This window comes from Pyrgilauda ruficollis, unplaced genomic scaffold (assembly GCF_017590135.1).
Source record: "Pyrgilauda ruficollis isolate IOZ18807 unplaced genomic scaffold, ASM1759013v1 scaffold5, whole genome shotgun sequence".
NCBI classification, from domain to species: Eukaryota; Metazoa; Chordata; class Aves; order Passeriformes; family Passeridae; genus Pyrgilauda; species Pyrgilauda ruficollis.
Window position 1 is genome coordinate 11,760,165 of NW_024526599.1, and position 72,089 is coordinate 11,832,253.

General features: G+C 36.3%; 1 protein-coding gene across 2 annotated transcripts; it reads right to left on the minus strand.

Moving 5' to 3' along the window:
* Positions 1-22,339: 22,339 nt before the first annotated feature.
* Positions 22,340-48,702, minus strand: HPGD (15-hydroxyprostaglandin dehydrogenase). 2 transcript variants are annotated; one of them, XM_041480167.1, is made up of 7 exons: positions 48,212-48,702; positions 47,919-48,042; positions 43,764-43,870; positions 32,628-32,724; positions 26,525-26,601; positions 24,363-24,526; positions 22,340-23,298 (listed from the first exon to the last, which is right to left on the minus strand). In XM_041480167.1, the coding sequence occupies exons 1-7, from the start codon at positions 48,302-48,304 to the stop codon at positions 23,160-23,162; spliced, it is 801 nt and encodes a 266-aa protein (XP_041336101.1). In that variant the 5' UTR covers positions 48,305-48,702; the 3' UTR covers positions 22,340-23,159. The 2 variants fall into 2 exon arrangements, with proteins under 2 accessions (XP_041336101.1, XP_041336102.1); XM_041480168.1 differs by lacking the exons at positions 43,764-43,870; positions 47,919-48,042; positions 48,212-48,702 and adding an exon at positions 43,649-43,712.
* Between the last annotated feature and the right edge of the window lie 23,387 nt (positions 48,703-72,089).

Here is a 72,089-nt window from a genome sequence, read left to right on the forward strand (position 1 = left end):
CCCAAGAACCTCTGCAGGAGTGGGATGTTAGTTTAGAGCAGAGGCAGTAGACTGTGTAATCATTAGAGCTGGGTAGGAGCTGTGGCTGTGTTATCTGTGCCATGGATATTTTGTACCTGTTGAGAGTGCTGCACTTTGATGGGAGTCACAGCAGGAAATTTGTAACCTGAAGCTAAATAGTCCATTAAGAGATCATGCTACTGCATTTTTTGCTTCTGTGGTTCCTGAAATCCTAAGCAAAGGGGTGTTTAACTAACAGGCCTAAGGAATAGCACCTTTTATTTGATTATTTTATTTTAAATATTTTAAATATTTATTATATTTATTTTATTACCTTTCTAGTAAGGTAGTTCTGGTGTTGTAAAGACTCCTGTGGAGCCCTGACAATCCTGACTGGCTCTGGATCTTATTATAAGTGCCTCTCAAAAATGGTAGGGTAGGCTCACAGCATCATTCTTCATTACCAGGCATGCACACAGTTACAGTATGTCCTTCTAAATTCTGGAGAAAACAGAATGACGAAAATGATCTCTAAAGGTCACAGTGCATTTCCCCTTGTTTGTCTTAAAGAAAGAGAACAAATGAGGAATCTCCTGGCTGATGATGTCCTGCTTGCAAGTGAATGATTTCCTTCTCTGTTTCCTTAGAACTTTGTAGGGCTCTTATTTTCTAATTCAATCTCAATCACTCAACAGCAATATATTGTTGAGAGTTATCAAGTGTCTTGTCTGGCTGTTAATCCTTTAACAAATATATTTCATATTTCAGATTTTTCTTTTCCATTTTCCTGTACATCCTGGCATTATACTGTGTTCACTAGCAATATGTCCTTTAGGATGAATCACACATGTTATGGCACTCGTAATACGGACTGGAGTATCTCACTGGACTCCCCACAATAATATTAACAATAATAATAATAATAATAATAATAATAATAATAATAATAATAGTAATGAGTATGAGTCAGTGCAGGAGTGGCTAAGATTAACTCAGAGTTTCAGGGAGCCAAGAGATGATTCATCCTTTGAAATAAAGAGAAGCTGCTAATAAACATTAATAGACATTTTCAGTTTTGTTTGCAGCATACCAGTACTCGCTGTAGATTCTGAAGAAGCAACATGACGAACTGAGAATGTCATACTAGCAGCAGTTTTACAATCAATGACTTATGCATGTTGATTTGTCACTGCTGTAGATATTGGCACTGTCTACTGTCAAGATACAGCAAAAAACCTCACTGATTTTGCTACTGTGGCAGATTTTTTTCTCAGTCCTCAGTGCTGACCTTTTGCACTTGAGATTTGCCAGGTATTTCCTCAAATTTCTGAATGCTAAGTGCATATCAACAACAGCTACACTAATTTATAGTATTTAAAGTGGCAAATGACTCAGATGACATGAAAGTCACTCTGATGTAGATTCACTGGACAGTAGAATGAATTTGTTCTCCAGAGAATGGATGTGCTTGTTCTTGCATCTCTGCCAAATCATTTTAATTGGGACTTCATTCTACTCTGCCTTCTGCAACAGTCACTACTTCCTTGTTGTGACAGTCACTCTTGAACTCCCTACTTCCCTGAAGCCATCCTCACAATAAAATGCTGAACTGTACCCAACTATTGACCATGTGCTCCCAGCTCACGGAGAGCTGGCTTGCTTCAGGTGGAAAACAGTGTGATGCTTACTTACACAGCTGTCAGGCAATGTCTCTGACTTCCTGGCTGGTGTGGCCACATCTAAGACAGCATTTATGTTTTCTAGTCACTGCCTGTGTTTGGACTGGTTTTGTCTGGTCAAAGGAAAGACACAGGTGGGAGTCAGACTCAAGAGTATCACTCCAGAGTGATAACCTCCCACTGGTATCCAGTGTCATAGAGATCTTTCTGCCCTCGGGAATTCCCTTCCTCCCAACACATTGCTCAGAGTGTGAGCCAGTCTGATGTGTCACAAACTGTCATCTTTTCCTGTTATATTTAATGAACCTACAACTGCTGCTTTTCTTGCCTGTGCAGTGCCTCAGACCATGGTGGCCACTAATAACTTTATTTTAGAAACATAAACAGGAGAGAAAACACAGATGATACTTTTACTGGCCATGCTTGTTCATGTCCTTGATTTTTTGAAAATTATTTATTAATTTTTTTTTAGTATCAGGCATTTTTAGTATTAGGACCATAAGTTGGCCCACACCTAATGCACAAAAAAAGATATTACAGGCACTATCCTTAACAAAAATACACTCCTGTTATCTGGGTGTCTGTAAAATCAATCTTTAATACATGCTCTTAAGCTATGGTTTTGGTGTTTTTTAATCAAGAGGAAAAAAACCCTATAATTTTCATTCCAATTCCTCTTCTGCATTATTGGTTTCTCATTGACCTTGTACCTCCTTTGAGACTACCATTCACACACAAAAATGTCCAACATTTTTCTGAGCTTTCCTTTTTGTCTTCTTGAACAGAATTCTCCTGTACAAAGGTGAAAATACTCAGAAATAATTTTGCAATTTGTCATCTCTTTCGGTGCTCAAATATCTCAAATTCAACATGTGCATTGTTAAATGTTCATTAATTCTCTTTCTCAAAAAAAAGGCTGGCTTGAAACCTTGAGATAGCTGTTTGGGTTGTGCCTGTATGTGCCTGATTTCACATGAAAAATTAATTAAAAATTAATGTAAAGTACATACCTGTCCTTAGAATCTGATGTTTTACTTTCTTTAAGTGAAAAATATTGAATAGATAGTGATTTCAGAGAATGCCTTTATCCCTTCTCTTAAATTATTTTTCCCTTTTCATGGCTTATAGCAACTTTATTTATAAATGAATCTGAGCTGACTGTTTCATATTTGACCTATAGCTTGTTCAAAATTTTTATATGTTGTGATCACTCCTTTCTTGATGTTTGTGAATGTACTGGTTTTGACTAGGATAGAGTTAAACAGTAGCTTGCATGGGGCTATGCTTAGTATTTGTGACCAAAACAGTGTTGGTAACACAGGACTGTTTTTATTATTGCTGAGCAGTGCTTATGCAGAGTCAAGGTATTTTCTGTTTCTGTCCTAATGAACCTACAAGTCTTGTGCTGCACGTGAAGGGTTTATTGATCTGCCCTTCTTACCTATTCAAAAGTGGGTACTCTTGGCTTCAATGAGTAATCTGTTGGCATAGAAAATATTCAGACAGTGTATGAATAGCTACCACATAAGATAACACAGTGGAATTATCTGTAAAACAGATGGAATTAAGAACACGTAATTATTTTTATTTTATTTTCTATCCACCACAAGCACTAGGAATCCTTCTACCTTGGAAGATGAAATACTTTGTACAAGTGCTTTATTTTTTATTTCTCACACTATCTAGTTATTACATGTTATTTCAGTGACATTCAAGCAGATTAACTTTCTTTACCTTTCAGATTGGAATGCACACACGTAACACTTCTCTTTTTCTCAGGTAGAACTGGTAAATGTTATATAAATCAGGTGCTTCCTAAAACTTTATGTTACTCAAGGAAACTATGCAGTTTTCCCAGGTTGAGGCATCTTTCTCCATACCTTCTTACAAAAGAACTCAACTCTATTTAATTAGCATTGACGTGATACCCACTGACGATTGTACAGTGTGTTCAGAGACCTTTGTGTTGCAATGTGGTGTTTCTTTTCATTGTGGGATGACTCTGCACTACTGGCCTCCATCATAACAAATTAAAGTTTAACCCATTCATGTTCTGGAAATAACGGGGTTTGCCAGGTACCACTACACTTCTGTGTCAGGGTGGAAACATTCCTTGGTGGAAAGGTTGCATCTTGAATAATTTCATGGGCAAAAACTGTAACCGTTTTAGGATTTCTGGATAAATAGTTCTCAGACAATAATTAACAACATCTATATACACACAACAAAGTTCACATTGTTGAACATGGAGCGAGAAATAAGGGAAAGAAGAACAGGTGAGAGAAATGAAAATCCAGTTTTCTTTATGCTGAAGATATATCAGATTCCTAGTAAGGCAGGGAAAGGATCAGAAAATTGCAAGACAATTTAATATTGAGCTCTCAGGCAGACTGAGTCTATTGTGTTTTTTTTCTACTCTAAACGGTAGACTAATGCCTCCCAATTAAATGTGCATTTCAGAGTGGGAACATTCCTGTGGCTTTGTGAAAGCCAGGCTCGAGGTGATTCATGGTAAGACTCTCCTTTGTGGGAATCCTGAATTAATCAAAATACTTACAGAGAAAATAATGTAGATATCCAGCATCCTTTAAGACTGAAGAGTGCTCCTCGAATTCTTTTTATATGGTCTATTTTTATTCATCTAGTTCTGCATAAAATGCTACTGCCACGTGAAAAGGATGTAAATGTGATTCTCCCCCTCCTTCTGTTGTGAAATAAGTCTTAACAGTGCTGTTAGTTTGGAAATTTAAAGTACATTAGTCAGTTACTAATTATTTATTAAACAGAAGAGTTGGCAGTGTCAGTTATTTTGGAAGTTTGCATTGCTGTGCTCATTCCCAGAGTATCTCACACTAACTGTGAGAAATTTTCCTTCACTTTTAGAGCACTTGGTGGCCTCTCTCTTTTCTGTCTCTGTTTTTGTGACACTCAGCTGTGACATGGCCTGCATCTCTGTCCTGATACTATTAGTTCAGATGCAACAATGAAGAATTATTTAGCATAATCCACTGAGCTGGAATCCAGTACAATAGGATGGAGTCTGTAAAATAAAATTCAGATTTGAATATATGAAATCTTCTTGAGAGTGAATCTATGAAGAAAGGGACATTTGGTTGGAGTTGTGGAAATCCCAACATGGTAGATTTTTGTAGAACAATCAATCTTGTCTAGAAAGTCCTGTCTGTATGGAGGTATGCTGGATGATATAAACCAGGGTCTGTCTAGGTTTTTTTTGGAATGCCATAGGAGGACTGGATGCAAAAGATAAGGAGAAAAGTTAACTTTGAAATCCTATATTACTGTTCTAATCATCTGATATGAAAATACCCAGCAACAAGAGGAACATAAACTGGTATTAAGGCAAACTGCTAAATTAAAACTCTCCCCAAAGTTTCACCTAAATCCTCCTGCAATGTTGCTTATTTCTCACTCAATACAAGAACACTTTTTCACTGTAACTTTTCCTAACCTTTTTTGAAAACTATGATTTTTTTCACCAGAAATTTTATTCACGTGACATCAGATATTGATGAATAATATTTTTGAAGCTTTTGATAGAGAAAGTTACATGAGTTTAAAAAGGATCATGTTATTATAAAAATTATTTAAACTTATTTAATGCTTAATTTTCTTTTCAGTTTTCCCAGTGGAAATACTCAACATTCACATTGAAAAGCTCATTTTCCAATTTTCTTTTTCAAATCAAATTTGGGATTACTTTGAAGAAGTTATGACTTCTTACAGGTAAGCAGAGTACTAGGGCTGTGGAAAAAAAATTTAAATTGTTCTTTTGGTTGGTTTCACATCATGCCTTAAAAATTATATGCATTTTTGAAAGGTCCCCATGACTTCCAAATTGTGTTGTCTGATGCTTGGAAGCAGCACCAGGTTCACTAATAAAGTAGAGAGTGTGAGGGAATCTACTTTGATATTGCTAGTACATTTCCATAGAAAGTTGTGTAATAATATCTAATAATTTCTGAATTTTTATGAAGGCCAAATACATTGCATAATTTGAACATCACTGATATATCTTGAAGGTGTTTGTAGAGTAGGAACCTGGTACAATTTGTTTCTGTATGCTGCCACTGGCAATCCTGCACTAGAAGTGTGTCTTCTGCCTGGGAAAAAGAACAGTCTCAATCATTAGGCAATAAAATTGAGTAAGAGATGGGATCTTGTGATGTGATGGAGAAATGAGATGTTCTCTTGAAAATACACTAGGAGGTCAAGAATCTTCATGTAACATCAAAGCCAAAGGACTAAAGAACAGGCTGCTGCTTTGTAGAGGTAACAAGATTATTAGTATTTTTTTACAGTTGTTTTGATGTTAGTTATCTTCAAGACATGAACCAATTTCAGAGGGTGGGAACAGCTGTCCATGTTGATAGGGATATCTTGTTACTGTTGCCTGCTTTCTTCTAACAGTGATAGTGACTGCTATCAGAAACAGGATATGGAAGTTTGACAGTTCCTGTGTACTCTCGTACATCCACTGTTTATGTAAATCAGAGGGAAATACTTTCACTCTGCCTTGCTTGTAGTTTTAATGGAGAAAAGATCCAAAGAGACTAAATGAAAAGCCTGTGTGCTAGAAAAGTGCTTCATTAAACATGTAGGAGAAGCTGCATGCATTTCAGATGTGTAACTTTTTTACTGATTTTTTTCTTTCCTCACCCTGTAGGATGATGGAACATAAAAACATTGCTGTCTCAACATCAGTGATTTCATGACAATTTTGACCCCTGTTTTTCTGTTTAAAAAAATCCAAACAGTGTAAAATAGCTGCTGAATATTCCCACTAATGTACTCTGTCCAACTGTAGTCAGTTTTGGTGCTTAGGATCGGCCCTATTTAGAGTGACTGAAAAGGAGAGATTTTCCAAGTTTATTGCATTTGTTTCAGTATAAATTTATTACCCTTGTTGTTAATTTTTTTTTTTTTTTTTTTTTTTTTTTTTTTTTTTTTTTTTGTTAATGTGGAAGTGTTTTAGGAAAAAGAACAAGATTAGAGTAACTACTATACAGAGTGTTCCCAAAAAGCCCAGCAAACAAAAGGAAGCCAAGATTGCAACAGATAAGGAATGTCATTACAAACACAGCTCAGGGCTATTCTGACTTGTGGCCATAAATGCAGGAAGTAATTTTCCTCCTGGATCCTTTTTAAATATAGGAACAAAATAAAAGTCTGATGATTGCAGGTATAATGCGTGGGAGACACTGAAAGGTCATATAAATATCTAGGCAATAAGATGAAGATGCATCTATATGAACTCGAAACTTCTAACTGTTAAATTTTTTAGGATTTTACCACTACTCCACCAGTATCTGTGATGAAATTACACAACTTCTTAATCGTACTTCCCTTCTTAATAGTCAAATAGTGTGGTAGGATGTCCCTGTTCTTACGCTCTGAATAGTATGTTCACAAATTGCTTAGAAAAATTCTTCAATTCTGTTTCCATCGTGTCAACTACAAGAACTACATGCAGAAGATTTAGTCATTTTAATAATTAACTGGAGAACTGTCAGGATTGATTAAAAATCCCAAGCAAACACCACGTAAATGAAACAAATTAACCATACTGAGATAATAAATTTAAAAAAATATCCTGAACATTACCTTCTTCTTTAGTACAGATAAAATAGTGCATATGTTTCTCTCTGCATGCACATTTTATATGTTCATAAGTTTTTTTTCTTATGATTTATAGGTAATTACCAGTTTTTATTTACAGCAAAACCAACAGTACTCTCACTGCTTTCTTATGAACATTTGCTAATATTTATGTTTGCATATTATGCACATGGTCTTTAATCTCTCTATAAATATGTTCTTTAGAAGGACATTTTGGTGCTAAAATTTAGTTGCAAATCTTGCTATTGTATTTTTGACTTAACTGCATTTTTCAGTTGTATTTCACAGTTAATTCTTGCAAATTAAAATTGGCATCATGTTTAGCAAAAAAATATAGTTCATTTCTTATCTGGCCATCTCATTTTCCAGTTGCATATTTCCTGCAGTTCACTGATTTTTCCCCATTTAAAAAAATATATTTTATCTGTAAACATTTTTCCCTTACTATTTATTCTCCATTCTAAATTAATTATTTCCCACATCTCTGTTTGTTGGAAATAGTTAATAACTAAACCCTGAGGGCAAACCAATTGCCTTCCTTTTAGAGTCAGACCAGCACCTTCCAAAACAAACATGAGTAAAATTCTGGTGACATACACAGTTTACACATTAAGGAATTCATCCCTTAAAATTCAATCTGAAAATTGAAGTTCTTAGAATATGAAATCACAACACTTAGAGTGAAATAATCTTCTATCTAGCTGGGTAAGGGGTGGATGTTGGTGGTAATCTTGCATGTTGTTTCATTTCTCAGGGTTTTCTAAAGAAAGTGGTGTTTTGCTTTCCTCCACTAATTAGGCGCTTGCTAGGTGCAAAGAGCAGCACTGGTATAAAAAGGACAGTTAAAGTGGTTAAAGAGCTACCCAGAAGTTTTTTAAAACATTCCATCCATTCCAACAAGTGCCCATACAAAATACTATGTCCATACAAAATACTATATCCTTCAAAGAAAATTGTAAAAGCTCATAGACTTTTTGAAGGTGAGACTTCATCTTTAATGTCTTCCTCTTTCAAGTGCTCTGCTGAAAATTGTAGTAATTCATTTCTGCACATTCAGGCATAGATACTAAAGAGTGTGCTTCATTCATGTGAGAATGGATACTGGTAGTAAAACATAACACAGCAGTGCAGAATGTGATTACACGACTGGGGTTTTGCCAATGTATTTAATTTTGTTTAAATCTCTCTTTGTCTGGATCCCCAACAAAATTATGGATACTAAAAAGAAAAATTATGAAGTAATTAGCATTCCAGATATCATACAGCAGACTCTGGGGGAAATCAGGCAAGAAAATTAAGTAAAGCATATTCCATTTCATTAGGGAGTAGAAATTGTGTTGATCAGTATATAAACAAAAGATGGCAGTTAACTTTTAACTCTAAGTGAAGAAAAATGTTTAAATTGAATCAGTTGAAATAAAAAATAAAATTAACATGGTTCATTTACTTCAGAGTTTGACTCGGTCATCCTTGTGGGTCCCTTCCAAGTCAGATGATTCTGTGGTTTGATGCACATTAGAAGGATGGAAATTAGGCTTCAGTTGCTCCAGCTCTAGACTGCTTTTCCTAGACGAGGCTCACCTATATAACTCATATTCAGCCAAAAAATGTGTTTCTGAAAAAGGAATTCTTGGTGTTTTCTTGTTAAGAGAAGAGTTTTGGTTTTGTTTTGATATTAGTCATGTAAAGATTTAGGGGCTGTGTCAAAACATGAGCTGAATGAGAGATGAAACCAGAAAACATTGTGTAATATTTTTATTGTAACTTCTGGTGTTATTTGGAATGTCAGTATTATTTATTTTGATCTCCATTTTTCACTCTGTTTTCTAGTTAGATTTTTAAGTCCCTTTGCCAGTCCCAGACAGAAGCTGCTGGTACTAACTTCTGCAGGTTCCTCTTCTTCAATAAGAGCATTTTGAGAAAGCAGTTTAGGATCAAAGTCAGTGGTTTGATAGACCCGAGGACAGAGTAAAAGGCTCCAACAGGTTCCTGGATGAAGGAGGCTCTTGAGCGTGGTGTAGCAAAAAAATAAGAGAAGGAAAGAGGTGGCCTGCTCCTGTAAACACAAGACATTTTTCATGTTCTAGTTCTGTCTTTGGTTGAGAAGAACTTGTTGGTAGAAGACAACGAAAGGACAGTCTACCACTGCCTAAAGACTTCATAGTACTTCATCAGTTTTCCCTGGTTCTCCATACACACTCTAAGAAGGTAATTTCTGCCAATCTTATAACAGGAAGTTAGGATTTATAATGAACGCAATTTTTCTGAAGCAAACTTTTTTTACTCAAACTAGGGTTGCTGATTTTGCAATGTACTGTTTCTTCTGAGAATAAGTTTCACATGGAAATGTCCTAGAAAGTAAGGAATTCACAAGGCATTTTACTGGCAATGTTTCTCTCCATATTTTCTTTTTAGTTAGTTCATAGATCTTTCATATTCTTCTGTAGCATTGGCAAGTTTTCTAGTGAGAGAGAGGACAGTCATATTTATTAAAAAATGGCTTCATAATATACCAGAAATTGTAAATTTTTTGGAAATTAATGATACATGGAATCCTCTAATGCAGAACATTCAATTGCAGAGAAATGAAAGAATTTTTTTTATAACAAACTAGCAACAGACAGCTAAAAGACAGAGAGAAAAAACCCTGAAGCTAAAGGAAAAAAAATGTACAATTTAATCCCTCAAAATTTCTGCAGCCATAAATCAGCAAATGTCATCTATGCTTTGGAAATGAAATATTTAGTTAATCCAATAGGCTTTTCTCCTCAGGCCAGCTGTCTGAAAGAAAAGCAGAACATGCAAGCCTGGTCATGTACTTACGAACATCTTTCTGCGAGATCAGGATGTGGGTTTGCCAGTCATCCTTGTGCCTCCACCATCCCCACCAGTGCTGATGTCAGTGCTCCCTAGTGAGCTGAACTGGCTCAACCTTCTGAAAGTTGTCACACATGTTGTGAGGTACAAGGACTCTTGGATTACTGTGGCACTTTGCCAGCAGCTGGCTTGTTTAGAGGAACAACTCATTGAGGAAGCCTGTAACAGGACCAAAATGGAATGAGCATTTGGCAGTGAAGGACAGGGGCAGTGTGGGTATAGGCAGGTTCTTGATTCCACTGTCTCTTCCCTTTTAATCTGTCATCTTAAATTTCAATTCTATCTGTGTATTTAAGCATGTCCTCCAAAGATGTGGCTTTTCAATTAGCCCACTTTTGTTGCTGTTCTATTTTTTTTACACAAGAAACAAAAGGTGGTATATTTTGTTGCATTTTTTCTCACAGAGCATATGTAGGAAAAGTGATTATCTGTGAGCAGGAAAAAGCCCTAAACAAACATGCACACATATTGCTCCATCTAATGTTTCTTTTTGAAAAGCACTAAAAAGCACCTGTTGCTACAGGTCACATGTTTATTACTCCATATTGCCACAAATGACAGCAGAAACATGGTAATTCAGCCTTTTTATGAAGCTTCATTCATAGTAATGCAATGTGACCTCCGAAAACCTGTCTGGCTACTTCAAGTATTTACAAGAGAGTGGGGAAGGTATGGTGTGCTGTTACATAGATGTTTTTAAATATAAATAGAAAGAAAGTATCTTTCAACTCTTTGCCCAATCAGTTTCTTTCCTTCTAAAATGTATTATACTTTGAAGCCTAATCTGTTTGCAATGCAATATGATATCTGTATGATAACTAGTGTCCATGAAAAAATAGAAATTGTATTTGAGTATCAGTTACTAGTTAAAAAATAAAATTGCTACCTGCACAATAGGGTAGTCACAGCACTTAGTTATGCAGGGTCAAAGTGAGTTTCAGTTCCAAAGAGGTCATGGATTCTTGAGAAAAAACAATATGAGTTCAGGCCAATAATGATAGAAATGCTTTCTATGATGAAACAGCATACATTACCATTGAAATTGAAGTATTTTGGCCTGACCTCCCTACCTGCAAAGGAAAATAATCTTAGTAGTTGCATCTAATACTCCTAGTCTGAAACAGATTAAAAAAATTCAGGACTATGTCTATCACTGACAATAAAATTTTTGTATGAAGTTGTTCTGGGTTTCCCCTTAATGCTAAAAAAATATTAAAAGCCTTTTCAACATGATGCTAGCACAGAAATCAATATTTTCTTAGAAATCACAGAGAAATCAGAGGTATGAAAATATTTAACTAATTTAGAATTTGGTCTTTTTGTGTGAGGAATCCTGCGTTAATAAAATAATCTCATTTAATTTCTTCACTGAAAGGATTGTTTAGCACCGGAACAGGCTGCCCAGGAATGTGGTGGAGTCACTATCTCTGGAAGTGTTCCAAATACATATGGACATGTCATCTAAGGATATGGTTTAGTGGTGAATATGGTGGTGTTGCTGGGTTGACAGTTAGACTTGGTGATCTTAATAGACTTTTCCAACCTTCATAATTTTATGATTCTATAATTTGCCTTCCATTTTGAAAATTGTCTCCTTTTGCAAAGACAAAAAGTGCTGTATCTCCATAAATCCTGCAGCAGTGTCCTCTGAGTGTACGTTCCTTCTTAGCCTTTCAGTCCATTTTGTCTGCTTGCTTTCCAAGCCTGGAAATGTGCTTTTTGGTATGATTTGCAAGCTGTATAATTAGGACCACCTGGGGATGCATTTCTTTTAGAGTCCAGATCAGCTGAACAATTCCTGGTGGTACATAGGCCAAGAAAGCGGATGAGGAAGGCAGGTACAGTAAAATCTCCAGACCTCGTGCTGGGCAGACCTGATGTTGAAGGGATGCTCGAGCATTCAGATTATTCTATTCCATCCCTCTCTGTCATGTCTAGAGTTTCCTTAATGTAGCAGCATATGGTGGCATAGGAAGCCCTTTGACATGTTGGCTACCTGCTCTCCACAACCATTTCCAGGTCAGTGTGGGACAAACCTCTCTTTTTCTCAGACTAGACTAGATGTGTTCTTTTGGTTGACCAAGGGCAACTCAGAAGAAATGAAAACATTGTGTGTGGTGCCCTCATGCTGATAACAGCACTGGGCTTTTTCTACCATAAACAGAAATTTCCCTTTTTTCATCAGTATGTGCACATGGAAGTAGAACCTCTGCTGTTTTAGGCAGAGGCTGACCTCACAAATGGTTTCAGGTTTCTGCGTGATTTTTTCCTTCCCATTACACTGCAGTTAGCATTAGATAATAGAATATAGTTAGTATTATCTATTAATTTTATCAAGGTAGAATCCTGCAGCCCATTCTTCTGTAATATAATAATTTCTAAATTTCTATAATTTAGAAATAAATTACAGATATAATTTATTATATATATATAATTTCTAAACCTCTGGATCTGGTCATGGAAAGTAGAACTAGGCAGCCACACTCAGTGGTTATAAGAGAAATCAAAACAAGGGAAAAATAAAGGATAAAGCTTGATTTCTGTCTAGGAAGGAAATTCCCAGCCATACACTGTCACTGTACGGTGGATCTTTATGCCATTGCTTGCCACCATTTGACATGAACTATTTGTTGACAGATTAGAGTTCAGACTGGTTGTCGGGTGTAATGGTGGTCTGAACATTAGTAGTCCCAGAAGCAACATAGTATAGACCATCTGCAGGGTATTAAAAAAGCAATGTGCAGAACCACAGCACAGGCTAGGTTGGAAGGGACAAAACCATCTGGTCCAACCTTTAATTGGAAATGGAGCATAGATGAGATTGTCAAGTACTCTAGAACATCAGAGACCTCTTTGTCCCAGAGGATAAGCCCCTAGGAAGGCTTTTATGCAGCTTGTATGGATTCTTGCCTGTCTCCTTATTCTTTATTCCCTTGACTGGTACTGGCTTTTGTTGCCTCATTAGAATTTTGACATTTCACCTCTCAGGCTGTGGACTAATCTACAGCCAGTGAGTGACAAATTTCTTTCCAAGTTCTTCTCTCTTTAGTCATCTGATGAATATGTTTCATCAGAATTCAAGTGAAACTTACACAATACCAGTCTGATTCTAAAGAGCAGGGGAAACAATGATTCTGTGTCCTCTAAGGTGATCTCAGGCTCTACAGAGTCTCTTCCTTGATGGATTCCTTTACTTCACCTTCTCATCCTTGACCATCAGATACCCTACCTCAAAATGTAAAAAGATGAAGTTTTAGGTGTGGAAAGGTCAAATACGAAAAATAGTGTCATTTCATTTCAGCCTGGCACTAACAGAACATGAATATAAAACAATGCTTTACTTGATAAGGAAGAACTTACTGCATGTAGAGAGGCCCCAGTCCTCAACTATCAAATGTTCTATCTGAAACCACATCATTTAAAGCAGGAAACCCAGAAAAATATGTTTCCTCCAGATCATATTGACGTAATGGTGTATATAAGGTAATTAATATTCTGGATTTCAAACTGGCCTAATGGAATCCTCCAAGGCAAAATGATATGGGAAAGCAAACAAAACATTTCCTTTCTTTTCCAGAGAAAGATAAATAGGAATATCTAAGCAAGTCCTGACAAGCTTTAAAATCTGATATAAAGTTCAATTGTATTATACCACCTAAACAGGATGCCAGAGTTGTTGAGAGTTGGTTGTTCCACTAAATAAACCTTGTTTAGAAGCAAAAATGTTACAGTTGATGACCAGGAACTTTTTCAATCCAGAGCTAAAATGGGGTATATCAGACTAAGAAGTTAAAAAAGCTAAATATTTTCTAGATGTTAGAGCAAGCAAAACAAATAATCTCTCCAAGTGTTTACTGTTTGAGCCATTTAGTTAGGAAACAGCTCTCAAAAGCATAAAAACTGCACGAAAATAGTGAAACATAGTGATCTCTGAATGGTGGAGACTGATTATTTTAGTATTGCATCCAACTTAAAGAGCAAACAGATGTGCTTGAAGTTTATTACCCTTTGCACTGTTTTTTCCCTAATTCGATTAAGTAGATGGAGAGAAAGAGAAAGAGAGAATGTGATTTCTCTCTCCACACAGGGCTCGCTATCGATATGCAGCAGGCTGAAGTCGATGGTTCTTGTGACAAATCGGTTAAATTTGCTCTTTTGGTATACCTCTGAGCTTCTGCTAAAAGATATACTGTCCTCATGGATTTTAAATCTGTTCTTTTAATCAAAAGTCTGATGTAAGGCAAGAAGTTGGTGCTTTACCAGCTTCAAGTTCTTGCCTTTTCTTTGACCGCCAAGTAAGAGGGTGGTGCAGGATGTAAAAAAATACACTGATCTCCACTGGATTTAATGAGTACAGTTTTAAAAACTAATTTTATACAAATTTATCACTCTATTTATTTTTTTGATATGTGAGTGGAGTTATGTATCCAGTAAGAGATATGCAAACCCCTCAAAAGCTGCCAAAGAATACAAGTTATACAAGCGGGCATGTCACAGGCTGACTTGGTGACTCACGTCTTGGCAGCTGCCCTATAAACAAAGCTACTGAATTGGTTGAATCTGTCAAATTATAAAACCTTTTATGCAGCTCACTTTCAAAGATATGCTGTAAAGAATTACTAGAGAGTAGAAATTTGATCAAAATGCATTAATTGCTAATGATTTGAAAAATTAGACTAGGCTTTAGAAATTCAATTATAATAGTTGTATTTCAGTCTCTGAGCTTTAATCAGATATGAATGCATATTAAATCTAAACCAAAGATTTGCAAATCAAAATACATTCTCTTAGTAATTTCCATTTCTGCTTTGGGAGTCAGCCAAAAAGCAATGCCAGAGCTTCTGATCTTCTGAAAAATTTTTGAATATCAGGTAAATATTGAGGATCCTGTAGTCATAGTTGCTTATAAAGGTGATTAGAGTCCTGCTTATTTATTCTGAGCGCTTTAAATATTCAAAAGCTTCTGGAATGCAAGGAGGAAAAAAGTAAAGAATTAGAAACAAGTAACTATGATTCTACAGGTCAGATCTTTCCTCAAAGTTTTAGTACTACAGAGGTAGCCATGTTCCAAGACACAGTAGCCAAGCTGCTGATTAGCAGTTTTTTGCCAGTTTCCCGAAGTGTGAAATGTATTTATACTCCACAGTTCAAGAGCAATGAGTGGAGTGTTAAGCATTAACAGCTGTTGAGTATACCTTTGCTGGATTGCAAGCCCCTTTTAGAAAATCCCAGTACTGAAAATTTAGAATGATTACAATACTATAATGCTACAGTCTTTATAGGTAGATTTGCACTAATCTGCACCTGTGACTGTAAAGTCTCGTCTTTGTTTCTCTTTTCAATTCTTCTGGAATGCTGTTTTTTTGACTTTCAGAACTGAGGACTCAATCACCTCTGCCTGGAGGGGAGGTATTTGTGGTCAATTTGCTTAGATATTAACATTTTATTTAGAAATTGAGTGAAAACTCAGTTTACGCATATTTTCAACTACTCTTAGCAACTCTTCACAGTTTGTCACATGCTCTGGAGCAGCATTTGCTGGTAGATAGTTCCTAAGTCTATGTTAATTAATTTCTTCTGCATTTTCTCCAGAACTGTGCAGCTTAGAAGCTGTAACCCAATACATATGGAGATGAATTTTAATTTTCTAGGATAGGCCAAAATGACTTTAAACTGCTTTTTTCCTTGAATATCAAGAAATTAAGGGTCACTGGAAGCAAAGAGATAACAAACTAAGACAGCTAACGCAGCTCACTTTTATCCAGAAGGTGGAGAACAATGTCATGCAGGAGGGAGGTCTTGGAGAGAGGCAGAAAATTCCATATTGTTTCTTTGGGGGATTCTTGCATAGTTTTCACCTTCCTGACTACAAGGACTGTCCAAAATCTTAGTCCTCCCAGAAAGACTTGGCAAAGAGGGAAGACTCCATCATGACCAATTTGCAGTTAATGCAGTGAATGCCTCAGTGCTATATGCTGTGCCATTATTTTTTGTCTAGCACAGACTTGAATGCAGATTCAGCTGACTTGTAGGCTGGTTCAGGCTCACTGAAGCTGATGACATCTTAGCATTTCCCTGAAGCTTAGTATGCAAATCCTGCTTTAAATACAGATGTTTCCCCAGCATGACAAATGTTTTAGTGCTGAAGTGTCATTTAACTTGAGAACAAAAGTGCTTTGTTATAAATGCAGCACCAAGGCTTGAAATGTACAGAAATTAAGCACATTTAATTTATTTAAAATGATTATGATTGCTCTTCAAGCTGTTGCTAATTGAAGAGTCCAAAATGGATGTCTAATAAAGTTTTAGTCCTTATGTCTGTTAAACAGACTCCACAGAACTTTGCTGGCACCCTGGAGTATTTTAATTTATGCTACAAATGTGTTTTCAGGGCCAAATGTATTAAGAAACTCTCACTGGAAATTAAGTTTGAATTACACTCCAATGTGTAGAGTGAATACTGAATCATTTTTCTTCCTTAAGTTGTTTAAAAATGTTTTTTCCTAACAGTATGGTACAACAACAAATTGAGGGAAAAATAGTGGCCAATAGGAAACTTACTATACATATTAATATTTATAAAGGCTCTTTGTTGTTCATAGGAATGAACCTTACTCTTTCAGCCACAGAGTTTGCACCATGTATATGTCATAGACAAATATCTGTCTGCAAGATACAGCTATTTATCTCCAGTTCAGTTGAGTGGCATAAGCTTTGCACTTTATAGAAACATTTTGTTCTGTGTTTGTGCTTTTTTTCTTGACCTTTTTTTTTTTTTTAATGTTTGACATATTAGACATAATGGGGAATGACAAGGAATAATGAGACTGCTCAAATGATATATTTGATGATTTTTCAAGTAACACAGTCCCAGAGGTCAGCCTAGTGACCATATTTTTGGTTTTGGCCACAGTGTAGCACAATTGTTCTTTTTAAGCTGAGCCCACTGTTGTATTCATTGCACAGTTCTGTTCAATAAATGAAATGGCATTGCATGTTCTTTTATGTCTTTTTTGAATTTTGGCATTATTGTTTCATTTTGTTTGCCCCTTCTGCAAGTAAAAATTAACAATGCTAGCAGCACAAAATAGAAGGAAAACTCATATAAAAAAAGTGAATTTGGCCTGTCACAGGGTGATCTAAATGGTCGTAAATATCTTTTCCAACCTAAGTGATTCTACAATTCTAAAGACTCTGTCATGAAATATTTGCAAAATGTCCCGTGTATAGCATCACAAACCTTCCAGTGACTGTGATTATCTATGATAGTATATAAAATAATATGTAAGAAATTATAATAGATAAGAGCATAGATTTGCCTCAGCAGGTGGCATTTGAGGGATCCATAATATGACAAAGATTTTACATCAGCTTATGTATGATTGTTTAAATTAAAGAGCAAATCTAATTTTGATATATTTCAGGAACTGAGAAGAAAAATGAAACAGAAAATTCAGTGAAGTAGAACATTCTCAAAGAAATGTAATTTATACAGATTTAAGCTTATTTCATGATCTTAAGACACCAAATTTGGGAGATGAAATCACTGTGAAACAATGCTTCACTACTTTTATAGAAGTTAGTATAAGGGGCATGCAGGGATAGTGACTACTGCTCTAAAACAAAAGATTTCTGCTGTATGTGTAGATTGTGAGTGTGTGATTGTGATATATGTGAAGATATATGTGTATATATACTTATATACATATATGTAAAAAAATGCTAGCTGCATTTTACATAGTCTTGCATTAATATGTACCAAGTACAATAACTCTCTTAAATCAAAACAACAGCAATAGTTTTGATAAGTGTCAGCTAATTTGTAAGCATTGCTGAGAGCAGCGTATTTAAACAGATTTACAATTGCAGAGAAGGATAAAAGCTCCATAAAGGATTGCTACATCTGTTTGAAGTGAAATTGCCAGAAGGGTTTTGTATAAGGAAGCTCTTTCATTTTTGTAAAAACTGTTCCAGAATAAGCATTAGAGAATTCAGTATTCTCTGCCCATCTCTGGGTCTTTCTTGAGAACTGCACTGTTTGTGTGTGTATGATGGTAACTGCTTGTGGTGTTAATTGCTGAAATAATGGTTCAAGGTCAAATGCTGTACAAGATTCTGGAGTGTTAGTAATTTAAACTAAGAAAATTTGAATAGCTAGATGAGCTAAAATACAACTATTTTTTTCTGAAGAGTTTTACATTCCTGTATTCCAAAAATGTCTTTATTTCCTCTTCGCATCTGTGGGTTTTGTTTGCAGCTGTGGGAAAGTGCACTGAAAGTTATCTATGTGCGGTTTTTTTGTTTTTTTTTTTTTGCAGGCAAGTAGAAGTGTGCTTATTCTCATGTCCTACAGTGATGAGTTCAAAGCTGTCTGACTGAGAGCCTGATTTCTTATTCTTCTTTCTTTCCTTTCTGAAGATTGTGGCTGCCAGGGAAAGATTCCATTGCAAAGAGAAAAAAAATCTGCTGAGATACCTTGAGCCATTTCTTTGATGGGGAGAATCATGTGAACTAATAATCTGGCTTTACAGTTTCTGGGAAATCAGTGAAATGAGTGATGTTTTAAGTGAATGTGTTCTTGGTGGCTGCTGAAGAAGCACAGCTGTTTTGGTGTAGCTGGAGTGTAGCTCACTTCTGAAATTCTTGTGTTTAAGGTAATCCAATGCAAAGACGAAGAGAAGGAATTAGCAGAGTCAGGGTGGCAAATAAGGGATTAGGTAGATCTTTTGTGTTCTGCTTGGATGTCACTACCATAAATCTCTGCTTGATGAGGCTAAATCTAGAGCCTTCAGCCATTCAGAATTCCTGGACCAGATGTCAGACCCATCACTAGATGATCGTCCTGTCCTGTGCAGCCTCTCTTCTGTGTGAAAGGAAGAGGACTAGGAACCTCCTGATGAAAGTGAAAGCTAAAAAAGTGCAATTCTTGTAACAAGAAGTTAATTCCACCTCTGCAGTAGCAATAATCTCTGTAAAGTTTGCCCAGCAGATACCAGCAGTGAATTAACATAGAGCTTGTGGAAAATAAAAGGACCTGAATATATAACTGTTTCAAATATTTCCTTGCTGAATGATTGCTTGAAATAGTTAAATTTTTTTTCATTAATTTTTACTATGAAGATCCTGATTTTATCCTCTGAATCTGTGAGAGAATAGGGTGTTACACTGTCTTTGTACAAATCAGAAAATATCCAGATTTAAAATTGGGACATGGTGCACAGTAATGGCCTTTCACTTAAACAGTGGGGTTTAAGTTACTTATTTTAAAGATATTCCAGGTTTAGCCTCTTTGCACCTTATTTTACCTCATCTAATCTCTTCCTGTTTATTGTCCCCATCAGAGTAAGGGCATTATGCTTGTTTACTGCCCTTTTCTGTTTTAATTTTAAATTTGACCTGACATTAAGCTGTTCCTTTTTGTACTGGAGGGGAAAAAAAAAAATCTAAGTCATATGGTATTATCTTTCACTTTCATTGCACCATCTGGATTCCTGGAGCTGGAGCTGAAAACTGTCAACGACTCTTGATGCAAAGCAAATAGACTTAGCTAAAAGGGAAGTTCAAGCTGGAGAACCATCCTGTCAAAAGTTTAGAGCAGTTCAACACTGGAGGAAGGAAATCATCATCTGTCAGAAGAGGCCATCCTGACCAAAAGCCTAATGCTTTCCCTTAAAGATTAGTCTCATATTCATGATTTCAGTGGAAATCAGGTTCTGGTTCTATTGAAATTTATTTTTAGTCTACTGTTTGCAAAGCTTGTGTTCCAAACAAGAGGAAAAAGTCTAGTCTCTCATATCTGGACTTAATTTCAGAAAACTACAAGAAGGAGATGTTCATCCCGAACTCCATGGTTCATCCCATCAATGACAAAATTGGTACCCATATGATTTTATGGCACTCATAATACAAGTTAATTCCAGGTCATTCTGAACTCTACAGAATGCAATGAACAATCCACATAATTATGTAGATTATATACCTCTTGAATGCCTTGAATTAAGGCATTAAAGAATCCAAATAAACTAACACTCTCATGTAACAAAGCATCTGAAATGCCTTATGACGTTGGCTTTTCTGTAGGATCATAAGCACTGAAAAAAATGGAGTTCATTAGTAGTATTTATTCTTTATCCCTAAGAAAAATCCTGCTTGAAACTCTAAGGACACACTGAAAAATAAGCTTGTGTCACACGGGGTTGAGTGCTCATTCCAAATAATGATCATTATATCAGTCTTGAATATTACTTGTTATTTTATGTTCCTGGCAATTAGTGTATCTCATTTAAAATATTTATTTTTCCTTTTGGCTGAGTTTCTCTACAACACTGGAACAGTTGTCTTAAAAATGACAGTCTCTTGGGCAAAATAAATTAAGTCTTGGAATTATGTCAAGACTTTTAACTGAAGATGAATTTTCAAAACAGTCTTTGTGCAAAAAATGAAACTTACTTTCCCCTTTCAAGTCATCTTTCTACCTAATGCTTCTCTGGTGTTTCTCTCTTTTAATCAAACATATGCTCTCTTTCTTTCTGACTGGAAGTCTTCCAAAGTTTGGGGGGAAGTCTTACAGGAAACCCTTCCAAAACATATGTAGAACTTGTTCTTCCTGTGCAGATAAAACCCCCAGATGTTTTTAAATTCAGACTATCTGAAACTGGAAAGCTGTAATTGGTTTGGGGCACTTTTTAATTAAAACATAGAATTTTGATAGTTATTTTTTACATTATGATTTGCATCAAGGATTTTGCTTCACTGTACATATTTCTTCCAGTAGGTTCCAGATTTATCTTAGTTTAAATGTTTATTTGATTCTGAGGCTTCCTTATCAGATTATCAGATGGAAATCAGTGCAGTGTATGCCTTTCATGAAGTTTTCTGTATGGCTTTGATTTGAAAACATCTGTCTTTTGAGTTAGAAAATTAATTCAGAAGACTTATACATGTAAGATACAATTTAAATTCTTTCTCAGATATAGGCTTAGATTTTTCTGGTGTCCTGGAGTATAATTGCATGTTTTATGGATCTAATTTTTCTTGTGTGACTATTGATATACCACATCAATGGAATCTTAGAATAATGCCAATTAAGAGATTAGAATTTTACAGAAGTGCAATATCACAAGTTAATTGAGCAATGACTAAAATGATTAGCTATAATTAACTTCACATTTCTTTCTGGTTCTCTTCCTTCAGGGAGCATACATTGGACTCCTAGACTTTTATTACTAACACTATTAAATTATTTATTCTTTCATTGATTCCCTGGGGTAGTCAACCCACCCTGTTAAGCTGAAATTTCTTCTGGGGTATCAAGGACCAGAGATGAGCAAAAGCAATCAAGCCAGCAATGTACCATCAATAATATTCCTATCGTTATTTGAAGTGTGTTGCTAAGAGAAGTTACTGAGTTACTGTCCTAGTGTGGAGTTTGGTGGTTTCATGTCTTGCATGTATAATAATGCTAATGCTAATGATAATGATAATAATTTCCATAGTTTCTAGACTATGTTGAAATCCTGCCTAATAAGGAGACACACAGAGGTAGATGATTATCAGCTTTAGGACCTAACTAACACATGCTGACTTCAAGTTTTCAATCACATCTTTTACACTATTCTGCCATGTATTCTGCACATGGGAAGTGCTCTAGTTTAATGAGACAAACTTAGAAATGAGTACTATCAAATCAGAAGGTAGTTTTTAATCCAGAGGCATATACAGATGCCGTCAGGGATGCTAAAGGTGTGACCAGCATCCTGTGCGCTTTCCAAATGGGCTTTAAACATAGTGTTAACATACCCAAAATGCAGGCATTGGGAGAAGGATGAGTAATTCAAAGTACGTGTTTCTGTTTCTTTTCTTCTCCCTGAACAGACTGATTACTCCCTGACTTCCACAGAAGGTAGGTACTAATGTTTCCTTCCACCTTTCAGTAACAAAAATCAGTGGAATTAACGCCAGTACTCCTAAGAAGGGTAAGTATTAACTTTCCAGCATTCCCAGGAGCTATTAAGTCTTCTTATGCCATGAGCCTAATTAAATTACCGTGCAAAAAATTATTTTTGTTAGGCATGTAACACATGTAATATGAAGATTTTTTGCATAACAGTTGAGGATTACTCTGCATTCAGAAGGTCCAGTACTGCTCAGGAGGTAGGAAGCTCAATTTTTATTTTCATTACTACTATATGACATGCTATATCTGAGAATTGTACTGTGAAACCAAAAGACAAGTGTATAAAACATGATAAAAAACAGATTATTCAGGATTGAATTGAGATTTTACTCAGTGTAGGCAAGGAATTAAAGATTTAGAAAATAAGATTTAATAGGCAAGCAGACATTTCAATCAATGCCAAAATATTCATCTTTGTATATACAGAGTCAGAAAATTCACATATATATATATATCTATAAAAGAAAATAAAAAATATTTCTGAAATACTTTATAAATATCTAAAATCCAAGAAGTTAAAAATCTGTACTTCCTTATATGATATAAAACATATTAAGTTGCACATACTTAACATTTCATAAGAGAAAGTTAATTTTTAACTCCTTATGGCTACATTTGTGATCTATACTCCTGAACTGAATTCCTGGTCTGAAGAATTCAAGATGTAAATAAGCAGGCACGACAGTGAAAAGAATTATAACAAAATAAGTCAGATCAACTAAACTATGCTTGGAGTGTGTAGATCAGAACAACCAGAATGAAAAAAAAGACTTCAGAGCAGTATGTTTATTGTACTAAATAAATACTGTTACTATTGCTTACAGAATCAGAAGTGTGGTAACATCTTCCCACAACAGATTTTCTCATCTATCTCTTTGTTAGCAGGATGCAAATATTTGAACACTGTCACTGATCTAGAAACAACACTAATATTTTTTCTCCTTAAATTACTCTTTTCAAAAAATTTTCTGTTTAAGAAAAGCCAAAAGTAATTAGCCCAAAACAATTCTTTATCTCTTTGATGATGTAAAAGGTGTTTGGCCATATTGGTGAAAATGAATTCCTTGGGATGCTGTGATCTTCATAACTTCTCCATTTAGAGTATCATCTTCAATTATTGTTATCAATCCCTCAGCTATTATTGATGGGCTGAAAAAAAAAAGTTATTTCAGAGTTATGATATAATAGAACACATAAAAATGACAAGAAACTCAATGTAAATTTATATATCTGAAAATTTAAAAGAAAGGCATTTGAACAAATTTATTTTGAGGAAAAGCAGAGGTGGTATAAGTGTTTCAGGAGAGATATGTATTCTCCTCAATCAGGACATACATCTAAAGTGGCTGCTTTACAAATCATCATTTGTTTGCTCTAGTTTCTGATAAATGCCTGTGGACATCCATCTGCCACTGGGCTTCCTATCAAAGTTTTCTCTGTCAGGAAAATGGACAGAAGTAATCCTTACACAATCCTCTGCAGCTCTTTGCTGTTGATTTACCCTGCTTCTGTAGCAGAGCTGATATACAAATTAGCATAAAGGATAATTTCACATGCAGTTTGCTGGGGTCAATAGGTGCAAAATATTTTACATAAAGAAAAATATAGGTGAAACAACACAGTCATACAATTTCCTTTGTGCAGAAGCATCTTGGAAGCTAATTGTAAGAAGCTAAGAAAGTGTTAAAAATATCACTATGCTTGCCATGTTCTCACAGTCTGTCCAAGCTGTCTGCTTTTGGCCTTTGTTGGCAAGATCACAATGGGCCAGGTAACTCTTTGATCTGATCCATTGTGGCTGCTCTTGCGCTTTTAATCCAGCTTTGTCAGTTCGTGGTCTGATTTCTATCTTGGTTCACTTGACAATTTTGTGAAAATTCTGTACAAATTATATCTCACAGTATCTCACAACAAGTTTGATTAAACAAATTCATGAGGGAACACCAAAGTCTATTAAAAACTAAAAGAACTATATTTAACTTGCTAATTTGATTTGAACTTTTCTGGGAAATGGGAATGCATAAAGGGATATATCACTGTGCAGGTGGTGTTCTTAAAATAGATATCTGCCATTTTTTTCTTTCTATACAGATAATGCATTTGATAGTCTTTTATCTGAGGCAGTATTTCCCTTTTGTTTAATTTTGCTGAAAGTGTGTCCTTGTTCTTCATCAACAAAGTGCAAAACCCGCATTATATCTGACTTGACTTACTCCATCACGCCATAGAACTGCATCATATTTTTTATCTCATCCTTGTATGAATAGTATTGTCCCATATTCTCTTCTTTATCTATTGACTGAAGAATTGGTGTGTTGACAAATCCTGGACAAATTGTGTTCAGTCTCACACCGTAGTTGTCCATGTTAGCAGCTAACTAAAAAAGAGAAAGGGGTAGGCATTTGTCATCAATATTTTAAGACAGTATTGTGCAAGCAGATTTTCAAAGAATGAGATTTACCACAAAGTACTGTTCAGCCTTGCTAAGTAAGGAGATTTTGTTACTACTGATTGTTTTAACAACTAAGTTTCAAGCACATTTTCTCTAGTGATCATACTAGATTACTGGGAAACAACCCCACATTTCTTTTATTAGGAGAATAATTCTACAAGAAATCAGAACTCTTTCCATGAAGCTGTTTTTTTTTTTCCTAATACTTTTGTTCTTAGTGCTCTTTAGCATGTCATTGACAGTATTCTGGGGTGATGACACAACTCTTCTAAGCAAAAAACAAGAAAGGTTCTCCCAAATGTATGCTTCCTATTTTATAGAAGCTTTTTTTTTTATTAAAAGAAAACTCTGAAATAAATAAAATAATCTTTAAGATACTGTATTAAGACACCTACCTCACATCAACAGAAATACGATATGTTCTCTATCCCTACAACTGTAATGCTAAACCCTTCTACTTGCTCTGTTGTTCCTGCCAAGTTATAAATCTATCAGTGAGCATCTCCACTGGAAAGTCCCTGTGAACCGATTTTTTTTCAGGAAATAGCTCAGGAACATGATGCAAGAAAGAAGCACAAGTTGTTCTGGGAGAGGTAGGAGCCCTTGTTTGTGGTTCTACCAAATGAATGTAGCAAAGAAGTTTGATCAACATCCAGGTACAAGTCAAATGAACTGGATGAACTGGATGAGGTGGATGAACTTTCTTAGAAGAAGCACAGAACTAATGAACTACACACAATGTATCCAAGAATAACCATAACTGTTAAACACTGTATTCTATTTATTTTAACATTTAATTGACTCCTTTCAGATATTATCTAAGTCACATGTCATTTCCATGGCATGGTAGCCTGCCGTTTTGGTCTGGGGAGACAAGAAACTGAAGCCCTAGATGTAAGGTATCAGACCAGCCCAACACCAGGCTGTAGTGCCTTTCCTGTATACTGTATATATACTATGTAACTATACTGTAGTTCACTATGTTTATTATTCTTTTTTCCTTGGCATTCTCATGTTCCTTAAAGACAGCATTTCTCTAATTTACTTTTGGGCTTACATGGTGACATTTATATTTCTAATGAGAAAACAAAAAATGGAAAACTAGGTTTCATGTTATTGATGTGTTTAATATGATATATGCAACACTTATCCACACTATTCTACTTATGTTAACCTGAGTAAGGAGCTATTTGTGTGGGGATGGGGACATAAAATATGGATAGAGTGTAATTGATGTAATTAAATTGACAGTGTAATTTCAGGTGTTTAATTCTGGAAATAAGACTGGAAATCTTATGTAAGCAGATTATCTTTAACATTAATCTATTAAAGTGTAATTGTATTTTCTCCCTCCAAGTTGTTTTATTACACTGCTTGTTAAATTTAACTAGAAAGTTTTGGAGTTAGATGGCTGAAATTTATAATATGGTCATCTTACATGCCCCATCCTGAATGCGTTATGTTTTCTTTTCAGAGTATTAACAGTCAGTAAGAATGAATAATGATGTGTTCAAGTAACTCTTTTATACTTCAGTGCCTATTTATCATAAAAAAGTAATTGATATGACTTAGAAATAAGGAAACCAAAATTTTAAATGACTGGGACAGGATTCTGAAAAAGTATTTTTAAAACTTGGATTAGAATTTTGCTTTTGGACTCCTCTCACTTAAATTACTCTTAAATTACTCTGCAACATCTTTCTTCTATGCTCTCCAAACCTCAAATGGGTCATAAACACACAGATGCTGCACTTATTCCATATTCGGATTCCCTTTGTGAAAGGAGGGAACCCCCACCGCTTCACACGCTTTGTTTTCTTTCAGAAAATTAATTCCAGTTGTGTGGCTATAGAGGAGGAACATGAAAAACCTAAGTGTGTTCCCAAGGAGCTGCTGACACCCTTTTGGACACTGCATACTTACTGCTATGGACCGTGTGAATCCAATGACACCGTGCTTTGTAGCACAGTACACAGGCTGGAATGCAGCAGGCATGAGTCCTTTAAAATAAAAAGGCAGCTGAATGAAGATGTGGCATATTCCTATTTTATGATTACCTTAAACACACGTATAGGTCTACAGTGTAAAAAACTCGTGTCAGAGATGCAACAAAATGGATTAGTAGGCATTTGTAAATTATATTCTGTAATCTGGGATAGGTTAAGAAATAAAGTGATGAATTAAAATGTGCGGGCAAAAGAAGAGAAATAAAAAAGCATAACTTTTAAAAGGAAAAGTTGCATCTATGAAGTATGACTTAAAATAGAGGACAAATCTGGAAGAAAACACTCAAGAATGGGATTTTTGAGGCATCTATGAATCAGTAAAGTATTTAAAGTATACTGAGGAGTAACGTCTTTTAGGTAGGCTTTGATATCTAATGTGTGAACTGGATACCTGCAATCATTTACAGTGTGTTCAGGGAGGAAATGTGGGAATAGGAGAAGCAAAAAAAAATTTCCTGATAACACTGTAAACCTTTATGGTCCAAGTGGGAGAGCACAACATTTTTATTTATTGTAGAGAAAGAAGAGAGAACAGAGGTTTTGGAAGAAAACTAAGAACTTAATGCTGGTAAAACTGAGTTGATGGCAAAAAGCTGGTCAAAAAGAAATAACAGACCATGAGCACATACTCATTTCTGCCAATTATGCCAACAATTTCTAATATACAATGAAAGCTGAACTGGACCAAATAGATGCTGTAGTTCCACCTGAAAATTAGGCCCTTATGAATAGCAAACTTCAGCCTGTCTGAAAGCTAGAGGATAAAATGTTTTCCTGAATGTGCTATTATAAAATGGGATAGTAATTTTAATGCCTTAATATTTGATTCTAATGGAAATAATCCAAATTAATAACTCAATTTTTTTTTTAATCTTTCATACTTCAGATCTTAAGGTGATACTTTCAAGAAGGGGTGTGACTTACCTCAGTGGAGATGCAGAATTCACTATTTAGCTCTAAGGATGGATTTGCCAGAAAAATTATATATGCCAGACTTGCATGGGCTCTTTGCACTGGGATCTATTTTGTCTGATGGAAATAACTTTATAAGACAGCCCAAAGCTCTAATTACCAACCTGACAGCTTCAAGGTTTTATCTTGATTTAAACACTGCCTTGATGATCCCATTCAATACTGGGAAATGAAGAACTTAACCTATTGTCTGGTTGTTCTTTTAAAATTGTATTTATTTGCTTAGCTTGGATTAATGTGTTATGCTTCTGCTTAAGAACTCTATTTATGAAATGGCTCTTGTACTGTCTCTTGTGGGTTGTGATCACAACAAATGCTTAATATTCCTCTGTTTGTGGACTTTTTGTGATCACCATTCTTCAGATTATTGGAAGCACTGGAATATTGGTACATTAGAAATAATACAATGCTATTTTTAAAAAACCCAAACTCTCAAGTACTTTTACATGCTTCAAATAAAGGAAATTCTAATCAGGCTGTGGTTAACAGAAATAAAACAGAGAAAGTCTACAGGGAAACACAGAGGAAGAATTTAGAAGTAATTATATTTTTATTTTTTAAACATAGTAAGAAAAATTACCTTTTACTTGAGAGGGAAGAGAAACAAAGTAAAGAAATAAACAAAGGAAGGGCACTGCTCAGTAATGAAGCAGAATAAGGTTCAAAGACTTACTTAAATGCCAAAGACAGCAGGAATAACTAGGCAGGAAGAGAGGAACAAGTAGTGTTTTATTTTATTTTTATTTTTTTTTTAGGAAAACCAATTCTTTCTTAATTGAAATTTCATCTTTGCTGAAGTAGAGAACCAAGAAAAAATCATCTCACTTTTGGATAAAGCATCTAAGACTAGTCCTAGAACCCCTCACATAAAACAGTAACAGTCCTGTGTCATTTCTTTTCCTGAGTTCAGTACTCAGAACCCCAGTGAGGGCTTTCCAGCTCTGAGCCGCTTCCCCGCCCTAGGAAGAGCTGGGCCTCTGCTGGTGGCGTGTCCCAGGGACTCTCCTAAAGTATTTTATGACGAGCCACTGTGTCACACTGAGTCTGCTCTGCCCACATATTTATTCAACCAGTGAGCAGAGATGAGTTCCTAACATATTAGTTAGGGCATCCATTTGTTAGAAAATCTGGATTCTATTTGCTGCTGCCATGAATATTTAATTATCTTCTGAAAAGCAGAATGGAGAAACAGACTAGAGACCATTATGCACAAAATAATGGGGAGAAGAAGAGGAGGGTGTTCAAATGGAAGGTGATGGGTCAGTGTACTTCTGGAAAGTGATACATTTGTGTTTTAATCTCTGTTAGACAGGGAAGAGGGGGGTGATGCTATGGCTAGGTTTTTCTCTATAGATGTTGCTGCATGGTGAATTGGAAATGACTTTGTGATGACTCAAGATGCTCTTTGGTTTACCAAAACCAGTTCAAGCAGACCAACAATAATCCTGTGCTCCAGTGTTAACTGCTCTGTTCTACTTTTCTCAGTTCCTGGCAGGCTGAGAGAGACAGTTCTTGCCCTTGTTTATACGCTACTCTCCTTGCTGGTGTACAGAGCACTCTACCATTGAAGATATGGTGTCAGGTGCCTCAGCAGAACTCCTTATTTATCATGGTTAATAGTTTCAAAAATCACATCCTGAGAAATTAATACTGGAGGTAGAGAATTCTATTAACAAGTGTGAATTGTATCAGTAGGCTTTGCTGAAACCTGTATTTCCTTCCATTCCACTTTGATGAAATGAAAGAACTTTGATAAAAACAGAATTAAGCATTTTTCCCCAGTTATGCTCTCCCACTGAACATGTTGCCCTCAGAGATTTGAGTAAGTTCCTTTCTTTGAATAAGATTTATTAGCCTTTTCAGTTTTAAGAGGCACTTTGGCCTTTCTGGTTTTCTCTCTGCAAGCCCCCATGATATCATTTTAGCCTTCCTGAGTGCCAAAACAAAGGTGCAACAGAAATCCTAGCAAAAAATTCTAAGCTGTGCCATTTCTATGGTTTTTTTTTTTTTTTGATAGTGAAGTCTGAAGAGAATAGCTTCTAATTCTTGTTAACCTCATTCTGGCAGATTCTGCTGCGCATTTTGCTTTTCACAAAGGGGAGGGACCAGAAGCTCTGTCATGATGCTGAAGTGAAGGCCTCAGTTGTACAGCCATTGACACTTCTGGTCCCCTGTATCCCTGTGACAGAGTCCTTGCTTGGTGAAGTAACCATATGCTTAGTTTTGTTCTTGTAATACATACACGATCTGGTCCTAAAAAAGCTTGTTTGCTGTGACAGGTACTTTAAGTATTTCTCGTGGCTGAAGCTTTCAATAAAAGGAAGACAATCCAGCTCTTAGAGGAATCAGAATGTTTGAAGTTCAGTGCAATCGAATCGATATGGCTGTGCAGCAGAAAGGTATCCAGATTCACTACACATTGAACAGCCTCTCAAAAAAGTAGCATGATGCTACACTAAAAAATTGTAACATTTTTTAATCCCTCTGTAAAACCTCTGACTTTTTTTTCGTCTGCTAAAATAGACAGATACAAATTCATTTTCTCAGAAAACCTTCTTCAAAATATGAAAGTCATCAAAGCAAAAGTGTGTGCCATACTTGAATTCCTTTTGCTCTTTTACCCTTTGCAAAAAGGGTACAGCTACCAGCCACTACAAGGTAAAAAAACATGTTAAGTTTAATAATTTAAACAGCCTCTTGAGTTAAATTTGGTTTTTTTATGCTTTCTCTGTTGCTTTTAACTATTCCATTAAATGCAATTAAAGGTACCATCTGTAGCTTACTATGGAAGAAATTTTAGAACATTTTATTATTTGAATTTGAAAATTAAGTCTATTCCAATGCAAAAACCTGCAATCATTGAAATTGTTTTTTATGGAGCCAAATTTGAAGTAAACCACATTTCTCATCTCAGTTTCACAGAATTTCTTCTTCTTGATAGGAATGCACAAATCAAATAAAATTAAATTTTGTATCTTTGAGACATAGTTGAGTGCCTGCTGCATGTGATCACATATTTCTCTCCCTCTTTTAAGTCCTGTCTGGGTCAAGACTAAAGAAAGGAAGACTCATTAGAGGATGGACAGGCTTTGGCTGTGATCCAGCCAAGTTAACACTTTTAAGCATCCACTTCACAGAAATAATTTCGGTACTACCATGGATGTTTGGAAATGTAATAAACTGTAAGGCTTGATTCTGTCCCTAGTCCAAATCACCGGCAAAATTCCCACGGTGATGTACTGATTAATATTAATGTAGCTAATTAATGTGCAAAGGAAGTACTATTGAATTTTACATAAGCACTATGTACAGTTCTTCTTGTTGCTGAAAAAGACATAGGAAGGTTTGCTGTCTGTATTTTCCAGAGAACTTGGACAGTGGAGATCAAAAGCACTCAGAAGTTTAATGATCAACAGAAGCCAGCTCTGAGAAAACACTTGAGGGGGATGTTAAGCAAGCCAATGGAAGTTTGTCTTTCATATATGGAATAAACTGCAGGACTTAGACCTTCAGACTGGAAAGGAGAATTACAAAGCACAAACAGTAGTAAGTAAATAAGCATAAAAATTAGTATATGTTAGCTTTTAAAATGTGTTTTTCCTTATGACCTTGGAAAGTATTGTTAAACACAAGCCATGTAAAACCAAACAAAGCAAAGAAACTGTTTGTCTTAACAAACAGAACAGCCAAGCTTTTAGGTCCTAAAAACAAAATCATTTTGTGTTCATTTGAGACCAGTTAGAAAAGGAATCAAACCACTTGCTAGCCCCACCCTTTCTTAAGCAGTGCCTTGGGCATTGGTGTCTCTGTGAACATGTTTAATATTTTACTTGTGTTGATGACCTCTTGCACTGCAACAGCAGTTTCCTTCAGGTTAATTTGGACCCAATACAATGTCCATTTCAGCCTATAGAGATAAACTTACTGGTGTCAGTAGGCAATGTGTCAGGCAGCATGACAAATGCTGACTTAAAGGTGCATGGAGTCTTTTAATAAGGCTCCCTCACTCTTTGGACATACGTGCATGCATTAAGTCAGATCCTCAAGATCCATATGCATTATGCCAGTAGGGTGAACTGGACTTTTTATCACAAAAGCCAAGGTTTACAGGAGAACTTAAACTACTCAGAACAACCACACCTGTGCACAATCAGTTAACTATAGCTGGTGCTATCTTAACTGGTTTTTCATTGGTAAAACACATTGGAATATCCTGGAATGAAATGAGTAGGATTTGGTAATCTGCAGACACAAAAAAACCCCTCTGACAAACTGAGTGTCAGGTAGCATATGCACTATTTTTCACAGGCAGTCTGACAGTAGAAAGAGAGAACAGCTAGAACAACTTCTCCAAACAAAAAAGAGAGAATGCAAGTACTACCCCACAAAATTTTTGAGGAGGGTTGTCAGGTTACTTCATTCTCCGTGTACATTTCCCCCTCGCTTTGCTTTTTTGCTGGGAGCCCAGCCACTGAAACACTGAGTATATCTATGAATATAATGAATTCTATTACCCCCAACTGATGTAGGATCCATAGAATTCTATTTTTATATCAATAAATTGAAATGCAGTTATAGAATAGATAAGTAGTGAGCAAAGAAAATGCTTGCTTAAGCTTGGTGAAATATGAGTGTTAATTTTATGGCTCCTCAAGTACAGGTAGATCACAGCAGAAAGGACTTGGAACACAGAGTGGGTATGTGAAAATCCTTGTTAATAAACTAGGTACAGTCTAGCCTCAGAGGTTCCTACATTTGTGTTCCTCTGGAGATGAATGGAGGAATTTACATCAGGCTCAAGATTTTAAATGCATGACTGATATGTTAGGAAAATTACTGATTTTTTTCTATCGAATTGTGTTCAAAAAAGCAAATTAAATTTGTGGTTGTTTGATATTCCTTCTATTGCTATGATGAAAACCAGTGCAAAATATTCATAAACAGGAAAGGGCCATAACAAGAAAAAAAAAAAGATAGATTGATCAGTATGGTTCATTTACTTAACAAGAAAACCCAGCAGAAATTGTTTGTGCAGAAAATTTTCTCACCTGCCAAGGATGAGATATTAATGATTACTCCTCCATCACCTCCATTTCCTTTTCTCATGTATTCCAGGCCAAGGTAGGTTCCTCTGATCACAGATGTCTGGTGTAGAGAGGAAGGAATTATTGAAGATACTCAAAAGATTATTTGAAACTATTCAAAATATTTTACTGAATTATTGATGTTATTCAAACTATCTATTGTACTTCTACAAACTGAAAACTTTCATAGTGGTGCTTAGAACCTGTATTGCTTTACCAGTGATCTTATTTATACTTTGAAGTTTTTAAGCACAGAGACACTCCACAGTATTACAACTCAATATCTTCAGAAGCACAATTGCAATAGATAGAAGTAATAGCAGTTTACTTATTTCTCTCAATAAGAGATAAAGAAACAAACTAAAAGATTGAAATGTGAAATAAGAGCTATGAAGGAAATGGAAAAAAAAGAGTAAGTAAATAATTTATAGATGAAACACATACCTTATATAAAAATATAAGTGGCAGGTGAACTGATCTAAATCCCATTGTTTTTGTTGAGATAACCTGTTCTATATTATAAAAAATGTACTGACTGTATCTGAAGATAACGTTAACACTTAATACTGCATTAGGCTCAAGTCAAAAGAAATTCACACTTCTTAGGATTAAGTACCTTGACATAATTCTGGTCCCAAGATATTAAAAAATGTGTATTATTTTCTGACTAAAGTTCCGGAGTTTTACCATTCCTCTCAAATGAACATTAGCCCACACAAGCAAATACAGAGAAGGTAAAAAAGGCATTCTAAGAGATGTGAGATGTTATTAGCATAATATTAGCTGTGATTTTTACAAACATTTTTTTTTAAGACAGAACTTCAAGGAAAAACAATTTTCTGAGACCTGTATGTATCATCTTGATTCCTTAACATCTGTTTTTGAACCCTACTGCAGCCAGAAATTCTGCGGAGATTTCTCTCACTGAGCTTCAGACTTTTAAAGTGAGATGTCCGAAGACACACCAAGCCTTGGGTTACCAGCCTGCTGGGGAATCATGAGAGAGTTTCTTCCAAAAAGTCACTTTACATGAGAGTGAAATGAATAGTAAGAAAAAGGCACCAAACATGGTTCCTGGTGGAAGATAATAACTTTAGAGAAATGTAAATTTCTCTAAATTTACTGCATTAGTGAGTTCCATAACTATTTACCAATTTTTTTGATCTCTCTGCAAGAATTTCATATTTACTTTATAATTTCTACTTAAAATGGACAAATACATTGAGACACACTTTTAGTATTTGGAAATATTATTTCAGCTTTTAAATGAGAACTTCATTTGAACATTATGACTCTTTACTGCTATTTATTGACCCAAATAAACTAAGATGTCCAAAAGGTGAAGTATGCATGATTATTTCAATATTTCTGAGCAGAGAAGGTCTGCAGAATAATGGAGACAGAAATTTCCCATTAAAAAAAAAAAACCACAGTGAAGAATCTGTATTTGCCTAAAACCTAATGGACAGTGACTAGAGAAACTGGAGGGGGAGGGAAAGATAAAAGCTTTTAAAATCAGAATGTTAACTATTATTCTGTCACTATCTAAATTCCCAAAGCAAAATTGGAATAATCTTGAGATGGGTATTATATTTCATTTTCATTAGCTGATATTTTTAGACATGAATGTTATAAAATATAAAGTAGTACTTCTAATTAATTTTCAGTTATCCTTCATGCTGTTTTGGTTTTAATAGGAATCAGATTTGGAAGAGTGCATGTCCTACTTTATTAATATCACTAGTTCATTTTTCAATTAACATGAGGCTGCCTATTGACAGAGATACAACAACCTGAGACCTCATTACCAAGATTGCTTTGGAATCTTGAGAATGAATCAGCTTTTCTCATTTTCTATAGTTTCAGCACTTAATGAGATATTTTTATAATAATATATTTTCAGAATATCTATTTCCTGGAATAGTGTAAAACTCTACAAAATATGAATATTTCAAAATTCTGAAATAATATTTAAAATTTTTCTTAAAGAATTTTTTTTCCTGGAAAGTCTTGTTTAACATATCATTTTTTAAGATTATTTTGATTAATTTAAAAAGGATGCTGTTGATTAAATGCTTTAACAGAAACTTTCCAAATAATTGTCTTCAGTATCTTGATGCATACCAAACTAAATCAGATTTCTCTTGCATGTCCTGGAAAGTAGCAGAGTCCTTATAAAGGTTGATCTAGTGCTGTTTAATGTTGATTGTCACATGTAAGTTTAATTTACTTAAACCAAGATTGTTAATGTACAGTAGTGTTGCTATAAGATCTACTTATTCTGTACATAAACTTACTGGCACCTCAACCAAAATTAGATTTGGACTTAAGAGTGGAGTGTGTTTTCTAATATATATATATATATATATTTATGAGAGGCTGTACAGAAGATATTTGAGGAAGAAAGGGGTTAATGGTGTCTTTGGAGAGCAGGTGCAGTCCTGTCATGCCCTGGAGCCGTGGCTCAGCCTGCTGAGCAGAAAAGGAGAATTCCACTTAGGATGATTAGAGAAAATAAATCAGTAGAAGAAGGAAGTAGCTTGGGGCTCCTTGAAGGCTTTTCAATTCCTTCTAATTCAGAGATAATAGAGCCAGATGAGTCCTTGGCCAAACCACAATTATAAACCAAGAAAAAAGTGGGTAGCTTGGCTGTCCAATCAAAATTACTGTATTGTTCTTTTTCTCCCTCTGGAATCCATTAACTTGGTACTTCTTCAAGTGGCTGGAGACATGTTCTCCTTTACATAAAGGCATTGTGAAAGGTGGTCTTCAAGTTAAATGCAGACTTCCATCTGGATATTGCCCCTTACACCTGCTATAGCCTTGTAATCCTTACCTGTGATCCTTGCAAAAACCTCACTGAGTGTGGCTGATCTTGGGTCAAATGGCTATTTATGATGTTTGGGCTGATAAAATACAGAATTATTCTGCAGGTAAACTCTGAACCAAATACTCAGGGTGAGAAGAACTTGCCTGCACTCTCACCAATGGCACTTTTCTTCTATTGGATTTCCCATTCTCTTGAAAGAATCCACCTCTCTCCAGTCCTCTCAAAATTTATGTGTTTTCTGAGCCCAGTTTTTTGGTTTTAGGTTATGATGAAAATGCCTGTCATTTCCTTTCAATTAAATGAAAGAAACTAAAAGTATTTTAAGGTTGTGCAGTTCACCAGTAGTACTTTTAAGACTAATAAGTTAATTCCAGGTTCTTAACTAACAATAATTTATAGATTATCTATTAAATAAAAATTCTGGGAAAGTTAAATTTAAAATTAACTAATAAAAAAAAAAATTGTCTGACTCAGCTTAAGATGAAAATATCCTGGGAGACTTTGTACAGGAAAGCATTTTGGAGCAGAATTTTTTATGATTTTATGATTCCTTTGTTTACAACTGCATTTAGCTCAAGGTATGTTTTTCATAAATATATCAAGAGCAAAGGGTATCAAAGTAGTCAGCTTTGTAACTAAACACAGGTAAATAAAAAATTGGTGCAGCTGACTCTTACCTTTTTTTTTTTTTTTTTTTTTGTTTTGTTTTGTTTTTATCCTGGCTATGGAAAACTAGTATCCTTGAAGTCAGAAAATAATCTAAATAACTGTTCTTCTGGATGTTGACAATCATATGATATCTCAGCAACACTGCTGTTTATTTTCTTACCAAAATACAGTGTTTTACTAGAGCACATAATGAGGGCAGGCAATTAAAGTGCACTGGAGGTCTGAGTGTGCTCTCAAGAGAGGCAATTTTACTCTTCAACTGTGGGCAGAAAATTTAGGATTCTTTTAAATAAAGTTATAGTGAGTGTGGGAATATGTCCTAGCATTAATTACATAAACTACAGATTTAAATTAGAGGAGATTAGACATGCTGAAGTATCACACAGTAATAAACCCAATATGGTATCTGACATCATGGTAAACATTGCAAAATAATTGTGCAAATACTCAAAATATTTGCAGTTGCTTTTGAGAATAACGTATCAGTAATCAGTAACTTATTAATAATTTCTTAAATAGCAATTTAGTTGCCACTGTCAAAATCAGAACTAAAACTTACAAAATCTTTGATTCTTCACATTTCTACATGTCCTTTGTTTGTATAGCTTTTATTCTATCATTCTAAAAAAAATCATATATAAAAACTCTGATTCTAATTAGGCTCAGAGTCTTCAGTAGGGTACTAATTAATTTTTTCCACCTTTAGGTACCAATGTCAGCCAATGTGTGCAATGTTCTTGTATTCAAACATTATATCTGTCAGTTTTCATACTTTGTGTTTAATTTTAGATTTACCTATTAAAAAAAAAAAAGTGTTTTTTTGGTGATGGTGTCCAGGACATCATTAATCGTCATCATTTTCAAGTGACACTTGCTTTGAAAGTAACTAAGTACGTGGTGCTTTTTATCCTCGTGTTTCAGGGCAGCTGTTCCAACTGACATAGTTTCTCACACCTATTTAATAAGGTTTTGCTTGCCACCACTTGTCAGATACATCTGGTATTTCATGCTGAGAAAATACATCAGCATCTTCAGTGCTGAAGATGAGCACTATATTGATATCAAGGTGATATGGTAATATGAATTCCTTTGAGAAAACAAAATAGTAATCAATCCTAACACTTTATGTAGGTTCCTGAACTAAGATAGTTCAGTGCTAGGGGTACTGAACAAAAATGCAAGAGCCACCAACTTGTGGTTTCATAAAGCAGGTTAGCACAGAGCTGGAATTTGACCCAAGATCATTTACCTTTCATAGAGTGATGTTGTAAATCAATGACTATCTATAAGGAAACATTTAAAAGTACTTTGTGAACTGTGTAAGATGAACTTCAAAATTCTGAAAGTAAAGTGCTGATTGTGATATCAATGGAAAATTTTAGCATTTTGCTGTTGGACAGGAAGTTGGGACTAATTTTTTTTAATGTAGATTTTCTAGGATGTAGACAAGTTGGAGCAAGCATGCAAGTTCCTTGGCATTCCTATGTATAAGTTAGTTTGATTGTTTTAAGAAATTAAATTTTAAGCTCTTGAGTATGAATTTCCAACTCAAAATGTGGAAAACAAGAAGTCTAGAAAGGAAGAGGCAGAAAGGAGAAAGGAATATATTGCAGGATTAGATAATTTGCTACAAATCAATAGCTCTTTTACAAGGTGGGAATGAAACACTATGCTTCAGTTTTTTATGGTCAGATTCCTTCACTTCCCTCCCCCCATTCAATACACCTCCACATTCCTGAAAGACATTGGCACAGTATTCCATTTTGATAGCTGGTATTATGTTCTTAGTTTGAAACCTTTGCTTTTCATTATATTTCAACACTGGTTACTGTAAGCATACATTAAAACCATAAGCTAAAAAATTCATTGACTTATTGTGCTATTAAGGTAAGTAACTGTGTCCTTCCTAGTACAATATAAACAGCAGAAATAATTATACCTATAGGCTTCTTTATGTACTTAGAGGATTGATCCTTGTGCTACTAATTTCAAGGGAAGTGTCACTTCTCATTTTTTGGCCACATCTCCTCTTAGACACTCAGTCTTCTGACATCAAATTATGCTGAAGAATAGGCAAGTAAACCACTGAGGTAGCCACTGGTTGTCAGCAATCCAGTCACCTATGCTATTTCATCTGCTACATATAGCACTGCTTGTTTTGGTTTGTTTCTCTGTTGCTGGCACTGAGAAATGGTGCTTGCCTTTGTCTCTGTTGTGGGACCTAGTGGTTATTTCCAGCTGCTGAATCTAGCTATGTGTCCAGATTACATTACTTTGGGATGAAAGTGCAGTCCTTCTCATTTCTCCTATGGAACAGCCTTGTGATGATCATGATGCCGTTGTCACAAAAATAAATTCAATGAATCACTTCTGATGTTTGCTTGGTTACCCTTCTGTCTTCTGCTGAAACATTAATTGGCTTCTGAGAAATAGGTCCTTACTGATAAGCAAACAATGATTTTGTAAGGTATGCTAGTTTCTGGAACCATGAGCCATATTGAAAGGAGTCACATATAAATATACAGTGGTGCATTATCTTCTCTGCAGTTCCAATTTAAGTATTTTGCAGGGACAAACCATGATGTTGGTAGACTTCTTTTTAGTAAAGGACTTTTCTAAATTCATGGAAATTTTTTACTTCTGTCACTTATGGAAATAAATTGTGCAAACTTGTGAAAAATGTAAAAATTTGGAATTGTTGCATATTTCTACACTTTGCCAAGTAATGAAGAATAAGACCTGAAGAAACTTTATGTGTGCATTTGAATTCTACTTACTTCTGGACAACACTTAAATAATTGAATCCCATATGATTGGGATGTTTTGATGTGCCCAGGTTCTGGCCTGAAATTTAAAGTTTTGCCAGAATGTGTTAAAACTGCAACATTATCACATAAACAGGAGATGGTTGTGAGTTTACTTTCAAATTTTTTCATAATTTGATTTAGGGAATTGGTTTAAATATATATACAAAATTAATTTTTTGTCATAATAAAACTGAAAGGTGGTCAAAATGCCACAAAGTACTTCTAAACTTTTGATTCAGGTAATATTTAAAATGTAAGCACTGGTGATACCAGTACTGCTACATTTAACTCTATACTGCAATCTATGTCAGTTTTCAGAAACCTCTGACATGAGCATAAAAAGAGAACCTGTGGGTAATTTGGGGGGATTGTCTTTAGTATAAAATGTGCTAAGTGCATTTGTAATGACAAAAGACACTGTAATTATAGTGGCCACTTTAATTACAGTGGTTCCAGAAAGCCACATCAACATAAGATAAAATTATTGAAGCTTCTTGGAACACCCAGTTGTGTTTAAACAACATACATGTTCAAGGCTCATACAGATGTGGGGCCTTTTTTTGCTTTAGGGATTTGAAGAATAAAAAAAGTCAGATTATAAAGTTTCTGGACCCCTTAGGTAAAAATTTTTATGAATGCAATAAACACTGTCATGATGGAGGATTGTAGGTAGGGCCCTTAATAAGAATTTATGTGTCACACACTCTTATGCTACTCTCTGCACAAATATGCGTGTGTGACAGACGGCTGAAACTACACTAGTAATAGCTCTTTAAAATGGAATTCCTGTATGGTTGCCAAGTTCATTTTTTTATGTGCCATAATAACAAGAGTGTACCCTTGTATGAGTATCACTTGTTGAAGCCTCTGATGACCAAGCTGATACCAATCAAGTAAACACCATGATACCAATCAATAAACACCATGCGATTTGGAGTTTTGAGGTGAGGAACAGATGGCATTGCTGGAATACTTAAAAAAAATAGATGTATTAATAAAGTAATGAAAATATGGATGTTTAGCACAAAATGTAGCAAAATAGTGGAAAGCACTGCAATAGAAATATCATTTTAGTAGTCAGTACTCCCTCCTACACCCCCCCCCCCCCCCCCTTTTGAACAGATGGCATTGCTGGAATACTTAAAAAAAATAGATGTATTAATAAAGTAATGAAAATATGGATGTTTAGCACAAAATGTAGCAAAATAGTGGAAAGCACTGCAATAGAAATATCATTTTAGTAGTCAGTACTCCCTCCTACCCCCCCCCCCCCCGGCTTTACCAGGTTGCCTTTCCTTGCTCTCAGGAAACTGTAACGGACCCGGTAGGAATTGCATTTTACTCAATTTTCCTTCCAAATTAAGTCCCACTTTTTGAATCTTTCTTCTTCATGCCTTCTCAAGTAGTTCTATCAGAAAACTCCCTTACACTCCTATAAAAATGTTCCGAAGACCAACCGGTTCTGTGAACTGTTTTAGCCATAAAGAACACACCCCAGATGTGTTTGTTCTGATTTATCTTGCTCTGTACTGCTCCACTTTTGTACTTTGTACTTTAAACTGGGGCAGGGAATATTTGTTATATCAATATATAAATTAAATCACTAAGACAACGACTGGCATGTAGATTTTGTTTTTCCCTTTTGAAATAAAAAAAAAATGTGCATAACGTGTATCACACTGTGTGGCTATAGAAGCTATTTCTGTTCTTAGGAACAAAACAAAGAATATTTAAACTATCCTACAAGATGGAAATCTAGACATTTTAAAAGAATGTATTTCATATATATTTTGCTCCTTTCTACAAGAAAGAGAAAAACATTTTATAGAACCAACCCATAGAAGATATTACATGCATCAGCTTTCAGCTTTTTTTTTTTTTTTTTTTTTTTTTTTTTTTTTAAATAAAAAAAAAAAAAAAATAAAAAACCAAAAAGAAGTACAAAGTGTTATATCTTGTTTTACAGAAATTACAGTGACTAGATAGAAATGCTTATGGAGATAAGCTAGTTAGTTGACTCAGTGTTAGAAAGGGAACGAATAATCAAATCAATGGGTGAATGGAGATATTTGGATCTTAGCGCGGCTTTGATTTAACCCACATAACTGTACTTCTACTCTGATCATTTTACATCTTCTCTCAGTCACCACCACTTATTTATGAAAATTTTCAATATTCAACTGTGTATTAGGTCATTAGGACATTTATGGTGAACTTACATGTATAATAATGCATGGACTATATAATATTCCCTTAGGAAAAAAAAAATAGGGGACTAACATGATAGTTAAGCATGTAGGTTTCTAAGACTTGGATTTCAAATTTTCTGCTACTTGAGACCACTTATGGTCTGCTTCTGCTCAATTACTTATAATAAGAAAAAAGAAAAATAGAATCATGGAATTGTTTAGATTGGAAAAGACCTTTAAAATCATCAAACACAACTCTTAGCCCAGCACTGCCAAATCCACCACTAAACCATAACCCTAAGCACCACTTTAATAGGCCTTTTAAATACCTCCAGGGATGGTGAGTCAGCCACTTCACTGGGCAGCCTGTTCCAGTGCTTGATAACCCTTTTGGTGAAGCAATCTCTCCTCATATCCAATCTAAACCTCCCCCAGCACTTCTGACCATTTTCTCTAGTCCTATCACTTCTTACCTGGAAGAGGAGGCTGTCCCCCTCCTCATTACAACCTCCATTCAGTTGATTGTAGAGGGTGATAAGGCTCCTCTGAGCCTCCTTTTCTCGAGGTTAAACAACCCCATCTTCCTCAGCTGCTCTTCAGAAGACCCTTCACTACTCTGTTGCCCTTTTCTGGGCACGCTGCAGCACCTCAATGCCTTTCGTGTAGTGAGGGGCCCAAAACTGAACATGGGATTTCAGGTGCAGTCTCACCAGTGCTGAGCACAGAGAGACAATCCCTGCCCTGGTCCCACTGGCCACACCATTGCTGATACAGGCCAGGATGCCATTGGCCTTCCTGACCACCTGGGCATTGCTGGCTCACGTTCAGCTGCTGTTGACCTGCACCCCCAGGTCATTTCCCAATGGGCACCTTTCAGCCACTCTGCCCCAAGCCTGCAGCGATGTGTGTTGTTGTGACCAAAGTGCAGGACTCAGCACTTCACCTTATTGCAGCTCAGACAATTGGACTTGGCCCATCAATCCAGCCTGTTCAGATCTACAGAGCCTTCTGGCCCCTCAGCAGATAAAACCCCCACCCAACTTGGTGTCTTCTGCAATGTAGTAAGAGGAGGTTCTCAACATCTTTTGTTTGAAGCTCTTGACATTGAAAAATTATCACTCTAAGTGAGGATATTTACCTTGACAGCAAGCATCACAGTCAAACATATCACTCACATGCACTTCAGTATTTCCAGTGATGACTAATTATCTGTGCTTGCAAATTTGACAGGTGGATGGCTGCCTACATTAACTTATATCTTGTGTTAAAACCAGGCAAAAAAGTAAAGACAAATAAGTAATCTAAAATGCAGTCTTCTTTTACATTCAATGGATCTGTACTAAGAGATAACAGATGTTTCCTATTGCTGAGGATGACAAACTACTGTTACTTCACAATATAAAGTTTCCTAATGTTTACCTTTTTGGAAGATTTTAGAAATTAAATAAAGAGAAAGAAATAGATGTACTTAAATCTTGACAAATACGTAAGGAATAGATATAAAAAAATCAAGACAAAGGAATTACAAAACAATTTTTTTTTCATATACCAATTTTCACATTAATTTTTCTGTAACTTTTCTCATATACAGCTTGTGTTATTTGTCCTGGAGTTATTTTGTTCATTTGTTTTTTTGGAGGCATTAGGATTCAAAGATGGGTGTCTTTGTCCTTAAAATTTTTGACAAAAACACACCTAATTTTCATATTCTGAGCTTTCTTGCTGCACAACAAATTTCAAATGACAAAACTCCACATTTTACTCTTCAAAGCTTCCTTTTGCTACTTCCTTTGCAGTAAGTAAGATCATAGGGTGATTTGACCATTGAATTAGGACTTCACAGATGGTAGATTACAAGCTGAATTTCATTAACCTAGAAATTCTATTAATGCTATAAAGGTCATTCCTTGGAGCTTTGATGTCCTACAGGCATACTTGAAATTAAAAACTTTTCAGTTGAGAAACAGATATTGTGGTTTCATCTGATGAGATACCAGATAATATCAAATAAGTGGCAACAGTTTGTTTGAAAATTAATTTTACAGGTTTGTTGAATGTACTGGATTTTAGGGACTAAGTGCCCTTAAGTAGTGTGCTCCTACCAGTGATGATGGTGCAGTGGCCTATATTAAAACTCCAATAATATGCTCCCATGTGTAGTGAGGAAAGTGTGGAGGTCTTGGCTGAACAAATTTACTTTTAGCATCAACAAATGGAAACTCAAATGCAGGCCAGCTGAGCCTCACAAGTAACTAAAAAGTTCTAAAACATTCATATAAATAGACTGGCCTACTGTAGATACAGCTCTACTGCCTTGGGCAGTCAATTCTTACACCTGTTGGGGAAATAATTAGATTTTCTAGGAAAGGAATGTTGTCTGGTGATAGATAATCTGGGCACCTCTACACAGTGCTGTATGTCTTGGATAGACAATTTAAGGACCCAACACACACTCAGTTATGTGGTGATTGTTTCAATAGCTGCACTTACCAATCCAATAATTAATGTTCTGTCATCTGGCAAAATCTGTACAAGCCACAGGCTATTAACTGTATTCCAACATTAAATACTGAAATATAGACAGGACAAAAGAGATAATGCTTACCAAGTTAATTTGTATAGTGCTTTCCCAGTCCTTCTCATTGTTCACTCCAGCATTATTAACCACAATATCAAGCCTTCCAAAATGTTCAATTACTTTTTTAAAAGCACCTATAGTAAGATCCAAGAGGGACATTTCTTAGAACTTTGGAAAGTAAGATATAAAAATACAATGCATACATAAAAGTTAATGGTTTATTAGTATACCAAAATGTCTTCATTATTTTCTTAAACATTAGTGAGCAACATGCAATTAAATACTTTATCTAACATGCACCAACATTAGGTATGTTTAGGGAAAGTGGAAGGATTACGTTAATGTCATTGACTTTTCATTCAGTTTGATAATGTCTGATAACAGGAGATGTAAGTTCTTAGCACTTATACATTTTGTGTTAGATAGGATGTTTGGCACCCCAATTATATAAATTAAGCATTTATAGCTTGATCTGTAGCAGTTTGGTATAGCTAGTAAAGTCAAGATTTGACACCATCTGTTTTGAATGAAAAACGAAAACTTCAAGTGTTCAGAAAAATTTTCTTCATTCAGTCCAAATTTAGCCTAAGAGTACAGATTTTATTTAATAGTAACTGACATGAATATTTCAACTACAAATAATGAATCACAATTCTTGTTTAGATATATCTATTTATGGATAAGTTGTTATATATCCTATTTGTCAAGCAAATTTAATAATGTGTTTCTCAAATTCAAATCTTCCTTTTTTTTTTTTTTCTGAGGATAAAAATAGTGACCTGTCTTCCAAAGAATTTCAAAATGAGAACTGGGAAACTTCCACAATGACATTGTGTTTTCCCAGGTGACAGTGTTAGAACTGAGATAAAGATGTATATAGAAAAACATGATGATGTCATAACGAGGAACAAACTTCTCAAGCCTGGCTCTGCTTTGACAAGATGGATGAGATGACTTCCAGATGTTCATTCCAGACTAAGATGTTCCAGGACTGAGGACATTTTCTGATATGCATATATACATAACTTGTTTTCCCCTCCAAATATTGTTCCTTGTCACTAAATATTTACTACTATTAAACCAAGACACCACCTCCCCAATATTATTTTAAAGAATATTGTTTGGTATTTGACTCAAACAGTATTTCAGGTATATCAAAATTATGCTTGGTAGGCCTTGATGAAATTACTTCACTGAAAGGTAATCCCAGGAGCATCTTCCTTCTCTGATCCTTAGTGCTTGGCCCTTCATGTCTATCAGGTGCATAGCATCAGCTTTCAGACATCTACCTTTTTCTGCAGCAGTTTCAGGGGTTTACACAGCTTTTCCTGCACCGGCCTTTTCTTTACCTCAGTGCTTCATGTCCATCATAGTCATCATTTTGTGATCAAAACAAGAGCTGGGTAGCTGATGGGACAGGTTTTATTTGTCCAACTGCCTTTATTGTACAGATTTTTCTAATATTCTTATTCTATACTAGAATATTGTAATATTAATAAATCTTCTGGTTTGGTCTGTCTGCTTTTTTTTTCCCCTTATGTTTGTTGCCAATTCATTCTCTGATTTCTCAACTCTTCAGTCACTTGTCTTTCTAATTCTGTGTCAGCAAGGGCAAATGAAAACCTTTGGCTTTATTAAAAGCAGAAGTGAGTATTTAACTTATTTCAAATGAGTAAAATAAATACAATTTAGTTCCTTATTTATCTTCCAAATATTGGAAACTGGCTAATTCCCTTTTAAGGCTTCTCTAAATAACATCTTTCCTAAACTAGATGTTTTTGAAGATTCTAATAAGAATTTGAATCTTCAAAAACCACCATGGATAATAGTTATTTTGCCAATGATTTTTTAATTAAATTTACACAGACTTGACTAATTGTAATTTTCAGTTTTACATATTGAGAAAAGACCAAATGTTTTTGCATATCTGTGTTTGGAATATTCCTGGTAAAAGTTTACCTGCCTACAATAATCCCATCTATCACCTATCCACAAAAAGAAGAATCTTCTTGTAAATTCTTAATGAAGTTGTCACCTACACATCAGTATAACCTGATTTATTCTTCCCTCTTCAAACGTAGAATAATTCTGTGTTTGCATTGCACATTAATTACTGCTTATGGAACCATAAAAAATTAAAAGCAGATGTTTGAAATATTGAGTGGGAAAGGAAAAATTAAGAGAAGGATCTGTTTTAAAGGAAAGGTAAGAAAAATAATGCAAAGTCAGCACAAACACCAGTTATATGCGAGTTTCTTAAATGTCCCTGGAAGGCAATTGTAAGTATGGTGATTTTTCAAAAGTGGGATGAGATAGAAGATTTTGGGGTGGAGGGGGGGGGAATTAGGTGAAAGAACCACCAGAGAAAAATGTACAGGCAAGACTTTAAAGTAGATTAAGCCAGTGATTTCTTGCCCATAAGCCTCACATACTTAGAAACATTAGTTCTAGTATTGGGACTTTCTTCCTACTGTAAGGGCTAAAGTTAAAAAAAAAGAGGAACTCCATTCACACACATGACCTTTAACATAAAGTACAGGACTTGATTCATGTGAACCCTCTTTAAACCCTAAATGTGAAATTAATCTAAATTTGTGAAGTAGTAGCTTACAATTGCAAGTGGAAAAATATGAAAAATAAAACTGTTAAAAACAACAACAACAACAACAACAACAACAACAACAACAACAACAACAACAACAACAACAACAACAACAACAACAACAACAACAACAACAACAACAACAACAAAAAAAAAAAAAAAAAAAAAAACAACACCAAAACCAGCTCAGAATCCCTAAAGAATTGTGAGACATGATTGCAAATCTAAGGTAAGAAACCTGCAGCAGAATCAATGCAATGATGGGAGAGGCATTAGCAGCAGCAGCCTCCTGTTCTTGCTCTTTTCTTTGCAAGAACCATTTCCAATTTTACTCTGATTGCTTTTTTCCTACTAACGTGGTTCCAAAAACTCCCTTGCTGACCTGTCCTACTCACTCCAGCTCCTGGTTCACACCCTGTTGGTCCTGCACTCGCCTGGCACTAAAGAAAGGAGGAGTTGTGGGAGACAAGGCACACTGAGGTAACACCCACACAGCAGCGCATGTTATTCCTACCCCTAGGATGCTTTTTCTTGCTCCTTACTCCTCCCACTTGGAGAAAAAGTCAATCATCAACCTGACTGATAAAAACTTAGCTGATTACAGCAGATCCCAGATTTAAAGTACAGCATCTTTCTTAAAAATAAACAATGTAAAGCTATAGAACTAGGAATAATCATGCTATCTTGGAACAGTGGACAGTACGGCTGAATTCTGGAATAGCAGCAATGTTTTCTGAAATGGCTATGCTCAATGATCACTGTTGAGAAAGGACCAGTGAAGTGTAATGAATGAAAACAGACCAAAACTGTTCACATCTAGCATGGCAGAAATGAATCTGGGGAAAGGGCACTGACAAAAGAGATGTCAAAATCTGAATCTGAGTCACTGCCTATGAATGTACCATTTAATAATGAAACTTTGATGAAGTGATGTGCCTGTTATGAAATATTGTGAAGGTACATCAACGTTATATGATACTCAGTAGGGAACACTGTTTATCCACGAAGTGAAAACAGAAATGCAAATCATTCATGAAGGGAGCTGCTTCCATTTCATGCATCTGCAAAATGTGTGTGAAATGTTATCACCCTATAGTTAACCCCATGATGAAGTAGCATGCCAGTTTTTGCCAGTTCTTCTTTCAGCTGTGGCAGCACACCATGAAAGTAAGTGCGCTGTATGTAAAGAGCACTGCAACCCAGAACAGAATTTATTACTCCTGTGACGAGGGAATGCAGCTTGGAATCTCTACTGAAACCTCATAAAAAGCAAGTCTGAGCTTTAAAGTTTATATATATTACTCATAAAATAGCAATTATCTTCTGCAGAGGCTTTCATGCAAAAATATTACAGACAACACAATGGAAATGACTTTGGCTTTTCTTTCTGATGTGCCAAGGAACAAAGTGAAATTGTGGTAGTAATGCTGGTAGCAATATTTCACATCTGCAGGTTCAGGAACAAATTGTTTTTGGGTCAGTGCCAGAAGTGATCGGGAGCAGGCTGTCCCGCAGAGCTCTCTCCGCGGAGCGCTTGCCGGTGCTGCAGCCCGGGGCAGCGCTCAGCCTTCACCTCCTACCTTTCAGCTGCTCCTGATCCGTCACGTCGCACTGGATGAACAGCGTCCTCTGCGCTTCGAACTGCTCGTCCAGGGCCGCCTTGCTCTCCTCTCCGGCTTCGGAGTTGCGGTCCAGCAGGGCTACCTAAGCGGGGCAGGAGGAAAATGAGTGGCTGGCGGGAGGGCGGATGGACAGACGGACAGGTCGTCTACTGAGCCGAGCCGAGCTCCGGGGGCTGCTACCACCCCCGGCCCGCGGGTGCTGGCTGCAGGCAGAGAGGAGGGAAAGGGAGGACGCTCTTCCCGGGACTTACCTTGGCGCCCTTGCCCAGCAGCGCCTGGACGAAAGCCCGGCCGATGCCCTGCGCCCCGCCGGTGACCAGAGCCACCTTCCCATTGACGTGCATGGCCGCGCTGCTGCCGCCCGCTCCGCGCCCGCCGAGCCGGAGCAACCCAGCGAGGTGTCACCTGCCCGGTTTCCTTTCTCCCTCCTTCGTGCCCTCCCTCCTGCCCTCCCTCCTGCCCTCCTCCTCCTCCTGCAGCCGCCGCCGCCGCGGCTCATTCCCCCCCACTCCCCACTCGTGTGACCGAGAGCCTCCCGGAGCTGCCTGGGCGGGGGGAAGCAGGGGCGGAGCGGGTCATTAAATCGTCCTCCCGAGTGTCTGGATGAACTCTGGAGAGCAAGAGCCAGAGTGAAGACCAGCTTCATCCCCTTCTTCCCACCCCGAGGCTTTCCGGAGAGGATAGACTCGCGGTGTCCCCCGGAGAAAGGGTCCCAGGGCAGCTACAGCTCCGCTCGGTGGAGAGGGGGATTTGTGTGTGCGTGTTTGTAAATCGCGTGAGAAGCTGCTGCAAGCCTTGATAAGGACTGTTGGCAGCTCCTGAGGCTATGCGAGTTTTGGTTGGCCCAAGTCGCATGAGGAATAGAGTGAGGACAGCCTCCAAAAAAAAAAAAAAAAGCCAGTTTTTCTCACTTCAAAATAACCCACCAGCCTTCTCCCTCTCATTCCCCTATCAGGCAGAATCTATTTGCATGAAAAAGCAACCATTTAATGTTACAGATATTAGACAAATCAAAATAAGTGTTTTTGAGAAATTTTCAGGTGTGTGGTAAATGTAGCTTACACCTTAGAACGTGTTTACCTGCTTTTATAGCTTATAAGCCTGTCTGCTACATTAATGTGAACTGTACGCAACTAAAATTCCTCAATACAATGCATATGAGCATACAGTAGAAATAAGAGCACTCTTAACCACGTAAAAGCTGGAATAAATGCTCTTGTTCATTAGCTTGTTACGAGATTCACAGATGTTATCCCATAGAAAATACAATGTTGTGGAGTGTTGGGTAGGCAGGAAAAATCCTTTGTTTTAGTCCTGAGCTCCATAAACATGTACATCATGCAAGTGTGTGTGTATATTAACACACACACTTGTCTTTTATGTTCTTTGTTTTCTTTTGCCTGGTGTATCAGGTTTAAATGTTTTACTTGTGCTTTCAAGGCCCTAAAGTACTCTGACTCAGACTGCATCTCTGTCATTAATGTCTTGTAATTTCTCCTTGTTTCTCAGTAACAGTGTTCCTATTTTGCCCTGTCTCTTATCCCTCTTCTGTTTTCTACTAGTCTGCCTTTATCTATGGAATTCCCTTCTTTTCTAATACCTAGAAGAAAGAAATTACATCTCTCCTAGCACCCAGCAAACTGTTACTGAACCATTAAGGTAACTATGTTACCTAATTGAATAACTCGATTAACACAAGATCTAGTTATTATAACCTTTGTCCTTAAAAATGTGAAGTAATATAATCCAGCTGCTAAAATGGATCACAGCCATTAAGTTTTCCTAAAGATCATGATTCACGGTACTTCAGAAGAGCAGTCAAAGGTGGCCTCTGGGATAAGTGATTTGTTAGCATATGATACTTGTGTTTCTGGGAGGACTCCAATTTGCTTTGGAGCTGTGAAAATTGTGCCACCCAAAGTGCCATGCCTAATGAGCTCTGTCCCAACCAGCTGAGCCAGCTTCCCTAATTTGTTGGGACATAAGTACAGCGCCAGATTAAAGTCACATCATGAGAGCAGTGTTACCACATAGGGATCTAACAATAGCATTGCAATGGAGTCTTTTACCTGCAATTTAACCCTGATATCCACCTGCCCCTCCTTCCCCTTCCCTCTCCTATGGCAACGATCAACATCTGTCATGGTCTTTATTGCCACAATGTAATTTTTTTTAAAGTGCTATGCAAAAGAAAAGATCAATAAACCCCTCTGTATTCCAAACAGCTGTAGTTGGAATGACCTTTGGCAGCAGTTTTCGAAATTGTTGATAATTTGGCATGAGTGCTAAGAACAATCTGGACTCTTTAGAAATGCTGGAATGCTTTAAAATCTGAGTGCACGCACTGTTTCCATAAAAAAAAACAAAAAAAAAAAAACAAAAAAAACCCCACCAAAAAACAAATGCTTGTCTTTCTGTGTCCAGAGATCAGCTTGGTTGAATACAATCTTGGGTATCATAGGTTGAAATTGTTTGGAAGTATTCTGATAAGCCAGAGTTTCTAACCTGGTTTTATTGGCTAAGCAGACTCTTGCCATTATTCCATTCGAGAATATAAATGACACATCTTCCAAGATGGTAAAAAAGGATCCGCACTGATACCCATAACCTTGGAAAAATATATTTGATATAAGAGATGGTGTTCCTAACTAGAACAGGATGTGTCAATCCTCTGCAGGATGGAAGTAATAGAAGAATGGATCTGTGATTTACCCCTGGAGCCAGCAGATATCGCTTGGATGTAAGGGATATGTGTGCTTTGCTCTTTCAAACTGCACTGGATTTGTTGCCAACTCACTACAGGTACTCTTAAGAAATTTGCTGCCACATAGTCCTTTACCATCACAAGTTTTTAATTGGATCAACTGCATAAAAGATAAAATATTGCCCATAGGAAGAATCCTCTTGTAGACATCTGTTAGAATTCCTGAGTTAGCATCTCAGTCTTCTTGGTGAAACTTGGAGGGGTAGGGAGTAGTTATGAAATATTTTTCTCTCCTATTCATAGGCTGACAGTTTTTGAACCTTTCCTTCAATTTTAAATAAAACTTTTGTAGAAGCATGAGGACTTCCATTGTTAATTTTTCAAATAGCCCAACCTTAAGACAAAAAGTACCCACCCTCGCACAAAAAGTTGAAAGAACTGTCACATCAGGCAATAGCATACCGTAAATGTTCTGTTTTTATAAGTGCCAATTTACAGAAGACTGGATATATGCCTTGGGTACCTTATTCTGTGTATACTGGAATGCTTATTTAAGATGATGTGCTGATTTAAGAAAATGTGACACAGTTAATAATGGTGCATCATTCAATGGTCAAGAGTCAAACCAAATCTTATAATTTTTGTGATTTTTTTCACCAAAGTGAAATTTGCACTAACACATGCCCTAAGGAATTTTTGTGTTATACACTAGCCAGACTCAAAAGTATCACAAAAAACTGCTATCTAAAATTACAGCCATGAAAAGATACCAAATGAGTACACAAATATTTGATTTTGGTGCTTTGAGAGAAAGGTAATTCCATGCAATTTCTGTTCAAAGTTAAGAAATAATGATACTACTAAATAATGTCTTAGATGCTGAAACTACTGAGGTCAAGTCTTTCACACAAACTCCTGCACAAGGGTGCAATGTTGAATGTTTATTAACCATTGCATATTGTTTGTGTACAGAATGTAATTTCTTTAATTGCTTTCTAGTAAACTTCTTGGCTAGAAATAAGTCTTTTGTTGCTTTCCTTTTATGTCTGTGGTTCCTCTTCCATTTCTCTCCATTTATTAGGTCCGTGGCTTATACTGTACTGCTCCTCATAGACCACAGTGGAATCCAGGTGAAGGAGCTCCAGGCTGTTTAAATCTATTTTTGTAGAGGAGACAGAAATATGACCTCTCAGACATATGTCACCCTGTTCATTCATGTTTTGTTACCATGTTCTCCTTCTCTGCAAGGCGTTACTCAAGTTGCTAAACAGACCAAGTAAGTGGTATCACCCTAGGAATGAATTATCAGGCAATGATAGTGTAGCAGGGCATACAAACACAGCTAATCAGCATGCGTGCTTTGGTATGTAGCTCAGTGTATTTCCCCAGCTTCTACTAAGAACAGGTGGAATACAAAACTAAAGAAATGCCACAAATATCCAGCTTTGCATGGAGTAATTAAAAGACAGCTTTCAGGTCACATACTTATTCTGGTGGTGTATGTTTTTTCATTAACAAGAAACTTACAGGAAGTATGAAAAAGAGTTTTCCATGTCCAAGAGGCTTATTCATAATGCATTTTCTGTATTTTCTCCCTGCACTTATTATGTTGAAAGGCATAAATTACTGCATAAGAGGAGCATATGCAGCTATGCTGCATTTTGGATATTACACCTAGCTGTGTATACAAAAGAGTTCAAGACATAGACTGACTGCCAGAAATATCTAACTAACTAACTCAGAGGGCAAGAAAATGAATGAATAACAGGCTCACAGGTTTGTCAAAATGCATTTTTAGGGGACAACATCATATCAGCTCATGGTAGTGAGTGGCTAGATTATTTTGTTCACTCAGGACAACAGCAGAACATGCACAAAAATGTAATGTACTTGGGCCAAATCAGAGAAAACCAGGTACATCAAAGTAGAGTACGAGAAAATAGTTGTCAAAAATATTTTTTTTCATAGTGCTTGTACTATACGTTGAACATGTCATGACTTTCATGGTGAGATTGGGATTGAGACACTAAAACAAATAGTTCTGTTTGTCTTTTCAAAAATAGCAGGCAGGATAGGGAAAGCAATAATGTGGGTTTTTTGAAAATACAAGCAATTGAGGTTAGTAGTATTGTTGTAATAGAATTGATAGCTGATGAAAATAAAAGGTCTTTGTTAGCTTAAAGAAGACCATACAGTGAAGGCTAGATCACTTTGCTTTATAAACTAGAAAAGGGAAGTCACTGGAGATGATAAAAAAGATACAGAGAAACTTGCACAGTGCAATTTCCTGATTCTTGAGAATGTCTAAAAAGTTTTTGTGGAACGATGTGTCAGAATATGTGGGAGGATGCGACAATAAATGAGACACAGAGAGATGATGACTGGTTTTTACATTGCCTCTAATTGACTTTAGAGAAGGAAGATTGAGATAGATTCCTGTCATTTTGGAAACATCTACTACTACTGAGAGAAAAATTTTGAAGTTAAGAAAATAATGTAGTAGCAAATATCTAGAGAAGAGGTAAAGAAAATAGCTGCCTAGGAAACTAAGGACAAAAGATTTAGAAATCCTCTCCTGAGCAGCTGTTCAGAGAGGCTTTCTAGCTCTCCAGCATGCCTTTCCTTGATCAAATTACCTCTGATCAAATTACCCCTGCCATGCTCAACATTAATTCAGTCTGTATCTCAGGCATCACAATGATAAATATTTCAATCCATTGTCCTGCATATAGGCCATATAACTGAGGAACACTTAGCTACTCATGTTTCCCCTTAGATACTTTGTTAAAAAAATAAAAAAGCTTAAAGCAATTAAAGTAACACAAGGTTCAATGAGGATAGAAGCATTATTAATAAAATCACTTTTAAAAAGTTACTAGGTAAGGGAATTTGGGGTTAATCCTATGCTTGAAAATCAATAAGACATTTAAAAAAATATATAGTCTGCTGGAAGAATGAGAACATGAGCATGAGGCCTTGCTAGGAAGGCAGTTCTGCAAGGTGTTAAAACTTCTCAAGGCTCGAGACAAGCTCTAAATGAATAAGGAAAGATTCAGTGTTAAAGCATGCCCTGCCCTTTCTCTATCTGATATAATTATAGGAGAACCTTTAAAACCCTGTATTTGGCACTGTCTTTAAACACCACAGCACTACGGCAGCTGGCAGCAAAACCAAAACAAAAATATGTGAACCCCTCCCATGCCTCTTGCAAGTTTGGCAACGCACTATATGCAGGAGTGACTGTCTTCCCTATTAATTTGATTATCAACCCATCAAGCACTGCAAATATCTATATGTTTGCAAAGAAAATATTGTAGGCTTATAATCAAATTGTAAAGGGCTTCCTAAAAAGCTAGGGTGAGCAATTAAAGTCACACCAAGTACAATAACTTGAGTTTCTTAGGACTGTGTGATTCTAGTGCAAGTGACTTGTTGTCTATTTCTTTAAAGGATTATAACCACAGAGTTAAATGGATTTTGATATTTGTTTAAATCATGGAGTCTTATTAATTAGCTTATTTAATAGATACTACTAATGTGCTTTCTTTGAGTACTATCCAGTTGAGAAGAAATATTGCTTTGATTATGTTTTAACCTTTAAAAGAAAGAGCCAAAAAAAAAAACAAAAACCAAAAAAAGAAGAGAGAAACCCCATAAAACCTTCATATTAGCAGGAAACCATGAAAAGAATCAATCCTCTTATTCTGCTCTCCAGTTTTATGTATGGTCTGATGGTGATGGATGGTCTGGTTATCTTGCAAGCTAGTGTTTTGGCTCCCTCCATTTTTTTATACATACAGTCACTGTCCAGGTGCATCACTCTGTGATTGTCCTATTTTAAGAAAAAGCTGTCACATACAGAGGATTTTTTGAGTTGGGGCTGTTTATTTTGTACTGCAGAGTGATTGTGAGATGTATGTTTTAGGGAACATTTACTACTACTGAAAGAAAAGGTTTGGAGTAAAGAAAATAATGTGCAAAAACTTGGAAGTGATACATAAAACTTGTAGTATGCTGTAGATTAACAATTGGTCAGAATAAAGAGGTAATCACATCCAGAAATAACATGAAAAAGTGAACCAAAAGTGAAAGAAAAGGTATGAAAGAGGAAGTAAAAAACTGATGAATGATGTAGTTTCTAGAAATTATCACATTAAATGAAATTAAGAAATGAGTCAAAAATCTCAAATGTCAGCACCATGGCACTTTTTCTTATAGGAATTTTATTGTTTTAAATTAAAGAATGCCATATGCAAAAAGAAGTTGTTATTGGATTAATTCCATCCTGAAGTAAACCTGGCAGAAGCTGGCAGCAAAGATAGTTTAACCTTCTTTCATTCTGTATATGCACATAGAAAAATATTTTGAAAAGGTTGTCCCATATGTCTTTGAACTGGAGAAAATAAAAAAAAAAAAAAACATTTACAGGAAATATTTCATTGTTGTCACACATCTATCTATCTATCTATCTATCTATCTATCTATCTATCTATCTATCTATCTATCATCAAGCTCTAATGTATTAATCTAGGGCTAATGATCATTGTTCAACCATCCCCAAGTAAGTGAAGCAATACCAAGGTATGAGGCACCTGGTCCCAGCTGGTTGACTCAGATAACTCAGCTGAGGCCTTCTGTACATAAGTTTTTGGTATATTTAATTGAGGAGAATGAGGTGTGTGATCTGAATGGGAAACTTTTCTGCTTAGAGCTTCTGAGTATGAATGTTAAACGTCACATAGGGCTTATGAATAAGCCTTGTACTTTGGATATCTGTTCATCTGGCTCCTCAAAATCAGTGTGTAACTAAAAAGTAATATTTGACTATTTAAAAGACATACTAGTGGTGTCAGAATCACTACAGCATGCATAATGTGGTTAGACTGTGAAACCCATTGCCATAGAGTGTCATAACATTTTAAACAAGTTCAAAAAATCATCAATGAAATTTACAGAATCACATAATAAGCTGAGTTGGTAGGGACCCACAAGGATCACGCAATCCAACTCACAGCCCTGCTCAGCACTGTTTCCAAGAATCACACCTTGTGCCCAAGAATATTGTCCAAACACTTCTTGAACTCTGTCAGGCTTGGTGGTCTGTCCACTTCCCTGCGGAACCAGTTCCAGTGCCCAATCAAGAAGAAGAATCTTTTTCTAATATTCAACTCAACCCTCTCCTGGCACAGCTTCAGGCTGTTCCCTTGGGTCCTGTCACGGGTCACCAAAAGGAGAGATCAATGCCTGTCCCTCCTCTGCCCATCATGAGGAAGTTGCATTGATGTCTCCCCTCAATCTCTTTTTCTCAGGCTGAAGTGATGACTGCATTGTCTTTCAGGTGTTTTTCATTACCTCCCAGAATAATCCTCCATAACTTCACCAGGCACTGACGTGGGACTGACAGGCCTGATTCTGGGGTCTTCCTTCTAGACCTTCTTAAAAACTGTGACAATGGTCACCAGTTTCCACTCAGCTGGGACCGCTCTGGATTCCCAAGAATGCTCAAAATCATCAAGATAGGTTTTGCAATGACATCAGCCAACTCTTTGAATATTCTTGGCTGAACCCCATCAGACCCAATGGATTTGTAGGGATCCAGCTGGAGCAGCAGATTGAACACAGGGTTGACTGGGAGTTGATCATCCTTGCAGTCATGGTCCTCCAGCTCAGATCCCCTTGTTCCATCATCCATGTTGAAAATAGAGGCAAAGGATGTGTTAAACCTGCTCCTTGTCTGTGTCCAGGTTTGTGAGGTGATCATCCTGTCCCTGTAATGGGCTGATGTTATTCTACACTTTCTATTGTCTTTAACAGGTTTGAAAAAACTCTTTTTATTGTTCTCCACATTTCTGGCCAGCTTTAAATGTGCTTGAGCTTTGGCCACATGAATTTTCTCCCTACAGTGGAAAACAGCACCTCTCTATTCTTCCTGTGTCACCTGACCTTGCTTCCACTGTGCATATGCCTTCATTTTTTCCCTTTTTTCCAGAGAAGATTCCTGTTCCTGTTCAGCCAACTGGGTCTTCTGCCTTGACCTCCAGCATTTGGGAATTGCATGCTCCTGTGCCTTTAGACACAAAATTACCAAAGGTAGAGATTGCAAAATGTGGAAGATAACAACATATATATATATGTGTGTGTGTGTGTGCATGTGTGTGTGTGTGTGTATATATATATATATATATATATATGTACACACATGTGTGTTCTCATATGTTTTGGTGACTGTCAAAGACAGGATTTTAGGATATGTGGATCTATGTTCAGAATGAGTAAATTCCTGGTTCAGGCACTGTGACAGTACTATAATATTTATAAAGTTAACTAAATCTATTCCACACATTTTTTTCAGAACGCTTTTTACAGATATAACATTATTTTTGAAAAATGCTTGATTTTTTAACAATCTAATTTGGATATATTTCATTCTGTCTTCTCTATATCAATATGCACTCAATAATCAATGTATATTTGAGTGAATTTATACAAATATACATAGCTGGCATATCTTTCTATATCGAGGAAATAGGCTGGTTCTCCATTTCATTTATTTCTATTGGAAAGATAAATTATCCCATTATGAAATACCCAAACTGGTACAAGCTGGCAGAAGAGCAACAGTATTTATAGAGTGAGTTTATGTTTTTTTTTCTGGCTTAGGTGACAGTATGTGGGACTGAGGGAGATCAGTGCCAATAAAAGCATAAGTATGTTCATCTCAAAGAGCATTTTGATGAACTAATCTGATTCCATACCTTTAAAAATTGTGCTTGTTTAAATGAGAAAAAAAGAAATTTCAATGTGTGATATTTTTACACTTATACAGCAAGGGTTTTTGTTTTTTTTTTTCTCCTGGGTTTCATGAGATTAAGGCCAAGCCCATAAGTCGAATTTCTGTATGATTCCAAATAAATTTCAGGCGAGCTGCAGGTATTTAGTGGCTCTTATGAGAATCTGGTATGATCAGATTCCACAACCTAAAGATGACTTAACCACAGAGTTTATCATATGGCTTTAAACAACAGAAAACCAGTATTTTATAGGGAATGAAGGAAAAGAATGGCATTGGTTTTAACAGACTTTCATACATGTGTTATTTTCAGAAATTATTGAGGTACAAGACATTAAAAATATATTTAAAAATATTCTGTGCCTCTGTAAAGCCAATCACCTTACTCGAATTCTATAAAAAAATGAGTATTCTTCATAAAGAAGAATAATAATAGTACCATAACTCTTATTATCATGCTTGTTATTACCAATAAATTCCTAAAGATATTAATTTATTTTATTTTGTATTTTTTGCTTTTTCAAGTAAATATGGTTATTTCTTTAATTCATGCATATCTTCTTTAATTCATGCATATCTTCTGTAAGGTAGAAATATGTTTTCTTCAAGTCAGTTACATAGGGGCGTCCCAGAAATAAGACACAAGTAAACTCTATATGTGTTCACTCAGAGGGCTCTAGTAAGCACAAAGTCTACTGCTAGACTGAAGCCTTCTGGTTTCCTTTCTGCAGTTTTGATAAGGTCATGTTTTTACAGTGTTAAGCGTGTAGATGGAGCATTTGTTTACTCAAAGTTTTCAGTGTACCTTCTGTGCATGAAGAGTGAGGGTGGATCTTGGCACCACTGTGGGTTTTTTTTTCCATATCTGTTTTGGCCGTTTTTTTTTCTTTTTGTTTCTGGGCTCTAGCTCAAAGTTACTAACTACATCTGGCATCTGGAGCAGATAAAGTTCAAGGCAGGATGTCTCAACAACCAGTAAAGATGTCCAAAAATTTAGAGAGTGGCTATGTGCAAATTCAAAATCATGTCATAGGAATCTAGGAACCAAGACTAATCAAATATTGCGTGACTAAATGTAATCCAATGAAGCTAAGACACACATAAGTTATTTTATGCTGATTCACTTAGGTCTATGACTAATCAGTCAGAATTGACACAGGTTAATTAATACAGTAGCAAACTCAAAAGCGAATGACAGCTGGAGAAATCAGCAAACTTTGCAAAAATATCAGTAACTGGGAAAACACTTTGCTTAACACTTAATTTATTGCACAAATTCATTGCATAGTTTCCTTCTATTGCTCTGAGAACAAATAATCAACCTAAACAATCAGAGATGTGTCTATAGTAGCCTTTTGCCCTACATCTCTCAACCATTAGCACTAGTGAGGAGGCAGTCCTCATGGCAGTTGGTACAGCACTACCAGCACCTATAGCTCCTGACATGCAGATAGCTTGAGAGCCAAAGGCAGAATCAAAGCTTTCCCGTAGCAGATCGCTAAAGTTTTTCATTGTGCTGTCTAGTTCAAATCAAGACACAGAGGGTTTCAGGCCAAGATCCACAAAATTATTATGGTACCAAAAGTGGATCTGTAGATGGTTGCAACTTCTAGACCCAAGACTGTGATTCTCGAAAGTCCTGCTGAGCCATGTAAGGGACTGTATTTTTGATGGCAAAACTCCTCTAATGCAAAAGATTCCATTATTTTCAGTGACTGCCATCTTGCTAGGATTAAGACCAGTAGCTGTTTGAAACTCAAATGCCATTATTAGTCTGAAAAAATTGGGTTTTTCTGTTAATGTATTTACCTGTGCAGCTTCACATTAACTTCAATCAAAATATGGATCCTTTGACCACTTTTTAAAACTTTAAGAGGTGGTAAAGGTGATATGTCTTCTGTTTTGCGGAATACCTGAACAATTAAAGTATTAATATTTGTAGAATGTGGGGCTAAGGGGTTCAAGACTTTCTACAAAATGAATGAACAGAAGTCCGTATCTCCCTAGAAAATGTTTTACCACAAGGCTGTGAGGCTGTACAGTGAGACTGGTTTTGGTGTGAGAGAATGCCCTTTTTCTGAAACTAGGGCGCTTTAAGTAGTCCTTCAGTGGTTGCTGAAGTATGCCTGTGTATTTTAAACTAAGTGATCATTATATGTAGCTGCAGAAACATCCAGGCTTATGTGAGATATTTATGTTATTTGCTTATATGAATACCAACATGATTAATTTAAATTCTAGACAATGTAATTTCTTGCAAAGAATCCTGTCTCATCCTGTGGGCTTAAAAACAAAAATCCTGTAATTATTAACTCCAAATAGAAATGGAAAATTCCAACAGAAAAGTCAATTTATCATAACTGTGGATTAATTTTTGCATCTAGATACTGCAAAATTAGTCTTCAAGAAAAAAAATAGAGAAGTAAAGCAGAAGGATCTCTGAGTCTGTCAAATTCTTACATGGGATAGTTTCTGGTCATTTAATCTAGAAATTGTATCAGCAGGAGGTGTAATTTGTCTTGACATTAACTAGTTGTGAACTAGTATTTAAAAAGGAATATTTTTGCAAAAAATGAGGTAAATAAATACAACTGAGTAACAACCCACTTTGAGACAGCTGTTCTCTTTGTTTTTCTGGCATCAGGCAGCATTTTTTGGTCACTGAATTGAAATGAATTTTCAATTCTGTGATTATGAAAGGCATATGTAGTCAGAATGAAAGTAAAATAAGAAAAACAGAACTAAAGTGAGAGAGACTGAAAACGTGAAAAGTAAATAAACACACAGTATGTGGTAACTACAATTTAGTATACAGTAAATGTGAAATACAGATGGATTATCCTGTGACAGGGAAGTTGCAACTAGACATCTGTTTCTTTCAAATTTCCAAAGAAAAAGAGATTCACAAATTACGCCAAAATATTTAAGAAACTAGACTATACAAACATGTCAGAAAATGTCAAATTCATGTTCAAATTTTAGCCACTTAGTTTTTGTGTTTATAGATTCTGTTTATACAGTCACTGTCAAATAAACCATAGTCAATAAAAATGCAGATTTACACCACAATTTTTTTTCCTTTAGATCTGTCCCAAGAGAAGGTACGTCACAGGCTATGTGTACTAATAAAGAAAGCAAATAGCCCAACTTTTGAGCAGTGGCTATTATGGTCATTTTCTGTTCCCTAAGAATTATTCACAGAAAGCCTCAAAATAGTTATGGCTCAAAGCTAAAGTATTGAACTAAATCTTTGCAGTGCACAGTATTCTGTGAGACATCTATTACCTCGTTTTAGTGACAATGGTGACAAGGATTCTGTTGCTTAAACATTGACATCCACATAATTTTATATGCTTTAAGGAGTAGTAGATACCCACTGGTAGATTTGATGTAGAGCATTCAAGAAATGCAGATTTTCTGGAGTAACAGTGAAAATGTAACCATGCAGATAACCATGAAACCCAAGTCTGTCCTATGCAACAAGTGGAGATTTCCTGTAAGTAAATTAGCTTCTCTGAGACATAGAAACTGTCATATCCTCTTGATAGTCTTTACAATCCTGAGATCCAAGAATTACGCTGAGGTGACAGAGCATATAGGTGCATGTGTACGTGTGTCATACATATACATAGGTGGAGACAATGAGTTAATGGATTCATGGTAGCATGAAATGTTTGAGACTACATAAATGATTCTTAACCCATTGTTAAATAATTTTAGATTAAGCCTGGTGTTCTCTCACCTCAGAGCAACTCATTCTAAAGGCATCCTAGCCGTGGAACAATATAAGGTGATAAATAAAAAATAATTTAAATATTTTTGTGTCATACCAGGATGTTTACAGCCAACGAGTATGAAATGAATTATTGCTTCAGGATGACTCCAGGAAGATGGTATAATTGTATTTGGAAGATGGAAGATTAAAAAAAAAAAAAAGTTGCCTCTGGCACATGAGAGTCTGTTTTTCATTTCGGCTTCCTTAATGAATTTATTACTAGTGTGTAATTTAGCTGTAGTGACTATATGCTAATAGCTGCTATATAGATTCTTTGCAGCACAAGTACATTCATGTGACTATTCACTTACATGTCTTTAGCAGGATCTTAGCTCCTCAGTTTGTTCCTAAATATTAACACTTTTGTATTACCACTGAATAAAGAATATATTTTGCAATCAGTGAAAGAATACTTTGAAGATCAGATCTCTGAAGTTTTATGAATCTATTTTGCACTTTGCAAGTAGTTTTCACTAAAGCTGGTCCAAATTTTTCATGAGTAGCATTTTTTCCACAGTAAATACTGGTAAACCAAAGCCACATAATTTGTATTGGCTCCAGAAAAATTTCCAGTAGCATGCTCAAGCTAATTGAAAAATATGTTGTCTATTTGGTACCATGGTGGTTTTACTGTTTCATTCTGATTTGACTTCAGGAACTTTTCTTGCATGTTATTGGATGTGTCTGTTGACTTTGTGAGCACATACTGATTACACTTGGCTCAGCCTGGAGAGGACGAGACTGAGAGGGGATCTTATCAATGTATATAGGTGGCTGAATGGAGAGTATCAGGAACCAGTCCCTTCTCAGTGGTGCCAGGCAGTAGGACAAGAGGCCACAGGCAGCCACTGGAACACAGCTTTTCACATGAACATGAGGAAGAACTTCTTTGATGTTTGGGTTACTCAGCACTGGAACAAATTGCCCTGTGAGGTGGAGTCTCTGGAGATATTTAAAGCTGTTTGGACACAGTTCTGAGTAACACACTCTAGAGAATCCTGCTTGAGCTGGGAGGCTTCTGGAGGACATCCAGTGGTCCCTTATCTATTCTGTAACTCTGTAAAACTGCAATAACGCTTAAGTCTGCCCCTTGTTGTAGTTGTAAAATTTTCCAATTGAAACTGTGTCTGTTTTCAGTGGTGAAGGGAAGGGATTGCCCAGAGGAGCAGGAGGAGCAGTCTGTAAATGATTCTTTAGAAAAACAGATTGATTGCATGCATAAGTATACTGTTTGAGTGATGAAAAGAAGGATGGTGACTTACTAATTTCCCTGGTCCCAAGAAAGAAAGGGAACTACCTCTGATAATGCAATTTTTTTACTTGATCTGGCAATTTCACAATTCCCAAAGCCACAAATTGTGTTTATGGTTCTAGGAACAGCAGTACAGTCTGTTCACAGCATTCCTCTGACCTTTATTTCGGAAGAAGAAAGAGAAAGAAGTCCTTTGCTTCTGGAACATTACTAAGTGGAACAGTTAATCTGGAAGTTTTGCAACATGAGTCCCAAGAATCAGTGATTGTGAATGACCTAAGCCAAACTCTGACGTAGAGGTACAACCCTTCGCTTTGAGAATGTTAATGATATGGAAGAAGGCCATCTGTAATCAGCCTAGGATCACCTGAGAAATCTTTTTCAATGTCTCAAATCTCAAATCTCTTTTCCCAGAGTTTGTCAATTAAATCTGTAATTGTGATCAACTTTCAATTACAGAAAGAATATTGTTGTGTTTTTTCACAGTACCAGGCTAGATGCATCCCTGATTAGGAGATGAGGTGACATATTACTTGATAGAGGTCATCTCCATTTGTAAATATTTTAACCCAAAAATATTGAGGGGTCTTTTGATGGCCATGAAAATGTTTTGACTGTGATCTGAAAAGGCTGGGGACATCAGGCATGACAAAACAAATTAAAAACAAACACAGGAGAAAGTATTCCCTAGAAGGTTACTTCAGGTGAAAAGGACTCAAGCCCTTTGTCTGCTGGCAATGTCAATATAACATTTAGCTGTTGCTTCTCATGATTTCATCAGTTCATTCCAGCAGCATGGCACAACACACTTTAGCAAGTCTTTTCAGAGGCAGCAAAAATATCATTGCAAACACCCTGGAGCCATGAACTTCACCAGTAATGTGTGTGGATGCTGACCACAGTTATGTTTTCCTCTAGGGAGAAGCAGAGACATTATACGCTTTGTTGCTGCTCCTGTCTTCATGGACAGAGTCTAGGTAGTCTTAAAAAGGGCATTTGCCAGACCCTGTAATGCCATGAGAAGAGCATTTCTGTACAGAGGTGATGTTGGCAGAGTACAACTCATCATCTACCTTGTCCACAAGTGTCTGTAGGACGGCCCTGCCTCATGTATCACACAAATAAAAACATACTGTAAGGAGGACAAGTCCAGGTGGTGCATTTTCGGACAGGTGAAGAATAAAATGCACGGTATCCATGGAAAAACACAGGACCATGAATGAGAAATCCTAAAAGTTTCTGCTGACTTTTTGGAACATGACAATAAAACTTCACAGCAAAAATGATTACTTTTAGCATGAAAAATTAGAAGTTCTTAATATGCATGTAGACCTATTTTCCAGGTGGATTATGTTGTTTTAAACCCCAATATATTATTTGCTCTTCCAGAAAACTGGTATTTCTGTGCATTCAGGAGCCAGAACACTGATGCATCAATTGTAACTTCCTTTCTTTCATCAGGAAGTAACAATGCAAGGGAAAAAGAGGTCCAGAAAAACCTGACAGACATCACTGAAATCTGTCTGAGTTCAAGACAATGTCCTCATCAGACTGATTCAGCCTTTAAATTTGTCCTCAAAACCCTTATTGAACATTTTTGGTTGTGTCTTGAGTAGCATATCCTTCTTAATCCTGAGGATGGAACCATTGGAATGGCCTAAATAGATGTGGTCCTCGAAATCTTTTAACATAATAGCTCTTTTTCTGACTTTGATAAAATCACATACACTACTGCACGCACTGCAGCATACAGTTGTAAGCTGTCAAGTCAAAGTATATTCACGCACAACCCCTTAAATATGAAAAAGAAAATAACAGACACAATTATAAAAATGTTTCAGACATACTGAATAAACCAAATTATCATTGAAAACCAACTAAAAATTCACTTCTGAATGGTGTAATTAAAAGCAATTCTTCATGCTTACACTATCCTTATACAAATCATATGAATGATATGGTCTCAGAAGATTAGTCTTGTGAAACATTCTTTACAGAATTTAGGCTTTCTTTTAATGCAAATTTAGTCACTACTTTGACAGGATAGCATTAATCTGTTGAGCATTCAGAACCAACATGCAATGTATTCAAATTTAAAAAAATATAGATACCCCATGTTCTCAGAACAGGCTGAACTGACTTCAGCTTTAGATCTCTAGCTAAATCTACTTACTAAAGCATATTCTCTCAGCTAGAACAAAAGACAGATAACCTTCAAGACCTTGCAGAACTTTACAGAAAATAACAGGAACTAAACTGTCTAAAATTGAAAACAAAGGTCTTGATGCTTGAGTAAATGTTCATTAAAAATATTTCAAAAAAGAAAGTACTGACCCTCTTTGAGGAAGTTAGGAGTGTATTTCTTTGGGGGACGTCTGGAGCCAGAAGATAACTTTTGGATTGAAGGCATACCAGAACACAAGCAAATAGACTGAAAGGTTGCATTTTAAGGAAGTCAGATGCATTGATGTGGCGGTTCTGAACAAAATGGCCATTTTCCACAAAAATCCACACTGAATACAAAAGGTGTGGTATTGTAAATGCAGATTGTTTCTTTGGTGATGTGACGAAAATGAAGCAAATCTAGGATTTGATTTGTGATACTAAAGTGTAAACTTCTAATATAAACTCTCAAAAGCATTCATCCTTATGTGGGGTATATTTTGCCCTTGAATTTGCTTGAATGCACAAGCAAATACAGTCTTGTTTTGAAATTGGTGTTGCGCAAATCCAGCTGATTGTCTGCAATTTCAGAAAGAGCTGAAGTCAGTGCCTGAGGCACAGCTCCATAATATGTAATAGCATAATAACTAAATTCCATAAAGAATCAGATCAAATGGCCAATATATTCCCCAGTGGCAGCAATGAGCATTTTGATGTAAGAAACAAGGCAGAGGAGAATGGTTCTTTTCCTCTTATACACATAATGATCTAAAAAGTAAAGGAAAGCTTAGTTCAGTTCCCCTTTAAAAAGCATTATGTGTTCCCACGCCTCAGACAGTGCTTCCAAGTAAGAGAGTCATTCCTCAGCCATTGGGCAGATCTGGAAGCATCTATCTGTCAAAGTGTCAAAATATGCAGCTGCAGGACATTGCAATGACTAAGATATGGAAAAGCAAAAACGTTCTCTGTTTTGGCTGCTTAACCAGGCAATTAAAAGAAAAACATATTTTCTATTAAATGGATATACTTTGTTGTTTGCAGTACTGAAAAGAGCTTGATCCTTACTTTCATTCCCCACTTCTTAAGAAAACCCTTTGTTCAAAAGGAATGCTTTCCAGGTTTTGTAAGAAGAGCAAAAAGAGGGAGTGCATTCACAAATCCAGTGAGAGGTCATCTTTTCTTTTGCCAGAAGGTTGGGATAATCAGGCATTTAATATAGTCTGGCATTTTCTATGAGGAATTTTTGAGATTTGAAATAATGTCCTTTACCTCCTGAAAGAGTATTCTAACTTTTTGGGTGTGGAATGGCTTCCAACTATTCCTGTTACAGTCCATCTTATGGAAACTGCAGAAAGAAAAGAGTGAGACATTAAAAACTGGAAGAAGAAGAGTAACTGTGTTTGGTCATTGGGACATTCACTATAGAAATAGGCCCCTAGATTCCCATTTCACTGAAATACTATTGCTTGCAAGGGTAGTTAGAGAAAACCTTCCACTACTAAAGAAAGTTCATTTAAGAGGCAGGAGATGCAAATAGTCAGCAAGTTTGGAAAATATTTTTTACAACTTTAATCTCAAACAGACTTTTCTGCACAAGCTGGTGCTTGCTATGTATGTGTTCAAATTTGGGAAGTAAAAATTGTGTTTCTTTTTGCTCTTTTCTTTTTTCTGAGGTATGAAAGCATGCAGAATTTTTAGTAAGTTCATTGTATTCAGTACTTAGTTGTTCAACAAAAACCTTACCAAATTTAAAAAAAAATATTACCAGAAAAAAGAATCTAACCACTGTGTATTGATTTACAATATTTGTTTATATTTCTCTGTACTTGGATTCTGCCAAGTTTGGCTTTTCTCTCCCTCTAAATGCTTATTATTGTATGTGGAAGTATTAAGCTTAATCCTATTGTGGTTAAATGAGAAGGTTTAGCAATTTCATTCCATGCCTTCAACTGTTCTTAGCCATGCATGCATGTCTCTTGCTACTGTTTGATCTGCTCAGGAGAGATTGGGTTCAGAACGTCATCTATACGGAGCTTCAGCATAGTTATGAACACATGATTTGGGGGCTGATAACAAAGATATTTGCTGTAAGATTGCATCTTTTTAGTGGTAAGTAGTTGAGGGAGAGAACAATAAAGCATTTTTGATGGTCACGTCATGGGTGTAAATTGCTCAAGGGATGGAGCCATGAAAAAAGGCAAATGAGACTGAAATATTTCCCTCCAGGAGAATTCCAGAGGAGCTGGTGAGCAGGAGACGATGGTGCTACAGTCATCAGGAATAGTTAAAACTCCAGTCAGAGATATGCAAAAAATTGAACTGAAACTAGTTCATTTGCAGAGAAGACTACAAGGGTGACAACAGGAAAGGAGAACCGAAGTAATGAAAGCTAGTGGAAGGGTGTGATTTATTTAACTTTTGCAAAAGGAAGGCTGAGAGGGGCTAAGACTGCTCTCCGCAAGGATAAACACCATGAGGGAACAGATCTGTTTAAGTTAAAGAACAATGATGGCACAAGAACAAAAACATATAGACTGACCCTGAAAAAAATTCTTGTATTGGATGTTAGAAGAATATCACTATTTATAAAGTGCTGTTCAAGCAGTCACAGCCATCCTGCAGGATGACCGGTGTACACCTGCAGATGAGGCTAGGTGATTTACATCTCTGAGTGAGAATGCATAGTCCAGAGGCTGAAAGCATGATGTATTTCTCTAGAAGCACCACTGTTTTTCTCTTTAAATTTGGTTTGCCAAATGACTCTGAAGGTTTTATTAACATGGACTTAGGTGTAAAGGCTCTCTTCCAAGCTCTCTTTCCACCACATATTCCCAGATCATGCTCCCATTAATTTCTTAAAATTTAGCTGATAGAAGTTCATTTTTTCTGTACTGTGATATAATTCAATTCAAGAGCAAGTTACTGACTTAATGCAGCATTTACTTGCTAATCTGCTGTGCTGTGTGTACCTGGTCATAACAAATTATCATAATAGTACCTTCTGGCATAAAGCCCATTAATCTGTGGATGACCTGACCATGGGTTCACTGGAAACAGGGTTTCATTGTTTTTTATAGATAACAAACACATTTTTTTTTAAACAGCAATGTATTTTGCCAACAGAGATTTTGAAGTGTCAGCTATAAAAGCTGCCATAAGCTTTGTTATGACATTGCAAAGAGAAAGTAAAGGGGTTTTGAAAATTACATCATTTACAATAGATTATTTACTTTTGGCTGTCAATAATAAAAGATTTAGAGTCTAGCCCAAGTTTTATTGCAGAAGAACATTAGGGGTTATGAACTTAAAAGGCATCTGGTTTTTTATGTATTATTAGACTGATATGACATTTGCTGTCATATGCCGTAATATTTTCCTTGCAGGTAAAATCTCTGTTCCATTAGCAGCATTCTACTGAGGAAAAATATAACCAGCTATTGAAGACTTTATGTAAAATATCTTCACTGTCATAGGAAATATAGGTATAGGAACAAACACCTGGCACAAAAACCTGTAAGGTCTGTTAAGATAAGTATAGTTACATAAAAGAAAAAAAAATTTTATAGAAGAAACTAAAAGTCTTTTAATTACTGACTTTTTAAAATTTACTTATCACGGAGATATTAGTAAAAATTTTTTTTGTAACAGAGTTGAGTAGCACTTAAATGATGAAATCAGAACTATGCTCCTAAAATGGGACAAGAAAGGATATTTGGGTTAGGAAAGAAATCCAATGGAACTTGAGGTAAACACAGTCTGAAGGGGGATCAACTTGTCCAGACTAATTCCTGTTCCCTTGATTGAACAGTAGGTGAAATACCTGGCACATATTTTGGTGCTTGCTATGTTCTATTCTTTAATGTGCCATTGAGTAGTGTGTGAACTGGATTCCTGGAAATCAATTTTCAGTCTACAGAAGAAAATTTTCAGTCTATGCAGATTGACTCATAGATAATATTTTGTCTGTCTTTTATATGTCTGTGTGTGTCCATCCTTAAAAAGACTTAGCAGCAATAAGAAAGAGTAAGAAGAATATTGAATATTTGCAGTTCTGTAGCAATATGTGGCCAGTCCTCAGGGAACAACTCTGAGGGATTGTATGTGACCTGGCAGTGTTTTTTGGATACAAGGGCTTAAAGAAAATAAGGGAGACTTAAAGTCATATTAGCCTGAGCTTCCCTTGCATGTGCCATTACACTTCCTCACATGGGAAGTGAGAATCTTCATAGGAGAACAAATTATAAATTTCAGCTAAATTATAAAATTTCAGCTGAAAGGCATCAGGACTGAATTCTTGCATGCAGATATTCATCTGGGACATGTTCATTATAGGTTGAAAATTGTTTTTGGTTAACTTAATAAAAAGTAGGCTTCCACTTTAAAGTCCATCCCAAGTATCCTGGTTCATAAGATAACTTATTGCTAGAGGTCATGCTGAAAGGTGTTTACTGGCAGAGGTGAATACAAAACAAATATAGAACAAGTGTGCTAATAAGGGAAATGTTAGAGACACAAACTTTTAATAGCTTCCTGTTCTCCCCTGAGATCTGGAAGAACAAGCTGTACCTCCAGCACCTGCCCTATGTTCTGTGTATCATCTCAGCAAACATGCTGTCTACTAAGCCCTGACACAGAGAAAAAAAGCCTTCTTTGAGCCTGTGACAACATTTAAAGAGCTGCTTAGTAGCTTCCTATTTCAAGCAAACATTTAAAAGGCAGATTGGTGCATAACGAACTGTCAGATTAGTACACAAGATATATCAAATACTTTTTGGTTTCTCAGTAATCTTAGTATCAGTAATTTTTCAGTTTAGAGTAGGTTAGACAGATAAGTGGTGATATTTAGACAAAAAAAGCAAACCCAGGAGCCTAAGAGGTCACCATCAGGTAGATTACCTGCTGCTAGAACTTCTCTGAGACTGTGTGAAATGGTTCCCACATCGCCAGGCCGACCACTGGATGCTGCGACAAGAATAAGAAATGGGACTAACACTAACAGGAAAAAAAAAAGAAAAGGAATTGCATTCAAGGTAGGAGACACTTTTTGTAACTTAATTGTTGCTTCTATATGGTTTTGGAGAGTATCCATCCCTGTCTGATGCTGATTACCTGGTGAAGGGCTGTGTTTGTATATTATCTGCCAGGGGCCTTCACCCCTTCACAGCGCCGCCGACACCGGGGCTAAATGGGAGGAAGGTTCTCCAGCTCACCATGATTCCCCTCTTTGGGAGTGTCTCGCCCCGGCCTGTGTGTCCAGAATGTTTCAATGTCTGTGGATCCCCCAGGCCCCTGCACAAAGACAGCCCTGTCCCACCAGGTGATGTGGGGAGAGATGGCTTCAAGCCCACAGCAGGGCCTCAGGGGCCACCTTGGGCCGGTGCATGTCACAGGCCCAGCCTGAGCCATTGTCACAGCCACTGTGAACATCCGTGGGTTTGGGATTTGGGCTGCCTCCCTGCCACCAGGCCCTTCCCAATGCTCAGCTGACAGTCCCAGTTCTGAAGGATGCTAGGGGAGATCCTAAGGCTCTCACCTGACATGCAGAAATCGAGTATGAAGGAGGAAAGGATATCTGATCTTCGTGTCCACAAGCAGAGAGTGTTATTTTCCTGAGTAAATATTTGCACACCCATGTCTCTTTAAAGCTCTGATCTCTGGAAAGGAGTGCTCAGATAACCCACACATTCAGGTAACTTGTGCAAGGTGAAAGGAGCCGTAGGTACTGGCAGCAGCATGTCTGTGGTCACAGGGAGAGCGAGCCGTGGAAAGGAGGGAGGTTGAAGTGGATGGGGAAGACAAGATGAAAACATGGGCCAGTGGATTCCAGGCAGGAAAAGCAGCAGACTGTTGCAGACCAAAGGCAACAGGAAAAATGCTCTGCTCTAACATTTTACGTATGATATTTAGACTTATGTTTAATCTGCATAGCTGCTGAACTGCACTGAATTTTAGTGGGTAATCTGGAAGTTATAGATGGACAAATATGATAACAGTGTGTGATCTACCTGTTCTGGCGCCCCATAGCAGGAACCTGGAAAAACTTTTGTTGTTGTGAAAATTGTGTCCCTCCCTCAGATGCCTTAGGCGCTTTCAAACTTAGTGTAAGAGTTTTCCTATAACTCCAAGATTTCCTGTTATTAGACTATTTGTTGTCTTTGCTACTATGCTCTGGTACCAAAAGTTCATAGAGAGCCCTACTCAGCTGGCATACCCAGCTAATATCCATACTAATTTACTGGGAACACACCCATTCACTGATAAAATCACTCAAATTTGCCCCATCTTCACCTTCCCCCCAAAAAACAAATATTGTCAAGGTAAGGAATATTTCTTTCTTTTGTAGCCACACCCAGCATACAGTAACTATGACTCAGTCTTGTGTTCATCCCATGTGGCAAAACTATCAGCCTCCTTTTGCAAGGGTTGGAATAAATAATCATATTTTTCCAGCTGAAAGCATAACAACTGTACATATTTCCGTCCAGAGGAAAACTATATAAAAATAATTTGCTGAATATCTACTCTTAAAAATTTCTGACTGTGACTAAAATGTGAAGCCAAACTCTACACTTACTCACAGCCATTTAAATCTGGAACATATACATTGATTTCACATATCCATTGACTTCAATAAAAAGATTCCAGATTTTTGCTTCTTTAGGCAGAACTTGGATTGAGTCCTTATGGATGAAAATTTTTCACAGGATTACAACTTTTAAAACTCATGTGATATCATAAATCCTGAAGCAAAAATTTTGCTTTTAATTTAAACTTTTCTAAAACAGCTAATACATATGCCAAAAGTACTATGAGACTATCAGGGGATATAGGGCTTCATTGCCTCTTTTATCTCCAAATCTCAAATAACTTTGAAATAATTCTCATTTATAAACTAGAAAACTATGACAGGTCACAGCTTTTTTTGCCTCAGGAACAAAACCAAGGGATCTTCTTAATATACAGTTAGTATAAAAACTATTCCTCTTCTAAAGAAATCTTCTAAATATCAGCTCTTTTAAACACTTAGACATGTGATTAAGCATGTGTAGGTAAGCAGCTTCAATTCAATGGAACCTAGTCATATGATGTTTGTAAATTGAAGTGCTTTAAGAATATATATACACATATACAAAGCCATTATTTGCATTCATTTTATCTGAACACCCTTGTCATGAGGGTATGCTGATCTATAACTAATTTAGCCTTATGCATAATAATGATGATAGTGAAGAAAATACAGGAGCATGCTCTAAACATTACAGAATATGCAATGAGACATAAACTGGTATGAGGTTAAAACACAGAGATGAACATGCAGAGAAATGTTTTGATATATGATATGAGGACAGAAAAGATGTCAAAAAGAGATTAAAAAGCTATGAATGGTAATACTATTGCCTAGATTAATTGATATAAATAGCTTTTCTTGGAATTTGCAGTTATTC

What these genes read in the sequence shown, in the direction of transcription:
- HPGD (XM_041480167.1), bottom strand. Translation starts at nt 48,304, where the DNA reads ATGCACGTCAATGGGAAGGTGGCTCTGGTCACCGGCGGGGCGCAGGGC. An exon ending in GCACTATACAAATTAACTTG is followed by an intron (nt 32,725 to 43,763) that starts GTAAGCATTATC and finishes TCTCTACACCAG; the next exon opens with ACATCTGTGATCAGAGGAAC. An exon ending in GATTCACACGGTCCATAGCA is followed by an intron (nt 24,527 to 26,524) that starts GTAAGTATGCAG and finishes TCTCTTTTTTAG; the next exon opens with TTAGCTGCTAACATGGACAA.